Source organism: Triticum urartu, chromosome 2A, assembly GCF_056163025.1.
Source record: "Triticum urartu cultivar PI428250 chromosome 2A, HENAU_Tu73, whole genome shotgun sequence".
Classification (NCBI taxonomy): domain Eukaryota; kingdom Viridiplantae; phylum Streptophyta; class Magnoliopsida; order Poales; family Poaceae; genus Triticum; species Triticum urartu.
In genome coordinates, this window is record NC_141874.1 from 739,298,474 (window position 1) to 739,370,162 (window position 71,689).

The window sequence follows — 71,689 nt, forward strand, 5'->3', positions numbered from 1 at the left end:
GTTTAGGCAAGAGACACCAAAACACTAGCAAGATAGAGATGACAAGATTTGTATGAGAGAATGAAACCCTAAGAACTGTCGGTCATCATTCAAGAAGACTGGAGTAGAGATAGCATCCATACCCCTGGAAGAAGGCTCGGGGCGATTCGGGCCGCAGTTCTTGGTTCGTGCCATGAGAAACTCCGGCGGTGAATCTCACAACACACCGGCCCCTCCCGAGAGATTCACACCACAACCCAAGAAATGGATTGGATAGAATCGTAGATCGGGAGGAGAAGTGTCTGTGAGCAGGAGATCGGGGCCGGAGGTCGGTGGAGATGACCGGGGCAGCACCGGAGTGATGGCCCGGCGGCGGCGGCTGTGAGGGGAGATGAGGAGAGGGACGAAGTAAGTGAGGAACTGCCCCCAAATCCCACACCCCTCCGCAGGTATATGCGACTGCGGGCGACGGGCCGGACATCCGGGGCTAGGCCCGGATATCCGGCGAGTGGAAAAACATAGCAGAAGAAACAGCGCCAATGGGCCGGACATCCGGGAGTAACCCCGGATATCCGGCGTGAGGAAGTCAGCAGCATGGGTACAGGGCCCGGATGTCCGGCCGAGGCCCGGATGTCCGGCCACTGTAAATGGTTGGTGATCGTTTTGAGTGGCAAGGGTTTTCCCAGGGCCCGGATGTCCGGTTGAAACCCGGATGTCCGGCCACTGAATAGAGACTAGGGGCAAGGGAAGGATGTGAAAGAGGGAGGGGCCAACAAGTATAAGTGTATATAGACTCCGCCAAGGAGTTTACATGAGACTAATAAGAGAGAGAACCTGAGACATCTAAGGCCATACTAAGATGCATTAACAAACCACACATTATTTAAGAAAGAAAGGTCCATACAAGCATTGTACAAGCGGTGACCGAGGTCACCATGTTTGAGCATATGGAACATAGTACCGCAAAGATGTAAACTTTGAGCACATGGTCACGAGTCCATCATGTTAAAGTACCCTAGGTTGAAAACTAGGATAACTTTGAGAGTGTTTGTTCTATTTATGCATTATGTAAGGTGAGAGTACTCATGAATTGAGTGTCTCCCCCTAAATATATGCCTACATCAAGACAAGACATTAAGTTTAAGTATGAATGGGTACTAGATTTCACATAATGTTGTCAAGCTCCAAGATACCAAGTTCACGCCTAAGTTGACAAAACCTTGCTTCATCCAATGGCTTGGTGAAAATATCTGCAAGTTGCATATCTGTACCAACATGAGCAATGTCAATATCACCCTTCTCCACATGATCTCTCAAGAAGTGGTACCTAATGTCAATGTGCTTGGTGCGGGTATGATCTTTGGAGTTCTCAGCAATATTAATGGCACTTTCATTATCACATAGAAGGGGCACATGTCTATAGGTGATACCGTAATCCTTCAAAGTTCGCCTCATCCATAATAACTGAGTTGCACAACTGGCGGTTGCAATATATTCAGCTTCGGCTGTGGAGAGAGCAACACAATTTTGCTTCTTCGAGGACCAACTTACCAAGGAGCGTCCAAGAAATTGACAAGCACCGGAGGTGGACTTACGATCCACTTTGTCTCCAGCCCAATCCGCATCCGTGTACCCAATGAGATCAAACTTAGCATCCTTGGGGTACCATAGACCCAACTTTGGGGTGTGAACAAGGTATCTAAGAATATGCTTAACCGCCTTATGATGACTTTCCCTAGGGGAAGCTTGAAATCTAGCACACATGCATACAGTAAACATGATGTCTGGTCTAGATGCACAAAGATAAAGCAATGAACCAATCATAGAGCGGTATTTAGATGGGTCAAAGGGGATACCGTTTGAGTCTTCAGTGAGTACAATTTTGGTTGGCATGGGTGTCTTACATGGGCTAGCATCAGTCATGCCAAATTTTGCTAGGATATCCTTGAGGTATTTGGCTTGAGACAAGAAAATTCCTTCTTGGAATTGTTGAATTTGAAAGCCGAGGAAGAACTTCAAATCCGCATTGAGTGACATTTCAAAATTCTTGGTCATTGATACCGCAAACTTCTTGCATAAATGAATGTTAGGAGAACCAAAAATGATATCATCTACATAGATTTGGCATAAGATCAAATCACCTTTGTCCCTCTTAGTGAAAAGAGTGGGATCGATCACCCCTCTCACAAAACCATCATCGAGTAGAAACTTCTTAAGATGATCATACCAAGCACGAGGTGCTTGTTTGAGGCCATACAAAGCCTTATGAAGTTTATACACATAGTCTTTGTGATCGGGGTCAACGAACCCAGGTGGTTGTGATACATATACTTCTTCTTGTAGAGGACCGTTAAGGAAAGCACTCTTCACATCCATTTGATGTAATGTAAAGCCATTGAAAGCAGCATAAGCAAGTAAGATGCGAATGGATTCAAGACGGGCAACGGGGGCAAAGGTCTCACCAAAGTCCAAACCTTCAACTTGTGAGTACCCTTGTGCCACTAACCTTGCCTTGTTGCGGATGATTACGCCATTCTCATCTTGCTTGTTCTTGAAAATCCACTTTGTTCCAATGACGTTGTGTTTCGTAGTTGGCCTCTTGACTAATGACCACACTTGATTGCGCTCAAAACTATTCAACTCTTCTTGCATAGCAATGAGCCAATAGTTGTCTATCAACGCATCTTGTACCTTGAGAGGCTCAACACTAGACACAAAAGAGAAGTGAGCACAAAAGTTTGTCAATTGTTTACGAGTGACTCTACCTTCCGATATGCCGGTGAGGATTTTATCAACATCAACACGACCGGCCACTCGAGGCATGATGGAGGTTAAGGTTTCGCGAGGTTCAACTTCATGTCCATCATCCACGTCCTCAACATATGGATCATTAATGTGTGGTGGAAAATCTTCTTCTTCTTCTTCTTGCATTTGTTGAGGTTCATTGTCAATGATTGCACTTTCTTGTTCTTGCCCTTGAGGATGATCTTGTTCTTGATGATTATCATGAAGAGGAACTTGATCATCATCTTGTACTTGGACTATGGGCATTGATTGAGTAGTAGGGGCTTGTGGTGGTATGTGTGTGGAAGAAGTTTGATGGTGTGTGAGGCCTTCATCTTCTTCTTCATCATCATGAGGGTCTTGTTCCATTGGAAGAAGTGCACCAACACCCATCGTCAAGATATCTTGAGAAGAATCTTCTTCACCTACATCACTTAGATCAACTTGCTCCCCATGGGAGCCATTAAATTCATCAAACACCACGTCACAAGTTTCTACAACACATCCATTGGATTTGTTGTAGACTCTATTGGCGTGAGAGTTTGATCCATAGCCAACAAATATGCCCTCAATAGTTTTAGATTGAAATTTTCCTAACCGCTCTCTTTTGTTGAGGATGAAGCATTTACACCCAAATACACGAAAGTACTTGACATTTGGCTTGTTCCCGGTTAGGAGCTCATATGGAGTCTTTTCCAATATCTTGCGGAGGAAGAGCCGATTTGATGCATGACATGCAGTGTTGACGGCCTCGGCCCAAAAACTATGTGGCGACTTGTATTCATCCAACATGGACCTTGCCATCTCCACAAGGGTGTGGTTCTTCCTTCCTGCAACACCATTTTGTTGGGGAGTGTATGGAGCTGAATATTGATGCTCAATCCCTTCATCACTAAGAAATCCTTCCAAGGTGTAATTCTTGAACTCGGAACCATTATCACTTCTTATTGCCATGATTTCTTTGTCAAACTTGCGTTGTGCTTGCTTGGCAAAATCAATGAAGGTGATCTTTGTCTCGTCTTTGGACTTGAGGAAAAACACCCATGTGTATCTTGAGTAATCATCCACAATGACAAGTCCATACTTTTTCCCACCAAGACTATCCCACGAAGGGGGCCCAAAGAGCTCCACATGAAGGAGCTCCAACGGCCTTGAAGTAGACACAATATTCTTGGATGGGTGCTTTGATTGATGTTGCTTCCCGGCTATGCACGCACTACACACACGATCTTTCTCAAAAGAGACATTTGTTAGTCCAAGGATGTGATTACCCTTTAAGAGATCTTGAAGATTTCTCATGCCGACATGGGCTAGCCGGCGATGCCATAGCCATCCCTTGTCGGCCTTGGCCATTAGACAAGTTGCATGGAATGTGCTCTCTTTCGAGAAATCAACCGTGTAAAGGTTGCCATCCAACTCTCCAACAAAGGCCACTTCAAGAGTATCTCTCTTAAAGACTTTCACATCCGTTAGTCCAAAAAGTGTATCATAACCAACAGAAGCCAATTGGCGAACAGAAAGCAAATGGTATTTGAGGGATTGGACAAGCATCACATTTGCAAGAGACATGTCATTTGTGATGGCCACTTTGCCCAATCCGAGTACCTGTCCTTTTGAACCTCCACCAAACATAATGCTCATAAATGGTTGAATAGCTTCCATGAAATCGTAGAGCAACTTGCTATCTCTGGTCATATGATTGGTACATCCACTGTCAATCACCCATTTTACTCCACTGGAGAAAGCGACCTACACACAATTATGGCTTGGTTAGAGGCACCCATTTTGCAATGGGACCTCTCAGGTTAGTCACAAGGGTCTTAGGGACCCAAATAGCATAAAACCGAAATGCATTTCGAGGACCAACAAACTTAGCAAAAACTTCTCCATCCTTAGTCTTACGAAGTACATAGGATGGAGGCATGAACACTTTTGGCTTGTTGAGAGTAGGCATGCCCCTTGTGGCCTTCCCACTAACAACTTTACCTTTCTCCTTGTGCCCTTCACGTACAAAAGTTTCTTTTAAAGGAGTGGTGCACTTTTGAGAGGACGTCTTCTTCTTGCTTGTGCTTGGGTCAAACCCGAGTCCCTCTTTGGCAAACACCTCATTGTGTTGGCTCAACACCTCATTAAGGTTCTTTTTCCCTTGAGCACATGTCATGAGTCCTTTCTCAATTTGAGCTTTGAGAAAGCGATTCTCCTCAAGAATAGACGCTAGATCACTACTAGAGTTAGTAGTACAAGCATCAACATTGATAATAGGAGAAGAGTAAGCCTTGGCTAGAGTTTCAAGATAAGTAAGCTTGAGTGTCTCAAAACTCTTTGTAAGGAGGGTGAGCTCTTCTTCCTTGGTCTTGAGGGACACGGATAGGAGCTCACAATCCTTAGAGAGAGAAGCATTAGACTTTACGAGCTTACTTTTATCATTCATCAACTCTTCGCAAGAGTTGATAGCCTTTTTCAAGGAGGCAAGATCCCTAGTATGAACATCAATGTTTGCACCAATTTTTAAGCATAGTTCATCATTGCGTGCTTCCTCATATTGGACTTTCCGCTCAAGGATTTCATATTTTTCCTTTTCCTCGGTGACGAGGGTTTCGAGTTCCTTAATGGAAATGGTGTGCTTACTCACCATCTCCATAAGCATACGAAACATAGTGAGCTTCTTTCCTTTAAGGGAGCACATGAACGTATTTAATTTAGCAAGCATAGGATCGTTTATATCATCATCCTCATAACTATCCTCCGCATCAAGATACTCATCACTAGAAGTAGGAGTGAAAAGAGGAGGGTTTGATCGTGGGGTTACCTTGACCTTGTCAGGAGAGTGTTGGTCCTCTCCATCTTCTACCACGGCCTTCGCTATGAGGCACTTGTGAGCGTTGCCCTTGTAATCTTTCATGTAGTTGTAGGTGACAACTTCACCACTCTTGTTGACTAGCCTCAATGTGTTTTGAGAATCTTGAGCAACTCCGGCAACACCACTAACATCATCTGGATCAGATTCTTCTTGAGCAACCATTGCTTTCCCATCTCTCTTCTTGAGCTTGGAGTTCAAAGGATTTGGTAGCTTCTTCTTGGGAAAGGTCTTGGGAAACCTTGGTTTATCTTCTCTCTTCTCATAAGGGCACTCGTTGGAGAAGTGGTTGGTTTCTTCACAGTTGTAGCATTTTCTTACTTTCTTCTTTTGAAACCTACCCTTGAATTTTCCCGCGCTAAACTTCTTGACAAAGAGAGCCATGTCTTCATATGAAGGGCCCTCATCGGATTCAACCTCATCACCATCTTCTTCATCATCATCATCTTCTTCTTCACTTTGCTCATCTTCACATACATGCTTGGCCTTCAATGCAAGATTGATCTTCGACGATGGAGTACCATGCATGGCAAGATGTTTTGTAGCATTTTCCTTTGACTCTTCAAATAGTTGGAAAGTGGATATGATGTCATCTGTAGTCATTTCCTTGAAGGCATGGTGTTGTCTTATGTCCCATACCATCTGATGGTGATATGGAGCAAGAGCATGGAGCAACTTGTCCACAAGGAATCGCTTAGTCATGTTAAATCCATCTTGTGTCTTGTCACACTCACACGACTCAATATCAGCGGTGAGAGTCATGAGACGCTCAAGGAGTTGATTTGGAGTTTCACCTTTCTCCATACAAAAGTTTTGCAATTATCCCTTGGCAATTTCATATTGAGCACTCCGGAGGGTGGAGGTACCGGTCTTGGATATTATAATACTTTCCCATAATTCCTTGGCACTTGTGATGTGTATGAAAGGTCTCCTTTGCTTTTCAACCATACCTCTCCTTATACACATGATTGCAGTGTCATTGAGATTCTTGTCATAAATTTCTCTTGGTGTAGGATTCTTTGGATCAACCACATGGTAACCATACTCCAAGATCTCTAGCATCTCATCGTTTCCATATCGAAGATGATCCTGCATAGCAACTCTCCACAAAGCAAAATCGGAAGTGGCATCAAGTAAAGGAGGTTTGCCTTGAGAGTTATATTTTGGTTTCTCAACTTGGGGTCTTGCATAAAGCCAAGGAACACTAGAGTGTTCATTGCTAGGAGGTTGTTGACCAAGTGACGGAGTAGGCACAGTTGGCCTCGAGGCCGCACCACCCGAAAGTGGTGCAAGCACCGTGGACAATCTGGCTATCCTCATTTGGACCAAGGCCTCGACAGAAGCATCATGCTCCTCCTTTTGCTTAGCAAGGGCCCGTTCTAGATCCTCAGAAGTAAAGGTCTTGACTTCAGAAGAAGCCTCGCCTTTATCCTTCGGATCTACAACAAGGGGAGTCCCATCGGGGTTCATCTCGCTCTAGGGCGGTTAAGCCACAAGAATAGAGCACGAGGCTCTGATACCAATTGAAAGGATCGAGATGGACCTAGAGGGGGGGTGAATAGGTACAACTACAAATTTTAATTGTTACTTAGCAATTTTAGGAAATAATGCGGAATGTGAAAGTGAGCCTAACAATTGCAAGTGAAGTACTAAGTACTAAGCAGGTAACACGAGTAGGAACTAGGCAAATACAAAGTGATGAAGTAAGTGCTTAAGAGACAAGTAACCACAAGTAGAGAGTTAGGGTTAGGGATAACCGCAACTCCGGGAGACGAGGATGTATGCCGATGTTCACTTCCTTGGAGGGAAGCTACATCACCGTTAGAGAGGTGGATGTTGCCACGAAGGCACACCAACGCCACGAAGGCTCACCCTATTCTCCCTTTGAGACAACACCACGAAGGCGTTTCTCAACCACTAGTGGTAGACCTTGGGGTGGTCTCCAAACCCTCACAAACTTATCCGGGGGTAATCACAAAGATCGATTCCTCTCCGAAAGACTCCTACCGCCTAGGAGTCTCCAACCTCCAAGAGTAACAAGATCGATGGGGAAAAGCTCAATACTTGCTCAAATCACAAATTTCTTTGGTGCAAAGATGGAGAAGGAGTGGATCTATCACTTGAGTGGACAACTTCTCTCAAGTGCTCTCAAATCCCTTGGGGATCGAAGATTTGGTGTGGAGGTGTATGAGAGAGAGTGAGATGTGTTCTAGGGTTTGTTCAAGAGTGAATGGTCAACCCTCTCCTATGGAGAAGAGGGGCTATATATAGTGTGAGCTTGAATATGGCCGTTGCAGTGTAACTGAGTGAGCAGGCCGGACATCCGGGCTAAGGAGCCGGACATCCGGCATGATACGTTGCGAGAACAGAGGGGCCGGACATCCGGGGCACAAGCCCGGACATCCGGCATAACAGGAAGGCCCGGACATCCGGCAGGTGCCCGGACATCCGGCGCGCCGCCCAGCATAAAGACATCTTCTGGACAGCAATGCCCGGATATCTGGCAAGGAGCCCGGACATCCGGCGTGTTTTATCGAAACACAGCAGCTCCTGGATGGCACAGCCCGGACATCCGGGGAGTACGGGGAGCCCGGACATCCGGCGTAGAGGGCCAGACATCCGGCCGCGGCGCTGCACAAAAATGCATTCTGGAATGGCTGGCCCGGATATCCGGCGGGAGGCCCAAACATGCGGCGTGATGTCCGGACATCCGGCCTTAAGCCCGGACATCCGGCAGCCCAGAAACAGAGCCATGAAGATTTTGTCATGAGTAAATGTGGCATGGGTATTTGGTGGCAAGAGCAAGCTTTTAACTATCCCAATCGATCCCCTCTTAATAGTGCGGGATCCTATACTCAAGAAAACAAAATATGTAATCAACTTTTATGCTTCATCCTTGAGTAAAATCACTCTGTATGCTCTTGATCCACACACTTCGATGACCCGGGGGCTAACACCTGAGATTTACTTGACAAACATTGTTAGGCCCCCAACATGTACATTGTCATCAACATCAAAACATAATTTAAGGGCATGATTGCTCTTTCAATTGACACGGAGGAGCACGGGGAGGAGAGGGAGAGGGGAACGAGAGTTAGGGTTCGAACCGGCGGCTCAGTTCGACCTAGCCCGTTAGGTCGGACTCGTCCGAGTCAGCGACCCGTCCACGCGCCGATTCGGCCAGCGTGTCACCTGACATGTGGGCCCGACCTGTCGGATACGCGGTCAATACTCACTTATACGGCTGTCAGTCCGTTATGCACCACTTAGGCCCTGAGTTGGTACTGAACTGCGACATGCACGAGTAGCGGTACTGACTCGTAAGTAGGTGAAGTGTGGTACCAACATGCAATTAACTCCAGGAGGGTGCTCCTTTTTTTAGGGCGCAACAGGGCGCTCCTATTCGGCCGCTAGCACTGAACGATAGGCCGCCTCGCCTGCTGCACTTCTACATGGGCCGGAACTTTAGTTTAAGGCTTATTAAGTGATACACTTAGCCCTCAACAAAAAAAAATAAGTGATACAATTTTGGGAGCAACTAGTTAACGAGCACTCCTTCGGGAGCCTCGCAACGATTAGCGCCACTTGGCGCGCTCTCAGCCATTCGCCACGTGTCGCGCTCTGGACGTTCCCTTCGGATTTTGTTTTTTTTTCACACGCGTTTTCAGCTTTTTAAATGAGTTTTTCCTGGGTTTTTTCGACGTTTTGGTTTTTCCCCGGTCTTTCTTAGCTTTTCGATCAAAAAAAATTCGAAAAAAAAAATTTGCGCGAAAAAACACGTTTTCTTTTTTCCCCTTTCGCAAAAGTCACGGTTTTTCTTTCGCGAGAGGCACGGTTGTGCTTTATCGAGAGTCACGGCCGTGCCTTTCAAAAACGAAAAAACGCGTTTTCTGTTTTTTTTTCTTTTGCGAGAGTCACGGTTTTTCTTCCGCGAGAGGCACGGTTGTGCTTTTGCGAGAGTCACGGCCGTGCCTCTCGGAAAGGGAAAAACAAAACGTGTTTTCTGTTTTTTTTCTTTCGTGAGAGTCACGGTTTTGCTTCTGCGAGAGGCATGGTTGTGCTTACGCGAAAGTCACGGCCGTGCCTCTCGGAAAGGGAAAAAATACGCGTTTTTTGTTTTTTTTTCTTTCACGAGAGTCACGGTCGTGCCTCTCGAAAACGAAAAAAAAAACATATTTTCTGTTTTTTCCTTATACGAGAGTCATGGTTTTGCTTCCACGAGAGGCACGGTTGTGATTTCGCGAGAGGCACGGACGTGCCTCTTTCGGAAAGGAAAAAAAACCGTGCTCCCGGTTCGGTTTTTTCGCCTGGTTTTTTTCGTCCGTTTTTTTTCGTGAAAAAAAAGTTCGACAAAACCTATCAACATGGAATCTAGTTTTGAAGATCTCGACGCGAGGAATCCAATGATGAAAACGGTTCGAGATTTTGGACGCACGGTTTAAGAGATAAAACGTTTTGAATAAACGAATCTACGAAAAAAGGGAAAACTCCCAGGTTGCAACAAGTGGCGCGCTGCATGTACGCCACTTGTCGCGACCTGGGAAAGTGAAGTGTTCTTTGCAACGAGCACTCCTTAATTAGTGATTTCGTACAATTTTCTCTTTTACTAAAAAGGGATCTATCCCTAAAAAAAGTAATAAATGATCTCTAAAAAAGTTTTAAAAGGTGATACAATTACCCCAAAACAATAACACACACAATTTTTCTTTGCATATGTCAAAAATACTTTTTTACCAATTTTATGATAGAAATGTTTTTTGTGTGTGTGGGGGGGGGGGATATATTAGCATCTCCACAAAATATAACATTCATGTATATTAAAATAAATATTCAAGTATTTTAGAAAAAAAAACCTTCATGTATTTCTAAAATAATTGTACATAAAATATCCATGTGTTGCAAAAAAACATATATAACAAAAATAAGATGTCCATGCATTCCTAAAAAATTGCTCATGTATGTTCTTCTATGTTGAAAGAGAATATTATTGGTATGCCTTAAGCAAGGTATTCATGTTTTTTTTAAATGTGACAGTGTTCCAAAAATATATATTTCATATTTGTGCAATTCACTAAGAAATATTCATGTATTTAACCACCCCCCCCCCCCCCACCCCCACCCCGAATGATTTTAAAAAAAGATATAACTGAAAACAAGAATAAAATAAATATTTTGAAGTGAAAAGTAGAAAAATGTTCATCTATCCTAGAAAATTTGTCTATCTATCTACAAAATTAAACATAAATAAGAAATAAAAGTTAAGGTGGATATAATCCAAACGTTTATATATCACAACAGAAGAATGTGGAAATATAATTTGATGTTTAACGATAAAAATAATGTAAGATGCCATGCAATGTAATTGCTGAATACAAAAGAGCAGACTAAAAGTACTCACTACAGTACATCCTCTCTTCTTTTTGGAATAGATATTATTGCAAACTACAAATGGCCAAAGCAAAGATGGAAATGTAAGGATTGCTAAAAGGAAAATTTGGGAAAAAGAACCCATTGTATGGGAAATACTTCAAGAAGTTATGCGGGGACATCCTGTACTGTTAAATAGAGCACCTACTCTGCATAGATTAGGCATACAGGCCTACACTAACAGCAAGACAACCAAAACATCCCATGAACAACCTTGGAGATGCCCATTTCATTCTGCGGAACTAACAGGGATATAAAATGAAGCAGATAGATATCTCAAACTACGTTCTTTTAGATGAACATAGTTGAACATAAGGATATAATGTGGAGACCAAGTACACATATCCTTGTCTGGTTTGTCAACAGCTCACTATGATTCCATCAGAGAACAGAGATTATTGGCAAATAGAAATAACCAAAGCAAAGGTAGAATAGAGTAGCAATAGAGAACCAAAACATCTCAGGTACAATCCTAGAGATGTCCATTTTCGCGGAACTAACAGCTAGATACAGGTAAACAGATAGAAATCTCAAACTATGTGCTCAGCCAGTGCCAGGATCTTGAGATGCTTCTTCTTCCTGAGCTCATGGGGGACGGGACCAAAGACGCGGGTGCCAATCAGCTCACCCTTGTTGTTCACGATGACGATCGCATTGTCGTCGAACTGGACCTCGCTACCGTCGCTGCGCCCCTTCTTCATGGCGGCACGGACGACCACCCCGTAGACCACGTCTCCTTTCTTGACCTTGCCACGAGGCTGCGCTTCCTTGACAGAACCGATGATCATGTCCCCGAGCCTCGCTCCTTTCTTCCCCCTAAGGGACTGTATGCACATAACCCGCTTGGCCCCCGAGTTGTCCACCACCTTGAGGTTTGTTCTCATCTGGATGAAAGTTCTAATTTGCTGAAACCAGAACAAGAACGCATGTTACCACCACTCTCTACTTGGAAAACATCTGTGACTAGATAAACAAGCACCTCAAGAAAATTATGCATTACTTCACTTCGAGCAATTACCCTGTTAGTTTTGCATCATTTCGAACTCTTACATTATGGCCCTCTTCCAGTTTACAAAAACAGAGCAAAGAAAAATGCTTAGAGAATGCCGCATGAAGAAAAGCCCAAAGAATGGAGTTCAGCAGGTCATAGGAATCTAGCGTATAACCCAATTGTAGACAATTAAGGCAACCAAAGAAAATCCCCAGATCTTGGCAGCAATAGTAACACAAGTTATTCAACGATTTAACAAACTTCCTAGCTAATACCGGATCATCGATATCATTGGAGCAATAGAAGATATACAAAATGTATGGAACTTTTGAGTGCTCATGACAAAGAGGTACCACATGACTTAAAACAGGCCAATGTTGGTTCTTATTACTGACAAATCAAGCATTTGTAGTTTGAAGGAAGCAGCAATACCTGGCAGACAGCATCAGAACGAGATGGTCCTGTCACCGTTTCAATAGACGAGGTAGTGCCCCCGTACAGATTGTTTCCAAGGCTTCCCATCATAGCACGCCCAACTACATAGACCAAGAAAAGTATTTGCATCATGTTATTTTGCTAAGCATCACAGGACAAAAGCAACTTGTCACATTTCAAAGGAATCCAGAGAGAAGATTCAACTAGAGATACGGGCTTCCCTGATACTCCCGCCTGATCATTTTTCTTAGAGTGAGGACACCAGTCATTTTCTTATAGAGAGTTGTTTAAGCATTCAAGTTATAGAGTTAACCATAATCACCACATATGACATCCCTATAAGCATTTAAGTTATAGTTGTTTAATCTTCTTTTTAGGCAATACACAAAGTATGAAGTTTGGAGTGGCTAAGGCTCGAGTAGCAGAGCATTCAGGCAAAGGTTTAACTTGTACTCATGATTTTTCTCCAAGGTTTTAACATAGCATGTTCTTCTCGCCCCAATGCCGCCAATCACAGATTGCATGTTAGCAATTTTGATCTTTGCAAAGATTGGTGAAACCGATAACACAAAAACATGACACGCGGCGAAGATGCGTGTTCGGTCGAATTCCATATTAACCGACTCTTGCCTGCTACAATACCAAGTAACTGCTACGAATGACAAGTTCGGACTGACTAAGGTGGTTCAAGTAGCAAGACTTTGAAAAGAAGGCTCAGAAGTTTCGGTACCTGACGAACACTTGGACCTGAGGAATGCTGCCATTTCGTGCCACCCTGGCCTCTCCTACGCTTTCCTGCAGAAGAAAATGGCTCAAATTTTACAGCAACACCACCACGGATTCATGCGCGTAGCATCAGGGCCGGCGGAATCAAATCTGGCGCAGAAATCTTGGCGCGTAGAAAGGAACCGAAACGAACGGCGAGCCAGGCAGAGCTAGGGCTTCCTTACAACAAAAGGGCTCAGGCAACCGGATGGATCTCCGCTCCGCGCTGCTCCAGTAGAAGGGAGCGGGGGAGGAGGACGGCGCCGACGAGGAAGGAGAGCTCGAGCTGGCCGCTCCGGTGGGAGGAGGAGGAGGGTGGGGTTTCTGCCGGCGGCGCGCGACCTAATCCCACGGCCCATGGCAGACATGATCTGGGTGAAATGGTAGCCCGGCCCAGCCCAACACGTCAGGCCTCTGTAAACACTTCGGGTCTTCCTCGGCCAATATTTAAGCCCATGAGGCGGCCCGGGCTGATCTTTTCCCCCTCCGATCTCCTCTCTCTGTCGTCTCCGGCGGACTTCAGTAGCCCCCACCTCCCGCCGGCCGCCGCACCCGCCGATTCCTCTCCGTGCAGGCTCCACGCAAGCGGCCCTCCATGGCCCAGGGCAAGAAGAAGGCGGCGGCGGCGTCCAAGCCCCGCAAGCCGAAGCAGCGGGACGCAGCGGTAACGTACCACGCCCCGATCGACCGATGCGTGGCTTCCGACTTCTTGACCGATTTCCCGGGGCCGGAGGACTCAGGCCGCCTTTGGTTCTTTTTGCTCCGCAGGAGAAGAAGATGGGGAAGAAGGCCGACATGTCGGAGTTCAGGGCGCAGCTGGGCTCCTTCGGGCTCAAGATAGTCGAGGTCACCGCCGACGGCAACTGCTTCTTCAGGTTTTCTTCAGATTCTCTTTCATCTTGAGGAAAGATGGCTTCAGGTTTAGGCCTGCTGTCCTTTGAGTTATATGACTACTCATCGTAGTCTGCAGGGCGATGGGCGACCAGCTGGAGGGCGACGAGGGGCAGCACATGAAGTACCGGGAGATGGTTGCGCACTACATCGTGGTATATATGCAGTCAGACGACTCTTTGTGTGTACTGTAGCAAGTTACTACTTCCAAATTGCAATGTCAGTTAGGATTTCATGGTGGGGTAATTAGGCGTGATGCTGAATACTGTGCACAGGGCTATGACACTTTGTGATGATCCTTGTTGTGTCCAACTTGTAGGAACACCGCGAGGAGTTTGAGCCCTTCATCGAGGACGATGTGCCGTTCGATCACTACTGTGACTCCATGATGAAGGATGGGACTTGGGCCGGCAATATGGAGTTGCAGGCGGGATCTCTTGTCACGGGAAGAAACATCTGCATCCACATGGTAATTTTCAGTGCAAGATTGCCTTTCTGATCACTATGATTTATACAATATAAGATTTTACAGTTTGTATAAGATTGGTGTGCTACCTTTATGCCCTTTGATACTCTTCAATGGATGATAGTTTTATATCCGTAATATAACTTTTGATTAACACCTGTATCATTACTGTTTGTTTTACAGCTTAACTCACCGCGGTGGTACATAAACAACTTTTCTGGTCGTGAAGCTAGCAATATGGTTCACTTGTAAGTTAAGATATTATGTGATTATGTAACTAAACTGTTATTATTGCTCGTAGTGGGCATAGTTCTCATGTACCATCTAATTTGTTTGAATGCAGATCTTATCATCACGGTGAGCACTACAATAGTGTCAGGCTTACTGAAGATCCATGCCAAGGTCCTGCAATGCCAGTTGTTATCAAGGTCTTCTACTGCAAAAATTGTTAACAGTTCTGTTCTATTCTGCTCTGTTCTGGGAGAACAATGGACTACTGTTGTCTTTGGGGACACTGACTATGCGTTTACTTACTGTGGTCGATTTATGTTTTTTATTATTCAATTGCAGACAGATTCCAATGTAGCCAGCACGAGCAACAATGCTCAAACGAAAGCGAAAGACTCGAAGAAATCTTCAAACAGATCAGCCTATGATGATACATCAGTTAAAATGGTCATGGCCGGAACTGGCTGTTCTAATGTTGCTGCTGTTCAACATGTATGGATTGCATGATTAACTTTGAATATTGCACTGCATGTGTGCACTTGATTTACGTTGATTGTTAACAGTCATTATCTTTGGATGGCATTAATAATTCTTTTGCAGGTTTTGGGTGAAATGGATGGCGACATCGATTCTGCTATTGAGTACATGATAGCCGAGCGACATGCGGCGGCCTATGATGATACATCGGTTAAACTGGTCATGGCTGGCACTGGATGTTCTAGTGTTGCTGCAGTTGAACATGTATGAATTTTATGATTAATTGCCATTATTGCATTGCATTTCTGCACTTGCTTTCTGTGATTGTTAGCAATCATTATCTTTGGACGTCATTAGTAATTGTCTTGCAGGTTTTGGGTCAATTGGATGGCGATGTTGATTCTGCTATTGCGTACATGATAGCCGAGCGATTTGCAATGAGTTCTGATAATGTGGATGGAGATCCTTATATGGACTATGCGGGAAATGGTAAGCCTTGAACTACTCTGAAGTACTAATAAATATGGCCTCTGTCTTCACAACAGTTTTACATCGTAATGCCACTATCTAACCCATTTGGGATCTTGATCTGGATCACCATATTGGACTTGGGGTGGCTTCTAGTGATTGATATCCCCATCTTTTCCAAAGACTTAGAACTCATAAATTTTCCTATAAAAAATCACTATTTTGGTTACAAATGCAGTTTTTAGAGTGAAGTCCTGTTCCAGTGTTCTTAGCTTTTTGCTGGAAAAAAAATCCAGTGTTCTTAGTCCAGTTCACTTAATGTTGTGTCAGCATTTCTTATTCACACCTGAAATTTCCAAAGGTTTTAATACTGTGGATGATTTGTAAGTACTAGGTAGTAAGCTGATTGGTGCTATCACAATCTAGATGTTCTGGGTGTGTGCTTCACGTAACCATCTGCTGCTTATTATGAAGAAAACACTCCTTTTCTAGAATAATTGTGAACACAATACTGTCAAAAGATAGTTGGGAATGCTCAATCATTCATGGGTTTTTGCCAAAGTATAGGCTACTTTGCTGTTCTGCATGCCTTTTTCATATGTTAGTTAACATTCATATAATTGGTAGATCTGTACTAAGAGTTGTATGTGATAACCAGAAATGTTGCACTATAGACTTGGGTAAAAATTGCTATTTTTTGGTGAATTGCTGGTTGTTGTGAAGACAACTTCTGGCAAGGTAATAGATGTTTAGGTGATATCTGAGAAGGGCTGTTGTTGTGTAGACCTTGAATAAATACTTACGAAAGTGAACGTCAACACTTTTAGCTTCTATCTGAGTTACCATCCTTGTTCAACTAAGGTTTGGTTCTCTAAATTGATTTCAAACTGTTAAGGAAAGAATATATTTTACCAAGTAAATAGTAAGATGAAGGAAAATTCAGTACACTAGGTACAATAGTATCAGGTCTCCAGAAATCTCGCATGTAGGAATTGTAGGATTTATTCTTTTATCGCATTGGGATGTTCTGACTCGTTCGTTTACTGTGCATATTTCCTGGATGATCAGAGTTTGTATATTCCGTAGGAGATGAGCTTAAGCTTAGCACATCCCAGAACGAGGACCAAATGGTTGAACACAAGGAAGAAGAAAGTTGTTCTAGTAAAGATGAAGCGGTTCAGAAATCCAAAAATCCACATGCTAAGAAGGTAACTACCATGTGAACATCTCTTGACTAATGTTCCCAATGTTAAACTGCCTCACATTCTTCCACTATGTTTAATAATAATGAGAGTTACCCCTTGTGCTTTTATACAGGAAAACTCAAAAACGAAGGAGTGCTCTTGTGGATCTGCAAAGAAGCACAAGGCTTCTTGTAGTTTAGCCACGGCTGTACCGTCAAGAGAACCTCCAAAGTATGACTTCTGAATGTTCCCATTCTCTCTTGGTCTTTTTACTGCTTGTGAGCTTCTTTTCTGTTTCTTCCATGGCAAACATTCTCTTTTTTTTTAGATAGGCAAACATTCTTCTGATAATTTCGTGTAGAAAAGAAAAACATCACCAGTTTCCTTGCACGCTGCATGTCTGCTTTTTCTTTGTACAATGTTGAATTGAGAGAGTAAATAAAGTATAAAAACACTGATAATGCTCGCCTCTGTTTGCTTGACGCCATCAGGAACAAAGGCGGTGGCCAAGGGAAGGGCCAGAAAGGGAAGGCGAAGCAAAAGAAGAAAGAACAAGTCCAGGCAGCACCCGTCAAGGAACGCAAGTCTGCATTACCTGTGCCAGACCTAGGGGCCCTGTGCATATGAACACTCATTGATGTCCAGCACACTCCATTGAGAGGTTTCGAAGAGGCGCATGTGCTCGCCTTGCCATGGCTGAACCGCGAGGCGTGGACCAACGGGGTTGCGATGATTCCTCTCGCTCGACCGGTATCATTGAGCGAATGCCAGCCATTGCTGACTGACAGTTTGCTCTTGTGATGCTAGATCCTAGCAGTAGGATGTATAGGGGCGACGATGATGTCTGCTAATGGGAGGCGCATTCACATGGGTACATTATATACGACACTGATTTCCATTGGTGAAACCTCAGTTGTGATCAGTGAGTATGAATTATCGTCATTGTGATTAGGTTGTGATCAATGCTGTCCTGATGCGGACGAAAGAGGCATAAATAGTCCTTTGATCTTCGGAAGTGTTGCTCTAATCCCAAGCACAAATGCACAAACAGTAACTTCCACACAAAAAAAGGGTCAAAGATAAAAAAAATAAAAACAATCCTAATATTTTTGTGGGTGTTCAACAAATATTCTGACATTTCTAGGTGACTTTAGTTTTTACAGGATGTTTGAACATATGTTGATGTCCATCCAAAAAATCATATTTTAAAAATTGTGTAGTATTTTATTGAATTTTACATGATGTTAGAAATTATTGCATTTTGTTTAGATATCAATCCAAAGGAAATTATGCGGAAGCTTTGCAAAATTATTATGAAGCTACGCGACTAGAAATCGATCCCTATGGCTCGAGTGTTCTTGACTTCGTGGCAAGCTTCCATTAACTTACATTTGCTCCGAATTATCACTTGATGCTCTACAGCAAAATTTGCATCATCAAGTGCTATTTTTACATCTACTAGAGCAAATCTGGAGTACAAATATTTGCATCTACATCATCTATTAGAGATATAAATCTTGCAAGAAACAGTATCATTTATTAATGACTTGGCTCGGTTGCTCCTGGTTATCGCCACTATTAGAGATATAAATCTTGCAAGACACGGTGTAATTTATCAATGACTAGACTCGGTTGCTCCTGGCAATATTTCGCTGAAGCGTAGTGTGTCCCAGTGAGAAATGTGGAACATCAATCAGGTTTGCTACTTATCATCGTCGTGGGGTGCATCTACATAGTGCAAAACAGACTCTCAAGTCTGAACATGATGCTAGACCGCAACACAGCATTAGACCAAGCACCATCTTGACGTTTCGGTCATAGCATGTACGTAGTACCAAAGGATGAAGACTAGTGCAAGATTTTTTATTTTTTGCTCGTTTAACGACTATAAAGTTCCCTTCCGGTAAAAATTGGACTACAAAAGCGCTACAAAGACCCCACGGTGATGTTGTTCTTCTACACACAGTAACTTGTCAAGTTTCTGATCACAAAAAGGGGAACATCATAATGAGAGACAACTAATAAATCATGGCACCAGCGCGAAGGCAGGCGGCCTCCTCTCATCCTCACCATCCATCTAGAGCTCATCCTGCAAAAGCAAATTGCAAGGCAAGGTGGGTGAGGAAACAAGAACAGGAGAACAAATTATAAAACCGAAAACGCATGAACAAAAGGAAGGGAGCAACTTACATGCTTCTCGTCATCAGACTCGACATCAGACCCAGCCTTGTCATCCTTGTCCTCATCATCGGCATCCTCATCCTGTCAACAAAGACCAGATAAGTTTAGGTCTAGCTAATCAAGAATGTTCTGAGAGGTAATAACATTAGGATTCAGGCCAAAGCTTACATCCAAGTCATCATCGTCCTCACCAGCCTTGGAAGCATCCTGGTAACAAACAGGTAATATTGACAATCAATAACGAGCTCACTCACACCAAACAGTACAAGTCTAATAGTAGCAATAACAACAATTTAGGAGAAAGAGTTCCAGTAACCAAAGAGAAGACGTGCTGCTATTCATAGGCACAACACAACAGACATATACCAGAAACAGATGATATCAATTAGACTTCTGGTCATACTATGGTTGCATTTATTGAAGTGGGGGATATATGTAGGACTAATGGTAGTGACAGGACAGGACCTAAATCTGTTCAGATTTAATTTAGCTTCCGCTGGACGGGCAGGAAATTATGAAATAAAGCAGCCATGAAAGAGGGAGAGAACGTAAAATGGCATGCACACTAACACAAAGATTGATAAACAGGAACATAACAAAGCTAATCATACTGAAGCTGATACCCATGCAGCAATTAACTAGGCAAACATTAATACTGCCAGGGAATTTACCTCCTCTTCCTTCTTCTTTTCAGCCGCGTCAAAAGCAGCCTTCTCAGCCTGCAAGTTGCAAGATTCAGCACCATTAGTACATATTGGATCAACAATCAAATGATAAGGTGATAGATGATGCTAGGTAAAATGCACCATACCTCCTTATGCTTGGCCCAGGTCTCTTCAGCAAATGTCTTGGCCAAGGCAGCATCGTCAGTGATGAGAATGTTGTCAAACAAAGTTCCTGACTTAACCTGCAGACATAAGAAAAGGCATGACTATTTGTTCCGTCTTCCTGACAGAATTGACGAGTTACTTGGCAATCAGAACAGACCTGCCACAGCTCAATTCCGATGTACTTCAGGCTGTCGAAAGCATAGATGTAAGGATCATCCTTGAAGTCTGTGAAGCACAATAAAGATGTCAGAGCATGAGTCATATAATTCACTACCCAAAACATTTCATAATCAGAAGTTAAATCCTAGATACTAGGTCCGGTTCCAGGTAAAAATATACCTGGGTTGGCAATCATAGGTGCCTTCCATTTGCCCTGGTAGTTAGGGTTCTTGATTTTCTGGCATATGAAACAAAATTTATTAGACATCAAAATACGCATTGCTGATTAAAGTGTTTCTGAATTGACAGAAAAAACAGGCATACCTTTTGCTTCCATGGGCCCTTGTACTCTGGGTTGGGGATGGTTGGGGCAGTCCATTCACCATCTTCCTCATCATCCCAATCTTCAGGCTGCAATAATCACAGCAAGGAATGTTAAAACACATTGGTGTACATCATATGACATACAATGACATATCAAGCTACGCATGTACCTTCTTAGCATCAGGATCGGTGACTTCCTTGGGAATGTCATCGTAGCCCTGAAAATAACCAACCATGAGTCATATACTCAAATATTGCATAAAAACAAGATATGGTGATCATTTCTAACCGCACTGTGCGAGGCGCCAAAAAAGGAGCAATTCTACTAGAGAATGCAAATAAATTTATAGCTAACTGAGAAGTGGCAAGTGGCTTTAATACAAAGCGCTAGTTCTGATCACATCATTATTCATCAATTCATGCGGGTATCAACATTGTAGAAACAAAGAAATCTACCTCTGGCTTGACGTCCTCGGGATCAGGAATGTACTCCTTGTCATCCCAGTCCTCTGGCTGCAATCACAAAACACGTCAGCCTATGGATATCGAAAAAAGAGCAAGCAACAAAATTACAAGCAAACTCCACAATTTACCTTCTTAGCTTCTGGGTCCTTGATTTCCTTGGGAGGAAGAATATCCCAGTGCTCGTAGATGCTTCCAGTTTGCTTCTCTTCATTGTCAATGAGAATGCTGTATGTGGCATCAGGGCGGATGATCAAAGTGTACACATGCGACAGCTGATCGGTCTCGCAAGGCACGTCCTTCTTGATCAAATGGTTCTTGCCATCCTTAGTAAGGATAGTGTGAACCTTCTTGGTGCTGTACCCACAGATATCTGGTCCAAACATAATGCTGTAGCACAAAAGTACAAGTTCAGTAAATTAAGCAGAGAGCAGGCACATCAGCACAAGAACAGAAGAGAACAGCTACCTGTATGGTGTGTCGCCACCGAATTTCTTCTGGTCAACATCACCTCCAAGCAACTTGACATAACCACCACCGCAGTCAAGCTTCTGCTCATGCTTCACCGTGAACTGCAGCACAAGTGTCTTGTCCTTGTTGCTGAACTCAGGGTACTCCGCCGAGATGGCGTAGAACCTGTAGTCCTCTGAGGTTTGGATACCTACATCGAGAATCAAGAATCAAGGCTTCATCAGTAAACCGCAAGAAAGAAAATCTCTAGTCAAGTTTTCCTGAAAGAGGTGGAGAGAAGTTTGGGTAATTCACCTTTGTCCTCAGCATCTCCATGCCATTTTCCAGATGTGTGGTTCCATTCACCAGCCATGTTCTCATCCTTCTTCCACTCAGACTTGACCCACCGGCTTTCCCAACCATCTGATCAGACAACAAAGTTCCACTTAGAACGGCCCAAAATAGCAGATATACAGTAAACATTACTCAAACCAGTAGGGTAAATTTAAGGTAAGATTTAACTGCCCAGGTTCTGTAGAGTGCTGACATGGGTTGACAGAACAATGCCGTTTCTAGTATGTCCTATTTATAGATCCGAAAAACTGTATATGGAACAGGCATGATCTATCATGACAGGTAGCGAGTGACAACACTCGAACTGAAACGACGTGATTGCCATAAAGCGTTGATCAACACTAAATGCGCATGTAACACTAGGGCACACAGAGTTCACAGATGGGAGCACGAAGAAGAACGAGCCATGAATCTAGATTGGCTTTGTTTCGCCGGTACTAAAACCCACGAAGCCATGCATCAGCCAGGCTACGAGATCATGTGTCGCCACATTAACGTCATGGAAGAAGACATCAGCTTAACCTAGCGTCAGATTCAGATCCTCTAGATCACAGCAGCGACCAGCCAAAAATGGAGAACGAAGCGCAAACTCGCACACAATTCAACATGAAGCAGACAGCTGTAGATCCCTAACAGCCCGCAGCAAGGACCGAAATGCGGCCAAGCCCCACAGATTACGGATCGGAACCTACTAACGCCAGCAGCTCAACTACCACTAGACAGCACTACTCGAGATCGGATCGGACGGGGAGGTTCACCTTCGAACTTCTCCTGGAAGAAGACGTCGGCGGAGACCGCGGCGACGGAGGCGAGCGCGAGCAGGGCGAGGGCGGCGCAGGAGGGCCCACGGCGGATCGCCATCTCGGGCGGCGGCGGCAGTCGAGACGAGAGCTCGTGGAAGCCTTTTCCCCGATCCGATCGGAACCCCTTCCCTCCCCTATCGGTTTCGCCGGGGCGCTGCTTAATAGGGGCCCTGAGGCTGACGCGCGGGTGCCACGCTGGCGCCGCTGGCCTGCGGCCACTGGCCAATGGCGGGCGCCGGCTCGGGGCGCGAGCCAGTGGGGGCGCGCCACGCGGACGTTTCGACGTGTTTGGGGCGCTCGGGACGTGGAGAGGCGCCTACCGGCCCAGCCCGAGGTTTTTTCGGGGGGTTTGGCCGGCCATTTTGGCGAGTCGCGTGTGCGCGTGCGTGGGGGCGGCGCTGGGCTGAAAATGGTAAAATGCGAATATGCGACGCGATCCGGGTCGTGCGAGGGCGTGGGCGGATGGATAGGATGGGTGATCGGTGCGTCACCGGGTGGTGTGGGGTGGGACCACATGTCAGTGGGGCGAAAGCAAAATCACTGATCTGGGATGGATGGCCTCACAATGGTAAAATGCAGAGTTTGTTGGTGTATTTTGGTTGTTTAACCTAACCGATTATTTAAGAAGAAGATGGTTGCCAATTAATTTACGAAAAACAAAAACCGATACAAACAGCTCCCCGCCACACACACAACGACAATTATGAATGCCTTTTCGATGGTGCCACCCTTCTTGCTTCTGTTCCTCTTTGATTTCTCCATGTTTAGTTTCTCCTTCAAGAGGCAGTTGGTTGTCTTGCCAAACCAGGCTGACCAACGACTCATTTTTCAAGAAGATTATAAAACTCATTGGATTTCTTGTGTAGTTTTCATCAACTAAGAGGCATCAACGCACCGGCCACATCCACACCACCAATAGGAACCACTGACACGACAACATCAAGCACGCACAAATCATCCGACACGATGGTGGACTCAAGCGTATCCAGATACTCACATGACATAAGCGAAACTTGACCCTCACACGAGGTCGCTCATGAATCCACCTCCAAATGATCCCAACATAGAGACGAAGCAGAGATCGAAAATAGTTCCCGAAGTTCAGCAATGATCTAAGCTCAAGCACGACAACGGACTCGCCCTTGGTGGCAGGTATCGCATGGGACAATTTATAATCAACACGTGGGAAGAACACAAACATATAGCTCCGCCCCTTGCCCTCTGTGGAGCCAACACCGACCACACTAAGAGGGTGTGACATCGCTATAGTTTGCAACATAGCCAGCACAAAAGGGAAAGCCTACTCAGTGCAACAACCGCCCACTCAAAAAATCTGACATGTGCATGAAACGGATCGAAGAAAGAGACGAGGAAGGAAATCATTGTAAACGGAATTTCATTTCTGTAAAATCAGCTATATACCAGGCTGAAATAGTACCACATATAAAATTAGTAGTGACCAAATTTGCAACACACCTTCATATTTCACGATGTTAGAAATAGCGAGCAGTGGACCGAGCAGCCGCATTAGCATGTCGGTTTCTTCACTGTGAACCTCGGCCTGAATACGCCTAATACCCACCAATGGCAAGAGGTCAATACATATAATATGGAAAATGTCCCAAAGGTACATGCAAAAAAAAAAAACAATTCGCATATGCGTAAGCAACACCCACACAAGCCAGCCTTTCCCCCTACACCGATCTGTGACGTAGTGACATAATAATATCCAATGCATAAGACCCTCGACGAAAGACATGAGCAAGAAAGATGTAGATCAAAGCAGTAGGTTTTTAACAAGAGGCCTTGGCATGCTCAAATGACAATTTGTACCCATCCGATCCATAGTGTTAGATGCATCTGTTTCAGCGATACCTAATATGGATCAGAAGGCGTAACATCTTTAAAAAAACTGCAGATATTTTTTAAATCACTAAAAAATTATAAAATTTGGATCTTTTTTTATATTGACAAAACATTTTCTACAATTTTTTCACGTTTTATAAAAGAAGAAAAATGTAATCAGAAAATATTAAAAATAGAAACTACGAATAGAATCTTTATCAATTTTAAAATTCTTTGACATTTTATAAATTCGTTAACACTTTTTATATCTGGTAATGTTTTAAAATCCATGATTCTTAATTTGTAAACATTCTTATATGCTCATAAAATTATAAATTTTATTTTTAGAATAAAAACCCATTAAGAAATGGAAACAAGTAGATTAGAAGAATTGCATGTCTAAAACAAATAACTAAAGAATCATAATTTTGGCCTTTAGTAAAACCCATCTACTGCCAACAAATACCTCCTTTCTTTTCTCTTTTCTTGTCTCCATGTTTTTTTTAGAAACTTTACTTGTCTCCATGTGATACAGAAGAAATGGCTGGAGAAATCTTCAACTTGGTATCTTGGTGATAATTAGGCCGGCCCAAAGAGCCATGGACATGCCGCTCTCGTGCGGTTAGTTACCTCGACGCCCGCGGGCAAGCAGTACTGGGGCCGCCCTGTTGGGGGTTTCTAGTTGTTTTCTCATTCGCTGCGCTGCAGCAGCTTTTTTACAATTTTTCGTTCAGGTTTTTCGTTTCGTATTTTTACATTCTTGTATTTTTATTTTTCCTTCTTAATAATATACGGTGAAGAAATTTTTAGTATACGGTGAACAATTCTTTAATGCACAACAAACATTTAATAATAATAGTCTAAACATTTTTATAATATACATTGAATATTTTTAGCGACATGTTAAAATATAGGATGAATTTTGTTTAATATATGGTGAACATTTTCTTATACATGCGATTTTTAAAAAGTCATACTTGACAATTTATGTAAAAAATATTTTTCCTTTTTAAATATGGTTTTAAAGATTTAGCTTTCTAAAATACATATATTTTCTTAAGAAAAACCGACCAAAAAACATGGAGGGTAAAAGAAAAGAACACTCGCGGCCGACCCATCCGTGCTTGCTTTTAGGCCCTACGACGAACTGGTTTTTCATATAAGAATGTCAAGCTCTATTTAAGTTTTTTTAATGAAAGCTGAACCCAGTTTTATAGTATCTTTTATAGGAAATGTTGTGTCTAGACCAATATTATTTTTTCATCTATCACAACAAATCGGTTGATTTCTAACAAAAACAAATGGGCTGTAAACTATCCAAAAAAATAAATGACTTGCATGCCCATTATATTACTTTTTTTAACCCAGCCCAACAAATAGATGTATTCGGAAAACAAAAGAAAACGAGTCTACTTTTTTTAATAAAGCAAATTGGCTCTAAATTCTCAGAAATAATAAATGGGTTGCTGTTCCACAATATTGTTTTTTTCACCTACCGCAACAAATTCCGCAATATTGTTTTTTCACCTACCGCAACAAATAGGTGTATCCGAAAAAAAGTAAATGCATTTCGCAAAAAAAAAGTAGATGCGTACTTCTAAAAAAACAAATGGGTTGTAAATTATCAGAAATAATAAATGTCATGCATGTCTGCGATATTATTTTTTAACCCAGTCCCGTAAATAGGTGTATTCGAAAACAAAATCAAATGGACTGTAAATTCTCAAAAATAATAAATAGGTTGCATGTCCGCAATATAGTTTTTTCATCCACCCCACAGAATAAGTGTATTCGAAAAACAGAATCAAAATGAGTTGTAAAAAAAATGGGTTGCATGTCTGCCATAGCTTTTGAAGCTGACATTATGGACCCACGAGAACGAAGTCTGCGCAAGGCGTTGTCAACTTAGTCAATAAAAAAATAGGATAACTATAGCCGTTGGGCAGCCCAACGAAAACATTCAGCGAGGAGGAGAGAATGTATGAGGGAGAGAGCGTTGGTAGCGTCGGCGTGGATGCGCCGCTCGGAGTCGCCAAGAGCAACACGTGGCGATCTGTTTTTCTGGGTGTCAGACCTCCCAGTGCAAGAGGATGGTGAAGCTTCTGCTAGCCTGATGCACTGAAGTGCAAAGCTAGCCTGCAAGCAATCCGTTCATTCCAGGACGTGCAAGTGTGTCCACCGAAACAACCAGCAAGAGCTCCACGTCCAGCCCGCCTGCCTCCAGCCAGCGCAATCTCTGCGCACTCCTCCATCACGGATTTGGAGTGCATGCACCACGCGCCTGATCAGCAGCAACCGAGGATGATCGCCGCCGCCCCCTGGCGCACATGCCATCACAATGCCCGGCATACCAGTGCCGCCGTGAACAACCACGGCCACATGCCCACACATGTCCGTTGCGCCGCGCCCAAGCACCCATCGCCACGTTGATCCGTCTATGTCAGATCCGATCACCAACCCCACTGTGCCAGTGCCGTTGTCCACCAGAAGCTCGCCGCCGTGCCAAGCCGCGAGCAAGGTCCCCGTCGCCACCGTCGGCCGCATGGCTTCGCCTGTGGCGTCCTTCGATGGCAGCGAGGAGGAGGAACAGGAGATTTGTGGTGGCGGCGGCAAGGGCTCGGGCTGCCTCCAGTAACATGTATCAGCAACATGGAGAGCGACGCGGGGCTGGGTCCAACAAATAACTTGTATCAGCAACATGGAGCTATTCATTATGTAGATACACTAATTTCACCCAGTAACACAGGTTAAAGTTCCATAAGATGTATGAATAATTGGCATTTTTCTGTCATCCACTTATGATGCCTATACTGCTGGCTTTTTTTTAACATAGTACATACTCAAGCGCTCATACATACACACATACACTCACCCCTATGAACACACACACCCTATCCATATGAGCACCTCCGAGAGACTGAGCCGGCATGTCATCTTGAAATTTACGAAGTCACCGTAGGCACCTCGTCGTGGACGGGAACGTCTTCTCTCACTGAAAGTGCATCGTCGGAAATCCTGAAATATATCCAGGAATAATGCGAGCACCAGGACTTGATTCCTGATAGGCTGAGGATACCACAGTCCCTCTAACCATCCAACCACAGGTTGGTTCGCTACTACTGGCTTTCATTAGGACAAGGCTAGCAAAAAGGCCCGTGTGTTGATTGGGATAATAAAATTGTGGTCTTTAAACCAAGTTTCATATTGGTGCACCAACTGGCGGGCCAGCTTTTTGATGCAGTCCAAGCACCCAAACATGCCAAAAACATCAAGCGTTGGCTTGGCTGAGGCTAATGCGGAAATTAATTCTTGTTGAGCAACTCCTTAATTAATAGATTGGAGCAAAATTTGTGCTCCATTTTATTTTACAGAAAAAACAAAAAAATGGAAAAAGGCCCAAACAATTCCACTAAAAAGAACCCAGCGAGCAATTTTTTTTGAGACAAACCCAACGAGCGAATGAAACGGGGTATTTGCACATTTGCCACACTTTTTTTGCAACTTGCATATTTTCGACACTGACATGCGGTGGTGATGTGCAAAATATGCAAATTTTAGGAAAAAAAAGTGTGGCAAATAATACAAAAGTTCCTGAATGAAACAACCGGAACAAACCAAGCTCACGTAGCATCTCTTTCCCGGGCCGGCCCAAATAGCATATCTTGACTAGTGTGCCCAAAATATATGCCGAGTCGAGTGAAGGTAGCTCGCTGAACGAGGATCTTGTTCCCCATCACGCCATCCCACCTCCCGCTGGTGTTTTTGCCTATCCACCTCCCTGCCGCCGGCAGAAGACGCGATTAGGTCCTTTGCTCCATGGGAAAGTATCTAGTGTTTCCAGGCTTGGGGTGTTCCCGGTGCTCCAAATGTCTAAAAAACATTTTTAAAATATTCCAAAAATTCTGAGAAAAATGCAGCACATCAACGGAACATCGATGTCTCTTGTCACAAAATTTCAAATCAAAATTCGAAACATTGCTCGAGATACAAAAATGACAAATTTTTGTACATAACATAAGTTGGGCTTTAGTTTTGGCCCATTATCACATTGATGTCAAATTTGTCATTTTTGTATCTCGAGCACTGTTTCCAATTTTGATTTGAAATTTTGTGACAAGAGACATCGATGTTCCGTCGATGTGCTGCATTTTTTTCAGAATTTTTTGAACATTTTAAAAAATGTTTTTCGCATCGGAGCACCGGGAGCACCCTAGGCCTGGGAGCACTGGATACTTTCCCGTGACCTCTCCTCCTCCACGATAGCATCTCGAGCTCACGCTCAATCTCTTCCTCAGTCGCTCGATTCACGTGCTCCTCTGCCTCGCTCGCTCACCCTGTTGCTAGATGTTGCATCGCATCCCTCGATCCTTGCTTAGAGCATCTCCAGCCGTTGGCCCCCCACGGGGCGCCTAAAATTGCCGCCTGGGGGTGAGCCAGCGCAAAAATTGGGTCTGGGGGCGAGTTGGTCCCCAACCGCCGGCCCCAGGGCCGCCCCCAGGCGCGTTTGAAAATAAAATTTGTAAAGCAAATTTCGGCATAATTCGGCGAAGTTCGGCGAAACACGATAAATTTCGGCAAACTTGGGCATATATTAGGCATGTTCGCCGGTTTTCATTACATAGCAAAATAGATAATAACTAAACTAAAAGAGAAACTGGCTGAACGCCGAGTAGTCGTCGTCGTCGCCGCCGTCGTCGGACTTCTCCTTGACGCGGCCGTCCCTGGTGGACCCCTGACCGGCGTCGCCAACGCGGGCTGGTGGCGGTGGCGCATCGTCGTCGTCGCTGTCGCAGATGACGACGACCCCGCCTTCGTCGCGGCCGCGACGGCGCTCCGCGAAGCGGCGCAGGGCGGCGCACTGGCGCTCCTTCGCCTTCTTGAGGCGCTCCTTCTCCATCGCTATGGAGTCCTTGCGCGCCCATTCCAGGGCCGCATCATCGTCGTCGAGCTCCGTCTTCACCGGCGCGGCCGGCTCCTTCTTCGCCGGCGCGAGCCCCGGCTCCGTCTTCACCGGCGCGAGCCCCGGCTCCGTCTTTGGCTTGACGAAGCGCGGAGGAGGAGCCGACGAGGAGGCGCGTCGTCCGCCCTCGTTGATGACGATGCCGGTGCTGTGAGTGCGCCGGTCGAGCGGCGTCTCCGCCGCGTGCTCGGCCTTGATGCCGAGCAGGGCCGGAGCACCGGAGGAGTGAGAGGAAGAGCGCGAGGAGGAAGAAGAGGAGGAGGACCCGAACCTCCTTGCCGCCCATGGCCCGGCGCGTCGGTGGTGCGACGGGGCCGCCGCCCTCGCCGGGTACGCCAACGGTGGGTTGTTGCCGCCCTCGAGGTGCGTCAGCACGCCCTCGAGTGTGCGGCCGGGGACGCCCCACCACAGGTGGTGCCCCTCGCTGTTCTTCTGGCCGCCGACCACCGGCGCGTCGTTGGTGGACGCCAACCGCTACCGCTGGCGGCGCTCGAAGTACGCAGCCCAAGCCGCGTGGTTGTCGGCGGCGTACTGGGGGAGGGAGAGCTGGGCGTCGATGAGGGAGGCGCGGATGACCTCGACCTCCTCGGCGAAGTAGTTTGGCTTGGCCACGGCGTCGGGCAACGGGGCGCGTACTGGGGGAACGGGCACTCCCCCATCGCTGAGCCTCCACCCCGTCGGCCCGGCGCGCATGTCCGGCAGCGCCGTGATGTTCGCCTGGAACAGGAGCCAGGACTCATGTTCGCGCAGCGAACGGTGGCCGAAGCCGTTGGCCGTCGCCTCGTCTCCGGGGAAACGTTCTGCCATGGCGACGGGCTCGGGAGAGGTGGAGAGGGAGGGGGAGGGGTTGGGCGGCGGCGCTCGGGAGAGGTAGAGGGAGGGGCTGGGTGGCGGCAAGGGGCGGGGCTGGTGTGAGCACAGGCGAGTGAGGCCACCGGCTATATAGCCGCGTCGCGCCCGTGTGAACGCGTGCGAGGGAAGGGAGGCGTCGGCTCGCCATCCCATGACGCGCCGCCCGTGAGGAATCAATGGCAAGGCTGACCGGCGGCAGCCTTGCCATTGATTCCCCGCAGGAACCGAGGCCGTTGGGGGAAGACGAGGCGCCGTGTTGTTGACGCGGCTGGCCCGCGGCTTTTTCGTGCCAAAACAGCTCGCCCCGGCGCCCCCAGGCGCCCCCAGTGCGCCGGGTTCGGCCTGGGTCCGTCGGCGCTGTTTTCGGCCCAGGCCGGCGAAAATTGGGCTCCTGGGGGCGCGACTGGGCCGTTTTTTCGGCGCCGACACGAGAAAATCGCCTGGGGAGGCCTTCCTGGGGGCGCGGCTGGAGATGCTCTTACCCTCTCTTGATCCCCACTCACCCCAGCCCCGATCTCTCCACATCTCCTTCCACCCGACGACGATGGACACCGGCTGTTGGGGATATAACTATTGGGTATAAACCGCCCAGGAGGGGCCGGGTTATACCACTGATGGCTTACCAACGAAGATGACAGATCATACAAGCCAGACGACGACCCAAGACCCAGAGGTGATTTAAGGACTAGGAGGATGAACCGCCATGTATGTATAGCTTGTATTGTAAGGCAAGTGTAATTAGTCACCGACACCGAGGTAGACACGTTGTGTATGAGCCGGCCGGGACTCTATGAACCGCTGGGCGTCTACCTATGTATATAAAGGGACGACCCGACAGCGGTTTAGGGCAAAAAACAAGAGATCGAAAGGTAGATCAAGTGTATTCGCTCCCTGGTAATCAAAACCTAAGCAATACCATCTCAAACTGGATTAGGCCTTTACCTTCACCGCAAGGGGCCTAACCAGTATAAACTCCCTGTGTCTTTTGTCCCGTTTAACCCCTTTAAGATAACCTAGTTGCGATGGCTCCACGACTAAGTCCATCCGCTAGGACATCTGCCATGACAATTCCATGGCTCTGGCGACAACGACTTCTCACGCCTCCCCAACAAGCTATTGCTCCGGATGCTCCCACTACTAGGGCCGCGCTACTGCTAGGGCGTTGCAGCTAACTTATAGCAGTAGCGCAGGACCCACCCGCGCTACTGCTAACTAGCTGTAGCGCTGGTCTATACCCCGCACTACTGCTAGTAGTGTGTACCATAGCGCTGCCCCGGCGCTGCTGCTACACTCTTACCCCGTGCCACTGCCATGTTTTTCTACATTTTTTTATGTATGTATGCAGTATTTATACAAGTTCTATACTAGCAACACACACATACATTGAAACTATATGAGACAATAATATTTCATCATCATACCCGCGCTCTTGAAGGGGAGGCGCCCACTCTGGACGTCTCCACCATCGCGCTCTTGAAGCAGTGGAGCCCACTATGGACGTCCTTAGTCATCATAAACGTCGAGGCACACATACTACAGGATGATGAGAAACACATGATGGAGCATGATGTCTTCTTCGTTAGGCACGACAAATTTGTCATCGCCGCCCACAAGTCGCTCGACGCCTTCACCAAGGGCACTGACCCCATCTTTGTCACTAAGCTGACCTTCCGCGTGGAGGGACAAACGACCAACATCGCGAGGGATTTCCTCAACCGCGAGGCGAACTGGTGCGACCGTCCCCAAGTCCTGGCCGAAGTTCTTCACACCCGATGATAAGCGTCGTCTTGGAGCTCCGCATTGCAGCTGTGGACAACATCACCGGGGAGCCAATGCTTTTCGACAGGAAAAACTACGAAGCAAAGTGGGCTAATTACGGTACTCGGATGTACTCGATCAACCTCCGCTCCCTGCCTCTGGGCACACTTCGTGTGCTAGATCTGACCAACTGTGGTGAGCTCGCGCCGGGGTTATCACCGGCGGTCTTCCTGCATCTGTGTAAGCTACACTTGCGGCATTGCGAGCTGCTAATTGAAGAACACCAGAGCTTCGTCGACTTCGCCTCACTCCCTGGAGCCCGTACTGCTGTAGGATGACTTGTCTAGCCGATCTTGGAAGGAGATGTCCCGTCGCCGCCACCAGTGTGCTCTCTCGACTGGAAGGTGCTGCCTCAAGGAGGAGGGAACTCTCCAGATATTTGTGCTGGGGAACGTTGCAGAAAACAAAAATTTTCCTACGGCTTCACCAAGATCCATCTATGAGTTCATCTAGCAACGAGTGATCGGATGCATCTACATACCTTTGTAGATCGCGAGCAGAAGCGTTTAAAGAACGGGGATGAGGTAGTCGAACACGACGTGATCCAAATCACCGGAGATCCTAGCACCGAACGGACGGTACCTCCGCGTTCAACACACGTACGGTCAGCGTAACGTCTCCTTCTACTTGATCCAGCAAGGGGGAAGGAGAAGTTGATGAAGATCCAACAGCACGACGGCGTGGTGGTGGATGCAGGGCGTCACAGTAGCAGGGCTTCGCCTATACTACGAGAGAGAGACGTAACAGGGGAGAGGGAGGCGCCAAAGGCTGAGGTATGATGTCCTCCATCTCCCCCACTATATATAGGGGTGTCTAGGGGGGGAGCCGGCCCTAGGAGATCCAATCTCCTAGGGGGGCGGCGGCCAAGGGGTGGGGGGCTTGCCCCCCAAGCAAGGGGGCGCCCCTTTTAGGGTTTCCCCCAAACCCTAGGCGCATGGGCCCTTTTGGGGCTGGTGCCCTTGGCCCATATAGGCCAAGGCGCACCCCCTACAGCCCATGTGGCCCCTGGGGCAGGTGGCCCCACCCGGTGGACCCCCGGGACCCTTCCGGTGGTCCCGGTACAATACCGGTGACCCCGAAACTTGTCCCGATGGCCGAAATAGCACTTCCTATATATAATTCTTTACCTCCGGACCATTCCGGAACTCGTGACGTCCGGGATCTCATCCGGGACTCCGAACAACATTCGGGTTACTGCATATACATATCTTCACAACCCTAGCGTCACCGAACCTTAAGTGTGTAGACCCTACGGGTTCGGGAGACAGGCAGACATGACCGAGACGACTCTCCGGTCAATAACCAACAGCGGGATCTGGATACCCATGTTGGCTTCCACATGCTCCACGATGATCTCATCGGATGAACCACGATGTCGAGGATTCAAGCAACCCCGTATGCAATTCCCTTTGTCAATCGATATGTTACTTGCCTGAGATTCGATCGTCGGTATCCCAATACCTCGTTCAATCTCGTTACCGGCAAGTCACTTTACTCGTACCGTAATGCATGATCCCATGACCAGACACTTGGTTACTTTGAGCTCATTATGATGATGCATTACTGAGTGGGCCCAGTGATACCTCTCCGTCATACGGAGTGACAAATCCCAGTCTTGATCCGTGTCAACCCAACAGATACTTTCGGAGATACCCGTAGTCTACCTTTATAGTCACCCAGTTACGTTGTGACGTTTGGTATACCCAAAGCACTCCTACGGTATCCGGGAGTTACACGATCTCATGGTCTAAGGAAAAGATACTTGACACTGGAAAAACTCTAGCAAACGAACTATACGATCTTTATGCTATGTTTAGGATTGGGTCTTGTCCATCACATCATTCTCCTAATGATGTGATCTCGTTATCAATGACATCCAATGTCCATAGTCAGGAAACCATGACTATCTGTTGATCAACGAGCTAGTCAACTAGAGGCTTACTAGGGACATGTTGGTGTCTGTTATTCACACATGTATTACGATTTCCGGATAACACAATTATAGCATGAATAAAGACAATTATCATGAACAAGGAAATATAATAATAATGCTTTTATTATTGCCTCTAGGGCATATTTCCAACAGTCTCCCACTTGCACTAGAGTCAATAATCTAGTTACATTGTGATGAATCGAACACCCATGGAATTCTGGTGTTGATCATGTTTTGCCCTAGGGAGAGGTTTAGTCAACGGATCTGCTACATTCAGGTCCGTATGTACTTTACAAATCTCTATGTCTCCATCTTGAACATTTTCATGAATGGAGTTGAAGCGACGCTTGATGTGCCTTGTCTTCTTGTGAAACCTGGGCTCCTTGGCAAGTGCAATAGCTCCAGTGTTGTCACAAAAGAGTTTGATTGGCCCCGACGCATTGGGTATGACTCCTAGGTCGGTGATGAACTCCTTCACCCATATTGCTTCATGTGCTGCCTCCGAGGCTGCCATGTACTCCGCTTCACATGTAGATCCTGCCACGACGCTCTGCTTGCAACTGCACCAGCTTACTGCCCCACCATTCAAAATATACACGTATCCGGTTTGTGACTTAGAGTCATCCAGATCTGTGTCGAAGCTAGCGTCGACGTAACCCTTTACGACGAGCTCTTCGTCACCTCCATAAACGAGAAACATTTCCTTAGTCCTTTTCAGGTACTTCAGGATATTCTTGACCGCTGTCCAGTGTTCCTTGCCGGGATTACTTTGGTACCTTCCTACCAAACTTACGGCAAGGTTTACATCAGGTCTGGTACACAGCATGGCATACATAATAGAACCTATGGCTGAGGCATAGGGGATGACACTCATCTCTTCTATATCTTCTGCCGTGGTCGGACATTGAGCTGAGCTCAATTGCATACCTTGTAACACAGGCAAGAACCCCTTCTTAGACTGATCCATATTGAACTTCTTCAATATCTTATCAAGGTATGTGCTTTGTGAAAGACCTATGAGGCGTCTTGATCTATCTCTATAGATCTTGATGCCTAATATATAAGCAGCTTCTCCAAGGTCCTTCATTGAAAAACTCTTATTCAAGTAGGCCTTGATGCTGTCCAAGAGTTCTATATCATTTCCCATCAAAAGTATGTCATCTACATATAATATGAGAAATGCTACAGAGCTCCCACTCACTTTCTTGTAAACGCAGGCTTCTCCATAAGTCTGCGTAAATCCAAACGCTTTGATCATCTCATCAAAGCGAATGTTCCAACTCCGAGATGCTTGCACCAGCCCATAAATCGAGCGTTGGAGTTTGCACACTTTGTCAGCATTCTTAGGATCGACAAAACCTTCCGGCTGCATCATATACAATTCTTCCTTAAGGAAACCATTAAGGAATGCCGTTTTGACGTCCATTTGCCATATCTCATAATCGTAAAATGCGGCAATTGCTAACATGATTCGGACGGACTTTAGCTTCGCTACCGGTGAGAAAGTCTCATCGTAGTCAACCCCTTGAACTTGTCGATAACCCTTAGCGACAAGCCGAGCTTTATAGATGGTCACATTTCCATCCGCGTCTGTCTTCTTCTTAAAGATCCATTTATTTTCTATGGCTCGCCGTTCAACGGGCAAAGTCAGTCAAAGTTCATACTTCGTTTTCATACATGGATCCTATCTCGGATTTCATGGCTTCTAGCCATTTGTCGGAATCCGGGCCCGCCATCGCTTCTTCATAGTTCGAAGGTTCACTGTTGTCTAACAACATGATTTCCAAGACAGGGTTGCCGTACCACTCTGGTGCGGAACGTGTTCTTGTGGACCTTCGAATTTCAGTAGGAGCTTGATCAGAAGTATCTTGATCATTATCATTAACTTCCTCTCTAGTCGGTGCAGGCACCTCAGGAACATTTTCTTGAGTTGCGCCATTTTCCGGTTCAAGAGGTAATACTTCATCAAGTTCTACTTTCCTCCCACTTACTTCTTTCGAGAGAAACTCTTTCTCTAGAAAGAATCCATTCTTGGCAACAAAGATCTTGCCTTCGGATCTGAGGTAGAAGGTATACCCAACAGTTTCTTTAGTGTATCCTATGAAGACGCATTTTTCCGACTTGGGTTCGAGCTTTTCAGGTTGAAGTTTCTTGACATAAGCATCGCATCCCCAAACTTTTAGAAACGACAGCTTAGGTTTCTTCCCAAACCATAATTCATACGGTGTCGTCTCAACGGATTTCGACGGAGCCCTATTTAAAGTGAATGCGGCAGTCTCTAAAGCATAGCCCCAAAAATATAGCGGTAAATCGGTAAGAGACATCATAGATCGCACCATATCTAATAAAGTGCGATTACGACGTTCGGACACACCATTACGCTGAGGTGTTCCAGGCGGCTTGAGTTGTGAAACTATTCCACATTTTCTTAAGTGTGTGCCAAATTCGTGACTCAAGTATTCTCCTCCATGATCTGATCGTAGAAACTTGATCTTCCTGTCACGTTGATTCTCAACCTCACTCTGAAATTCCTTGAACTTTTCAAAGGTTTCAGACTTGTGTTTCATTAAGTAGATATACCCATATCTACTCAAGTCATCAGTGAGGGTGAGAACATAACGATAGCCACCGCAAGCCTCAACGCTCATTGGACCGCACACATCAGTATGTATGATTTCCAATAAGTTGGTTGCTCGCTCCATTGTTCCTGAGAACGGAGTCTTGGTCATTTTACCCATGAGGCATGGTTCGCACGTGTCAAATGATTCATAATCAAGAGACTCTAAAAGTCCATCAGCATGGAGCTTCTTCATGCGTTTGATACCTATGTGACCAAGGCGGCAGTGCCACAAATATGTGGGACTATCATTATCAACCTTACATCTTTTGGTACTCACACTATGAATATGTGTAGCGTTACGCTCAAGATTCATTAAGAATAAACCATTCACCATAGGAGCATGACCATAAAACATATCTCTCATATAAATAGAACAACCATTATTCTCGGATTTAAATGAGTAGCCATCTCGAATTAAACGAGATCCCGATACAATGTTCATGCTCAAAGCTGGCACTAAATAACAATTATTAAGGTTTAAAACTAATCCCGAAGGCAAATATAGAGGTAGCGTGCCGACGGCGATCACATTGACCTTGGAACCCTTCCCGACGCGCATCGTCACCTCGTCCTTTGCCAGTCTCCGCTTATTCCGCAGCCCCTGCTTTGAGTTACAAATGTGAGCAACTGCACCGGTATCAAATACCCAGGAGCTACTACGGGTACTAGTAAGGTACACATCAATTACATGTATATCATATATACCTTTTGTTTTGCCGGCCTTCTTGTCTGCTAAGTATTTGGGGCAGTTCCGCTTCCAGTGACCACTTCCCTTGCAATAAAAGCACTCAGTCTCAGGCTTGGGTCCATTCTTTGGCTTCTTCCCAGCAGCTTGCTTGCCGGGCGCGGCAACTCCCTTGCCGTCCTTCTTGAAGTTCTTTTTACCCTTGCCCTTCTTGAACTTAGTGGTTTTATTGACCATCAACACTTGATGTTCCTTCTTGACTTCTACCTCTGCTGATTTCAGCATTGCAAATACCTCAGGAATGGTCTTTTCCATCCCCTGCATATTGAAGTTCATCACAAAGCTCTTGTAGCTTGGTGGAAGCGACTGGAGGATTCTGTCAATGACCGCATCATCCGGGAGATTAACTCCCAGCTGAGTCAAGCGGTTATGTAACCCAGACATAGTGAGTATGTGCTCACTGACAGAACTATTTTCCTCCATCTTACAGCTAAAGAATTTGTCGGAGACTTCATATCTCTCGACCCGGGCATGAGCTTGAAAAACCATTTTCAGCTCTTCGAACATCTCATATGCTCCATGTCTCTCAAAACGCTTTTGGAGCCCCGGCTCTAAACTGTAAAGCATGCCGCACTGAACGAGGGAGTAGTCATCATCACGTGTCTGCCAAGCGTTCATAACGTCTTGGTTCTGTGGGACAGGTGGGTCACCTAGCGGTGCTTGTAGGACATAATCTTTCTTGGCAGCTATGAGGATGATCCTCAGGTTCCGGACCCAGTCCGTATAGTTGCTGCCATCGTCTTTCAGCTTGGTTTTCTCTAGGAACGCATTGAAGTTGAGGACTACGTTGGCCATTTGATCTACAAGACATATTGTAAATATTTTAGACTAAGTTCATGATAATTAAGTTCATCTAATCAAATTATTCAATGAACTCCCACTTAGATAGACATCCCTCTTCTAGTCATCTAAGTATAACATGATCCGAGTCAACTAGGCCGTGTCCGATCATCACGTGAGACGGACTAGTCAACGTCGGTGAACATCTTCATGTTGATCGTATCTTCTATACGACTCATGCTTGACCTTTCGGTCTTCTGTGTTCCGAGGCCATGTCTGTACATGCTAGGCTCGTCAAGTCAACCTAAGTGTTTGCATGTGTAAATCTGTCTTACACCCGTTGTATGTGAACGTTTGGATCAAACACCCGATCATCACGTGGTGCATTGAAACAACGAACTGTCGCAACGGTGCACAGTTAGGGGGAACACTTCTTGAAATTATTATGAGGGATCATCTTATTTACTACCGTCGTTCTAAGTAAACAAGATGCAAAACATGATAAACATCACATGCAATCAAATAATAAACGTGACATGATATGGCCAATATCACATAGCTCCTTTGATCTCCATCTTGGGGCTCCATGATCATCTTGTCACCGGCTAGACACCATGATCTCCATCATCATGATCTCCATCATCGTGTCTCCATGAAGTTGCTCGCCAACTATTACTTCTACTACTATGGCTAACGCGTTTAGCAATAAAGTAAAGTAATTTACATGGCGTTTCTCAATGACACGCAGGTCATACAAAAATAAAGACAACTCCTATGGCTCCTGCCGGTTGTCATACTCATCGACATGCAAGTCGTGATTCCTATTACAATAGCATGAACAACTCATACATCATATATAGATCATTCATCATTCATCACAACTTTGGCCATATCATATCACAAAGCACTTGCTGCAAAAACAAGTTAGACGTCCTCTAATTGTTGTTGCATGTTTTACGTGGCTGAAGTAGGGTTCTAGCAAGAACGTTTTCTTACCTACGTGAAAACCACAACGTGATTTGTCAACTTCTATTTACCCTTCATAAGGACCCTTTTCATCGAATCCACTCCAACTAAAGTAGGAGAGACAGACACCCGCCAGCCACCTTATGCAACTAGTGCATGTTAGTCGGTGGAACCGGTCTCACGTAAGCATACGTGTAAGGTTGGTCCGGGCCGCTTCATCCCACAATACCGTTGAAGCAAGATAAGACTAGTAGCGGCAAGAAAGTTGACAACATCTACGCCCACAACAAATTGTGTTCTACTCGCGCAAGAAGAACTACACATAGACCTAGCTCATGATGCCACTGCTGGGGAACGTTGCAGAAAACAAAAATTTTCCTACGGCTTCACCAAGATCCATCTATGAGTTCATCTAGCAACGAGTGATCGGATGCATCTACATACCTTTGTAGATCGCGAGCGGAAGCGTTCAAAGAACGGGGATGAGGTAGTCGAACACGACGTGATCCAAATCACCGGAGATCCTAGCACCGAACGGACGGTACCTCCGCGTTCAACACACGTACGGTCAGCGTAACGTATCTTTCTACTTGATCCAGCAAGGGGGAAGGAGAAGTTGATGAAGATCCAACAGCACGACGGCGTGGTGGTGGATGCAGGGCGTCACAGTAGCAGGGCTTCGCCTATACTACGAGAGAGAGATGTAACAGGGGAGAGGGAGGCGCCAAAGGCTGAGGTATGATGTCCTCCATCTCCCCCACTATATATAGGGGTGTCTAGGGGGGGAGCCGGCCCTAGGAGATCCAATCTCCTAGGGGGGCGGCGGCCAAGGGGTGGGGGGCTTGCCCCCCAAGCAAGGGGGCGCCCCTTTTAGGGTTTCCCCCAAACCCTAGGCGCATGGGCCCTTTTGGGGCTGGTGCCCTTGGCCTATATAGTCCAAGGCGCACCCCCTACAGCCCATGTGGCCCCCGGGGCAGGTGGCCCCACCCGGTGGACCCCCGGGACCCTTCCGGTGGTCCCGGTACAATACCGGTGACCCCGAAACTTGTCCCGATGGCCGAAATAGCACTTCCTATATATAATTCTTTACCTCCGGGCCATTCCGGAACTCCTCGTGACGTCCGGGATCTCATCCGGGACTCCGAACAACATTCGGGTTACTGCACATACATATCTTCACAACCCTAGCGTCACCGAACCTTAAGTGTGTAGACCCTACGGGTTCGGGAGACATGCAGACATGACCGAGACGACTCTCCGGTCAATAACCAACAGCGGGATCTGGATACCCATGTTGGCTCCCACATGCTCCACGATGATCTCATCGGATGAACCACGATGTCGAGGATTCAAGCAACCCCGTATGCAATTCCCTTTGTCAATCGATATGTTACTTGCCCGATATTCGATCGTCGGTATCCCAATACCTCGTTCAATCTCGTTACCGGCAAGTCACTTTACTCGTACCGTAATGCATGATCCCGTGACCAGACACTTGGTTACTTTGAGCTCATTATGATGATGCATTACTGAGTGGGCCCAGTGATACCTCTCCGTCATACGGAGTGACAAATCCCAGTCTTGATCCGTGTCAACCCAACAGATACTTTCGGAGATACTGGTAGTCTACCTTTATAGTCACCCAGTTACGTTGTGACGTTTGGTATACCCAAAGCACTCCTACGGTATCCGGGAGTTACACGATCTCATGGTCTAAGGAAAAGATACTTGACATTGGAAAAACTCTAGCAAACGAACTATACGATCTTTATGCTATGTTTAGGATTGGGTCTTGTCCATCACATCATTCTCCTAATGATGTGATCTCGTTATCAATGACATCCAATGTCTATAGTCAGGAAACCATGACTATCTGTTGATCAACGAGCTAGTCAACTAGAGGCTTACTAGGGACATGTTGGTGTCTGTTATTCACACATGTATTAAGATTTCTGGATAACACAATTATAGCATGAATAAAGACAATTATCATGAACAAGGAAATATAATAATAATGCTTTTATTATTGCCTCTAGGGCATATTTCCAACAATTTGCCCCCCGGGTGCAGCGCTACGAGTACAAACGTGTTCTCTGCAATATCGTGCTCAACCCACCACAAGACCTACTGCATGTCGACATCACCCTGATCCAGTACAGGGTCGGTCTAAACATGATTGAGACCCAAGTGATATTAAAATAAATAGTTTTATACCAAACATTTATACTTATTGAAGTGCATTTTTATTGTATTGTAGTGTTGGTGAGTATAATTTCTATTACTTAGTTAACATAGTTAACAATATAACAATGTCTTTTGTGTGGAACCACATAACAATATCATTAACTATTATTGTAATTCATTGTTATTAGTTCTAATGTATTTTAGTGAAAACTTTAGTTAATCTAAATTCAAATTGTGTTCTTCAATGAAATTAACCTTTCAATTTACCTTTTGTCAATTAACTATACGATGCATATGTATATTTTGTGTGTATGTGTACTTGTATATTATAATATCAGTAACTATCATGGTAGAGATCTGTAAAGCGTAATGCCTAATTAATATCTTACTAATGGTTTCTAGTGTTTTATTAGGTAACATATTTATGAAATATTCAACATTATAAATTGAACTGTTTGTGAATGTGCTCCAAGTTACATTCAGTAAATTGACAATATGTGCATGCTCTTTACATGTCATTGTAATAACATCGATTATCAACGAGCATAATATATCATAGACTCAATTTTGCGTACATATAATTCATTTATTTTTCAAGCTTGTCTGGATGCTTGACTTCTTCTAATGTATACATGGGCTCCTGTCATTTTCTGAAATATTAAATTTTGCACGTAACTAAACATAGAAATCTAGTTAACATAAATTTTTGTGCAACTTCTCGCAGATCTATGGAAGATACACTAGTCTACTCACTAAATATAGTGTCGCCTGTGAAATTTGGTTGTTCCTAAATGGTAACATTATTTGTTAGTTGTGTGGACTAGCTCGCACAAATTTTGGATTTTAATCTTTTTAGTTTGTGCTACAATGATCTATCAGACTTAGTGATAATAGTATATTTGGGGCCCTACCCCGTCAAGGCCCAGGGCGCCATTACTAGTTTTAAAAAAAGTTATGGGGCTTTTAATATCTGGAGGCAAAAAAAATCAAAAAATTTCAAACTTACTAGTGGCGCACCGTATGCTAGGTGCGCCACTAGTAACAGAAGAAAAAAAAAGTTCCGATTTTTTTCGGGGATTTTTTTTTCAAAATATGATACGTAATATGAACGGAAGTTTGAATTTTTTTTCAAAGTTTCATCACACTCATGAACATGAACAAAGTTCTAAACATCAACAAGGTTTAATATGATTGATATGCTAGATATATCAACAAGTACTTGTGAAGTGAGCTGGTGCTGGGGTTGGATAGAACTCTGAAGTTAAGCGTACTTGGCCTGGAGTACTGTGAGTGCGATTTGACCTGAGATTAAGCATATTGACCCGAGATTAATAGAAAAAAATTGAAAAATAATAATTTTTGGGTGACCTTTCGGGAAGTTTGACCACGGAGTACGATTTGACCTGAGATTAAGCATATTGACCCGAGATTAATAAAAAAATTTGAAAAAATATAATTTTTTTTGAAAAAAAATATTACTAATGACGCACTTCTATGTGGTGCGCCATTACTAAATCAGATAGTAATGGCGCACCTCTAGGCATACTAATGACGCACTACAGATACGCCATTAATATCTAGTATACTAATGGCGCATCAGTGATGCGCCATTAGTAAAAAATACTAGTGGCGCATCAGTTGTGCGCCTTTAGTAGGCAAAACTGGTATGCCACTAGTAGGCCTTTTTCTAATAGTGTCTTTGCCTGGCCTATGGACCGACCGTGATAGTACCGTCGCAAACAGGAAAGACACGTAACTGCCGCTCACCAGAATTTTTGGGGCTGCCTCCAAGGCTTTACACACGCCAAGAAGGTCAACTTGAGGATCCGCCTTCTGGAGGGGATCATCGTCATCAGCCAGGGCATTCCCCTTTCGGTGCTCCACAATATTGAGTGCCTCGAGCTCAGTATGGTCTTCTCACCAACCAGCAAAAAAGTAGCGGTGTTGATCGCAGACTTGCTTAGCTGCTACCCCGCGCTTCGCGATCTCCGGGTTAATCTCACAACTTACAAGGAAGATTATTTGAGAGGAGCCTAATACAACCGCTTATTCCTGGAAAGGAAGTTATGCGGGTTCCCACCGTTCTAAGGGTCCTAGAACATGGGGACAGTGTTTGCAGGGGACGATTTCTGAGAGCCTGCCTACAGTTCCAAAATGCAGTCGGCGGTGGCGGCCGGAGAGCGCCATTACTTTGACGAGCTTTCTGAGCTACTTGGACTCAGTTTCGCCAGTTTGAGTGCTTGCACAACTCTCTCAAAAGGGTTGCCCTACAGTTCTGGCAGGGTGAGAAGAGCTCCTTTGGAGCCAAGCTTGTAAAGAGTTGCCGTTTCGCACAGGCAGATCTCCGACTGGGCCGTCCCATTACCGTCAGCAAACTTGTAGCATAGCTCCCCAAAAATCCGACCTCGCAGGGAATCGAACAATGGATCTCATGCTACACACCACGTGCTGCAACAGGCTAAGCTAGCCAGTGTTACTGATTAGTAAATAGCGTCAATCTTTAAGAACCAATCCAAGTGCGCAGATCCGATATTTTTTTGGAATATTGAATGTATTTTTTTTAAACCCGAGTGTTTAGTGAAATCCAAACACTTCACTTTTGCGAATTGGCTTTTACAAAACTAAAACATTTTTGAAAAGCAGGAATATTTTTCAAGATCATGAACACTTTTTTCTTAAAACAGGGACATTTTCTAAAATTCCAAAACAAAATTGGGCAAACACGAACATTTTTTAACTCTAAAAAAATAAGAAAACACAGACATTTTTCTGAATTTTTTTATCAATTTTTGAAACAGGGACATTTTTTAAAACATCAAAAGAATGAAAACATAAAAAAATAAAGTTTGTGAAAAAAATTTAAACGAAATATTTTTGAAATCCCAAACATTTTTTTAGAAGCAGTGAAATTTTTTAGCAGAATTGTTCCGAACAATCTTTTGGAAAAACACGAGCAATTTATGATAAAAATTTGAAAACACGAACATTTTTTAATTTTGATCATTTTTCAGAATCAATAACTTTTGTTAAATAAAATAACATGAAAAATGAACAATGTTTTAATTAACAGATAATTTCTAAAAAATGTGAATATTTTCTGAATTTGTGAACAAAATTTGAGAACACAATTTTTTTTTAAATTTTGATCATTTTTTAAAAGACCGAACATTTTTTTGAAATTTCCACAATTTTTTCTGAAAATGAAATAAACTTGAAAAACAAAAAAAAATAGAAAAGAAACATAAAAAACAAAGATAAAAAAGAAACAGAAACAACCAAAAGAGTAAAGTAAACGAAAAACGGGTACATGAGGTGTTGAATACGAGAAGGTGCGTGCTGGCTTACATATTGCAACAGTCACTTTTGAGGAAAAGTATCTTGGACTCCCCACACCAGAAGGTCGTATGTCTAGGGGGAAATTTCAGAATTTGCAGTCTCGTTTGATGAAGAGAATCATTGCTTGGGGCGACACCCTCTCGCTTGCTGGGAAAAAATTATGATTAAAGCCGTTGCCCAAGCCATCCCCACGTACATTATGGGGGTTTTCAAGTTGCCGATGTCTGTTTGCGATGACCTCAACAGAATGGTGAGGAACTTTTGGTGGGGTTCCACTGAAGGCAAGAGAAAAACTCATTGGATGGCATGGCCAAAAATCCTAGCTTATAAAACAAAGGGCAGTCTGGGCTTCAGAGATTTCCGAGTGTTTAACCAGGCTCTCCTTGCTCGCCAGGCTTGGCGGCTTCTTACTAAGCCTAACAGTTTATGTGCGCAGGTGCTGAAAGCTAGGTACTATCTAGATGGAAGATTGGAGGACACGGTATTTTCAGGAAATGCCTCTCCGACGTGGCAGGCCATACAGTATGGCTTGGAGCTACTAAAGAAGGGCATCGTCTGGCGGGTCGGGGATGGCCAGTCCATCCGTATATGGCGGGATCGGTGGATACCGAGGGAGCCGTCGCGCCAGCCTATCTCCCTCCAGGGCACATGCAGGCTTCGGCGGGTGTCCGAGCTCCTTGGCCCGAACGGGACCTGGCGTATGGACCTGCTCCGACGCCACTTTCTACCGGCAGATGTCGACGCGATCGCCAGCATCCGCACTTCGTCACGCGTCACCGAGGACATTATCGCATGGGCTCCGGAGAAGAACGGTATCTTCACCGTTCAATCCGCCTATCGCTTTGCCATGGACAAGCGCGAGCGTCCATCGGCTTCAGCCACGAGCAGGGCACCGGATGGTCGTCGCGCCATCTGGAAGATCATATGGGGGTGCCCTGCTCCCCCGAAGGTACGTGTGTTTGCTTGGAGAGTTGTTACAAATTCACTTGCTACCTGGGCAAACAAATTCTCCCGACACCTCGAGCTCACTGATATATGTCCCCTTTGTGGTGTGGAACGAGAGGATGGGTTCCATGCGTTCTGCAGGTGCCCACTAGCGAAGGAACTATGGCATGCGGTGGCCTTGGATTGGTCTATACCAAGCGTTGAAGCCATCCGGAACGCTGGGCCGGAGTGGCTCTTCACACTCCTAGAGCCGCTGGATGAGGTGACAAGAATGATTGTGCTCATGGTGATGTGGAGGATTTGGCATGTGCGGAATGAAATAACACACGAGAAGAAATCCCCACCCACAGAAGTATCTCGACGCTTCCTTCAGGGGTATATCAACTCACTCTTAGGCCTGAAGCAATACCCTAATGGAGATGTGGCCAAGGGTAAGATGGTGCTTAGTACACCATTGATGCGCACTACACAGTATGCGCCTCCCAAGGAGGAGCGCGGGTGGGCCGCTCCGACACCTGGCGGCACCAAGCTTAATGCAGATGGGAGTTTCATCCCAGCGACAGGAGCGGCTGGAGGGGGCATGATCCTTCGAGATTCTCAAGGCGAGATCATCTTTAGTGCCTGCAGAGAGATACGAGCATGCGATAATGCGCTCGGGGCAGAGTTAGCGGCGTGCCGGGAGGGCCTGGAGCTGGCACTCCACCGGACGAACACTCCCATTATAGTCGAGCTTGATTGTGCGGAGGCGATGTCCATGATCACAGCGCGAGGACAGGATCGGTCGATCCATCGCGTCGTTGTTGAGGACATTAAGAGACTAGTAGCAACGGATGGAAGAGAAGTCTCTTTTAATCTTTGTTGTCGTTCGCAGAACAAAGTTAGTCATGAGCTCGCCAAGTATAGTAGGAGCACTCCCCGCACCGCTGTTTGGGTGCACTCGGGATTAGACCTCATTGTAAGCTTGGCTCTGGCTGAGAAGCCTCCGTGAGTAATGAGAAATCTCTTTTCACCCGCAAAAAGAAACGAAAAACGGGTAAAAGAAACAAAAATCGGGAACCTTCTAGGTTCCCAAAACCGAAAGAGGTTTTAGGTACGCCGTGTAAGCTACCGGCAGGCCCATCGCGTCGCCTCGGCCGCTCGCCTGTGCGCACCAGCAGGCACCAGCACTTCGACGCGACGTCCATCAAATAGAATTTTGCCATATGTTACTCAATAAAAAAAACAGGTTGCTACATCAAGCTGTGTCTTCGGATGATTATGACATGTCTTTTCTGGGCTAAATGTTCAAAGAGATTAAGGAGAAGCTTGCCACACAATTTATTGCTATGGTAGTTCATACGCCACGAGAATGTAACAAGTCAGCGCATGTGCTGGCTACTATTGATGCGGGATTAGCTGTTGGAGTGTCTAACCAGTGGTTCTCTAACTATTTTGATGATGTAATCCATGTTGTAACCGGTGATTTAGCTGTGCTTGAATAGAATACGAGTGTTCCATCTAAAAAAATAGGCTGAACACATCCATTGGAGCACATCCATCCATCCATATGAGCAGATTGGCTCGAAACCAAAGATATGCATCTACGGCCACACGTCACAAGTGGAATTTGACCCTCAAACGCCCGCGGATGCATCTGGAGACGTCCGTGGACACTGATCGGTCAAGTCTTAAATTGTCATTCTCAAACCGAACACCTTAATTAGCATACCTCAAATCCATACAAACTCATGCAACTACGTAAACAATGTATTACACATCGTCCGGCTACTATATTACAACATGTCATCGAACTACCAAAATTTGGCATGTTTGGCTATGGTGGAGAAGATCATCCCTGGTTGCCCTTGCCCTTTTCGGCGCCACTGTCGTCCTTCCGGCGGAAGTACCGATAGAAGACATAGTAGGAATCGAGCCGGATCTGCTCGTTGTTGTGCTCCCTCTCGTCCTTTGGTGGTTGTCCGGTCATGGTACAGACCGCCCGGTTCTGCTCTTGGGAGAGGGTGCACACGTTTCTCCGATGCTGCTTCTTCATAATGCGGGCGCGAATGGCTTCCTCCTCTACGGTCGGCCACGCCGCCACATCAGCCGCCTCCGCCGCCGCCATGTCGGCAACGAGTCGGGCCTCGACTGCCCTTATCCTCTCCTTTCCACGATGGGCACACCGGTCCCAGTGGGACTCATACTCTGCCCGACTAATGATGGGGAAGGAGAGATTTGAAGGCTACCGGGACCGCGATGATCCAGCCCTAGAGGATCCGAGCACCCATTGAGCCGATGCTATGGAGTCACGCCGGACAGATCCAGTCGTCGGCCGGGCACTGTCCTCCAGGGAGCGGGGGAGTGCAACACAGACAATGATGAGTCCAATTTATGTCATAATTTTACTATGTATTTTGTGTCTATATGGTAGGCTTTGTGGAATTTTACCGCGTTCACGCACTTCTTTTTGTTATAACCCCTCAGATGACGTCTTTTGGATCAATTATCATTCAATGAAGAAAATCCTCAGAAATGGTAGCGGAATCACGCATTTAAAGTGATAATTAGTTTCCATAAAAGAATCAAGCAAGAAGGCCAATGGAACGGGTGTTGTCATGCTTCCAGAGCAAAAGATGGCGTTCCACACGACCGCGAGTGCCCGCATGAGCGGTCGTATGGCACTTCGCCGTCACGCCAGATCAACTATTTCCACCCTGTCGAAACAGATAGTGGACCAGACGCCCGGAGACACCAGAAACTCATCCAGAAGGCAGAACCCTAGCCTCCGGAGTTGATTCGAAGGAGGAATAAAAAGGAGGGGATCCTTCCCACCGCAAGGAGGGGGATAACATCATCGCTACTGTCATCATCATCCACTCCATCATCATCCACATCCTTATCATCTGCAACATCAAGAACCCTAGTGGATCCCTCGTTGTATCATTTTAATAACTCATCCATGTATTCCATTACTATTGCTATACTGTTTGTTGTCCTAATGTGTGAGTAAACCCCTAGTTCTCGGGGATATGGATGAACCTTGGTGTCGTGGAATTGTCACGGCAGATGTCCTAGCGAAAGGACTTCGTCGTAGGGCCATCACAACTAGGAAGCTTAAAGGGGTTAATCAGGACAAAGGATACGAGAGATCTTATACTAGTTTGGCCCCTTACGATGAAGGTAAAAGCCTACGTCTAGTTGTGTTGATATTGCTAGGGTTTCGATCACCAAGAGGCTAGTTCGCCGGCTTGGTTATCGATCTCTTGTTTCTTGCCCTAAGTCGCCACCGGGTCGTCCCCTTATATACACGGGTTGACGCCTGGTGGCCTACAGAGTCTCGGCCGGCTCATACAGCATGTCCGGCTCGGTGACTTCTTTTACATGCCTTTCTTTACAAGTCTTTCCTTACATACGATGGTTTACAATATTGGGCTTTAAGCCGCCTCTAGGCCTTAGGCCTTCTATAAGCTTTAACAAACTATCGCCTTGAATGTTTATTGGGATTCCTTTGTGACCCGTCATTGGGGCTGACACGGCCCCTCCTGGGCGGGTCATAACTGATAGCTATATCCCCAACATTAGGCCCCAGGTTGACTTTGAACTTTGTTCTTTGTCAATCTCCAACACTTAAACAAAAATCCATCTTCCTTTCCTCGCAGAAGTTTCTGTAACCCGCCATGACGTCATCTCTGGGAAACACGAAAAACTTTTATGACGTCATCTCTCAACGGATCTTCATCTTTAATGCCTTCCGAGAATTGAGGCGTCCATTTAGTTAGATAACCATTATTCGGGTCTTCCTCATTTTTCACGTCCGCCTGTTCGCTTATCCCTTATAAATAGGCACGCCCCGGTCTTTCTCATTTCCTCTCTTCTTCGTCTTCTTTCTCTCGCAACCCCACTGCAGCTCGAGCCCCGCCGCCGTCGCAGAGCACCTCGTCGTCGTCGACCTTGGCCGCCGCATCAACCAGAATCAGTTCAGAAAACGGCGGCGATCTTCCATGGAGGATCCATGTGAAGGAAATATGCCCTAGAGGCAATAATAAACTTATTATTTATGATAAATGTTTATTATTCATGCTAGAATTGTATTAACCGGAAACATAATACATGTGTGAATACATAGATAAACAGAGTGTCACTAGTATGCCTCTACTTAATTAGCTCGTTAATCAAAGATGGTTATGTTTCCTAACCATGGACAAAGAGTTGTTATTTGATTAACGGGATCACATCATTAGGTGAATGATCTGATTGACATGACCCATTCCATTAGCTTAGCACCCGATCGTTTAGTATGTTGCTATTGCTTTCTTCATGACTTATACATGTTCCTATGACTATGAGATTATGCAACTCCCGTTTGCCGGAGGAACACTTTGTGTGCTACCAAACGTCACAACGTAAATGGGTGATTATAAAGGTGCTCTACAGGTGTCTCCAAAGGTACATGTTGGGTTGGCGTATTTCGAGATTAGGATTTGTCACTCCGATTGTCAGAGAGGTATCTCTGGGCCCTCTCGGTAATGCACATCACCTAAGCCTTGCAAGCATTGCAACTAATGAGTTAGTTGCGAGATGATGTATTATGGAACGAGTAAAGAGACTTGCCGGTAACGAGATTGAACTAGGTATTGAGATACCGACGATCGAATCTCGGGCAAGTAACATACCGATGACAAAGGGAACAACGTATGTTGTTATGCGGTCTGACCGATAAAGATCTTCGTAGAATATGTAGGAGCCAATATGAGCATCCAGGTTCCGCTATTGGTTATTGACCGGAGACGTGTCTCGGTCATATCTACATTGTTCTCGAACCCGTAGGGTCCGCATGCTTAAGGTTTCGATGACAGTTATATTATGAGTTTACGAGTTTTGATGTACCAAAGTTAGTTCGGAGTCCCGGATGTGATCACGAACATGACGAGGAGTCTCGAAATGGTCGAGACATAAAGATTGATATATTGGACGGCTATATTCGGACACCGGAAGTGTTCCGGGTGATTTCAGAGAAAACCGGAGAGCCGGAGGGTTACCGGAACCCCCCTGGGAGAAGTAATGGGCCATATGGGCCTTAGTGGAGAGAGAGAGGGGCAGCCAAAGGTGGGCCGCGCGCCTCCTCCCCCCTGGTCCGAATTGGACTAGGAGAGGGGGGGCGGCGCCCCCCTTTCCTTCTCCCTCCCCACTTCTTTCCCCCTCCTAGTAGGAGTCCTACTCCTACTAGGAGGAGGACTCCTCCTTGGCGCGCCATAGGGGCCGGCCGGCCTCCTCCCCTTGATCCTTTATATACGGGGGCAGGGGGCACCCCTAGACACACAAGTTGATCCACGTGATCATATTCTTAGCCGTGTGCGGTGCCCCCTTCCACCATAATCCTCGATAATATTGTAGCGGTGCTTAGGCGAAGCCCTGCGACGGTAGTACATCAAGATCGTCACCACGCCGTCGTGCTGACGGAACTCTTCCCCGACACTTTGCTGGATCAGAGTCCGGGGATCGTCATCGAGCTGAACGTGTGCTAAAACTCGGAGGTGCCGTAGTTTCGGTGCTTGATCGGTCGGGCCGTGAAGACGTACGACTACATCAACCGCGTTGTGCTAACGCTTCCGCTGTCGGTCTACAAGGGTACGTAGATCACACTCTCCCCTCTCGTTGCTATGCATCACCATGATCTTGCGTGTGCGTAGGAATTTTTTTTGAAATTACTACGTTCCCCAACACCGTGGCTGTAAGTCTTCGTCCTCCTGTTCCTCAGATCCGCATTTAGGACTTCTAGGTTTTCCGCATGTTCTTCGCAGTTCATCGCGGCTTCTTTGTAGTTCTTCCACTGCCTCCTCTTCTTGATCCAAAAAAGAAATATATGCTTTGTGCGGTAGCTGTTTGGTGCCTACTCCTGACGCTTGTAGATCCCTTTAATTTTCTGGTACAAAGGCCGCATTAGGACTGATGAACTCATCTATGCTATATTTTTAGGTCTAGAAATTTTTTCATTTTGAACGAACATTTGATCCATAATAATATCTAGAATTTAAGAAGCCTGTTTGTCTCAACACTTAACCAATCCTGTTGCTGGTATTTCTCAAATGTCTGTAGTCATGGCGGCTTATGGCGCCGGCTTACTTTTCCTTATATGACATTAGCCCTTACTTAAGCCGCCATTACTCCCCTGTACCACTATCACTTAATTTCAACATTATCATTGAATTGAACCAGCATGTTGCTTTCCTCTCAGTTCGTTTTTGAACATCTTGCCGTCCGTGCCGACTGTCTGCAACTGGGTTCCCTCAACCGTGACTGAGGACAATTTGAAGGAGTTCTTCTCCATAGGATTTTTGCCACGAAAAAATGTCATGTCTTATCGTGCTCCTGACCCGGACGAGGAACGGCCCAATCCAATAGATGGTGAAGTCATTGTCTTTTCTGACCACATGAACCGTGGCTTTTCACCGCCCGGCTCAAAGTTCTTCAGAGACGTCCTCCATTTTTTCAAACTCCACCCTCAAGATATCGGGCCCAGTTCCATATCCAATATCTGCAACTTCCAAGTGCTCTGTGAGGTGTACCTTCAGGAAGAGCCGACGGTGGAACTCTTTAGGGAGTACTTTTATCTGACCTGGCAGAACGAGTGCACCAATGGCCTTAGCTTGGAACTTGGAGGCATCTCGATTCAACGCCGACAGGGCGCCGTCTTCCCCCTCATAGTCTTGCCGAGTCATCCCAACGACTGGAATCAGACTTGGTTCTATTGTCAAGACACTTCACTGGCAAATGAGAAGCCACTGCCGGGTTATCGCGCCGAGTGTCTTGACTCCAAATTTGCGCTCCCTGACAAGCTTACTGCTGCCGAACGCAAGAAGCTGATTCCATCAATCAAAAGGATTAATGCTTTATTGGGGAACGACTTAACCGGGGTTGATTTGACCCGCTGCTGGATCTCATGGCTCTTCATCCCTCTAAGCCGCCGATCCAAACTGATGTATGAATATGGTGGAGGTCCGAATGATTCTCTTCGTTACAGCTTCGTTCAATTACCCGAAGAAGATATTGTTGCAATGTCAACTCTTCTGGTAAACGGCAAATATGAAGACTGCAGTAAAGTCGGGTTGAACCCCTTCTGCAGACTTAACCCGGTGCCAGAGGTAAAGAACCTCTGATCTCTTTCTCTTTTGTATTTTTCTCAGCCATTTTTAAATACTTTCCTGATCTTTCATCTTGTTTTAATTGTTTATAGGCCAAATCTGATTTCTGGAAAGCCAAATATGACCACGAAGCTGCCAAGAAAGCAAGAGCCGCCGCCATAAACGCCAAGAAGACGACCCGGAGATCTAAAAAGAAGAAGAAGAGCACCGCTGAAGACCTGCTGAAGCTTGACGATGATACTTTTGAGTCGGAGGTAGCCCTTGACTCCCTTGGCCGGCTTTTAATAATCTTATTAACACTGATTATTGCCAGGACGACATAGGGGCCAGTCAGGCCATGGAAGAAGAGGTAACTATTTCCTCCGACTCAGCTCATTTGCCAAGACAGAAACTTTGAGTCGTAACCCGAAAAGTAAGGTTTTCACACCCTTTGGCTTATTTGGACCCTCATTTTCTTTTGAAAAAACAGCAACATGAGAGCCGCCGTCAGGCCCGAAACGATGATGAACCGCCTGCTGTTCTTCAACAAACTCCTCAAAAGCGCCAGAATGAGGTTTATTTCGCCTTTTACTTTCCATTAATGAATCTTCTCCCTTGCATTACTAACTTTATTTTATCTTTGCAGGAGGTGTCTCGCTCTTCTGGCGACTCATCTCAAACTCAATTCCCGGCTTTTAAGACTGCCCCTGGGTAAGGAAGAAATCATCTTTCCTCCGTGTCTTTCAAACTGCTTTTTTATACTAACTGTTTCATAATATCTTTCTTAGTGGCCAAGCCAAGTCCAAGAAGGCGAAGGTGACTAGGCCGGCGGAAGACCCGCCAGTCCTTGCACCCGAATCGTCTATGCCACCTTCTCCTCCATTAACTGAAGCACTAGAAGACCCGGCTGCCAATGCTGAAGTAGATCCTCCTGAGCCGTCAATTGATGATACTATCGTTAATCCTTTTGCTACTGGTCCATCCAGCTCAGCCAACCCGCCGTCGTTGTCTGCCCAAGATGTTCTGATCACTGGAAGTCGCTTTGTTGAGATGGGGAATCCCACCGTGTTGGCTCGTCACACGGCTAAACAAGAGGCTTTGGAGAGACAAAAAATGTGTTTTGACATTTCTCATTATAGCCATCTGAACGCCAACGACATATTGTCCGGCTATCTCAGCCATGTGCACTCCAGCCGTGACTCAGAAATTGAAATGGTCAAGCAGTTGCAGCTGAAGTATGAGGTATGCTCTTCCGGCTTACTTATATTCTACCAGCCCCCAAGTCTTCAGATTATGATAAAACCTTGAATGATCTGTAGACTTATGATATAGGCTAAAGCTTTAGCTTTCGATATTTCTGGAGTCCAATAAAATAAACTTCACCGGTAGTCCCCAAGGGCCGGTTCACTTGACCATAAATTGAGCCGGTACTTTGCATTTCATAATTGTCTTGTGCCGAACTCAAAAAATATTGTAATCCGGCTTAACCTTGAGATACTTGCTGAATATCATACATTAGCCCCCAAGTGTCAAATGCTGTTACTTTGTAAAGTACTTGGCATACATTAGCCCCCAAGTGTCAAGTGGTTTTGCAGTGCAAAGTACTTGAGACTTGAATCTTGACTCTTGAACTTTAATTGAAACCTTGACACACCTGTGTATGTTTTGTAGAATGCCTTATCTGAATTAAGCTCGCAATTAACTGATGCGAAGACCCGGCTGTCAGATCACGAGGCAGAAATCAAGTATGCTGACTCCAAACTGCAATTGAATCTTGCTGAGATGGAGAATTTGAAAACCAGCTTTACTGCCAAGAAGAAGACCTGGGCTGAAGAGAAAACGCTGCTGACACAACGCGCCGAAAAGGCTGAAGCATCTCTTGAGAAGGTTACTACAGAGCTCACCGGCTTAAAGGACCGGATATCTCAAATGGTTTCCGCCATCTTTGGTAAGCCATCTGTACTAATCTTTTGTACCTTCTGCTGACCCAGAATATAAATCGCTAGCTGACCCTTTGTGGACAAAATATGTGCAGGCCCACGAAGCAAGAATCTGAGCCAAGACAACGTGACTAAACTGAAGGCGGTCTATACCTTAGTGGAGCAGCTGTACATTGGCGCACAACGGGCACTTGCCGCTATCTCTCCTGCCAATCAAGGACCCAACCGGCTCAGTGATGTCTTGAAAAAGCTGTCAATCTTACCCGCCAGGTTCGAAGAAGTCAAGCGATCCTGTGCCAGAGCCGGAGCTTTGACTGCCCTGAGCCGCTCCAAGGCTTGGGTGCCAGATCTAGACCCGACGGATGTAGCCATAGGGTACCCCACGGTGAAAGAAGACGGGTCTCTGTTTGAACAGGATGACTTCGTTGCTTGCGTGAGGGAGGTGCGACCTCAGGCCACCATTCTCAGAGATGAAACATACATCGATAAATACCAGCCGGGTTTTGATTTGGAAAATAATAAGATGGCGACTCCTTCCTACAAAGTGACAGACCTTATCCCGCCAGTTCGTCAACACACTTTCGCTCCAGAGGTTGATCCGGCTGGATTGATTGACGATGAATCAGAGTTTGTTGCTGTGAACGGCTTTGATTGGTCCAATCCCAGCTTTCAATTGATAGAAGGAGGTGAACCGGCGAGGGAAGAGTGAGAACCATCCTTGTGGGATTTAAGAAGCCTTGTAATATAGCTTTGAAACACTGCATATTTTGCCTATGCCATCGTGCATAAAACACCGTGTGTGACTCTGTGCTTCCTTATTTCAATATATGCATCACAGTCATGGTTATCCTTGTAATATTTCCACTCTGTTCTTGTAAAAAAAATACTTGCTTGGCGGTTTAACACCGAACGGGTCAGAAGACCCGGTTCATGACCAAAAGTTTTATCATAGTAGATAAGCAGAACTAAACGTAAAGATAAAACAGGTTTGAAATAGCCTTGGAGTAACACATAAAGAAACTTTTCATAAACAACAGTCATACATGTATCTTCGACCTCTGGACCACTGGTTTATATGACCCGGGTGGTGAGGCTGACGATCCAGTCCTTTTTTGAGAAGTCAATGATTCTAAATACCTGATGATCCTTATGCCTTGGCAGCTTATTGTCAAATAGTCAAGCCGGCGAAAAGACCATGCTGATTTAAAATTGAGACAATAAAAGACCAATAAAACAAACACCAGGTGGTAACCAATATAAATAACCTTGTAATGAAAGGTTGGGGGTTTCTGATTCGAATATGATCAGTAAACCAGACCAAAGGGGTTAAGCTAAGATTCGAATACGATCAAATAGCCCCCAGTGGCTTTGGCGTTGCGCCGATCAAAAGGGTACCGACAGCTATGTTCTCTTTGGTTCAAATACGACCTGTGTTTCAACAGGAAGCCCCCAAATGACCTTGAGAGGTTTTTAACGACCCTGATTCAAACACAATCCAAGTCGGACCCAAAAGGGGTTAAGCTATGATTCAGATACGATCAAGAAGCCCCCTAGTGACTTTGGCTTTGAGCCGATGAAGAGGGTTACGACAGCTATATTCTCTTTGGTTCGAATAGGACCTATGTTTGAACAGGAAGCCCCCAGGTGACCTTGAGAGGTTTCAGCTAGATTCGAATACGATCATAAGCCGGACCAAAAAGGTTAGACTTGATTCAGATATGATCAACTCCTTGATAGTCATTTTAAATAGTAAAACAGAGTAAAGATGTAAAATCTTTGAAAAGGAAAAGGACAGAGGTCCTGCTTTATTACTTATCATGATATATACAATGTCAAAGTATGTACAAGATGAGAGCCGGTGGCTCAGGTGTAGTATGGCCGAAGTTGAGCAATGTTCCACGGCCGGCGGGTCTCCTCCTTCGACTTACGTGAGTCTTTGTGCTCTCAAACGTCAATGAGGTAATATGACCCATTGTTTAAATTCTTACTGACCACAAAGGGTCCTTCCCAAGGCGGGGATAGCTTGTTTGCATCTGACAGATCCTGGATGAGCCGGAGCACCAGGTCACCTTCTTGAAAAGTCCTGGACTTAACCTAGCGGCTATGATAGCGGCGCAGGTCCTGTTGATAAATTGTTGATCGAGCTGCTGCTATGTCTCTTTCCTCATCTAATAAGTCAATCGCATCCTGTCTGGCTTGTTCGTTATTAGCTTCAACCTAAGCCGCCACACGAGGTGAGTCATGACGGATGTCACTAGGCAGCACTGCTTCCGCTCCATAAACCATGAAGAAGGGTGTATGACCCGTAGATCTGTTAGGGGTGGTGTTAATACTCCACAGCACCGAGGGTAACTCCTCTACCCAGCAACCCGGCGTACTTTGTAAGGGAACCATGAGCCGGGGTTTGAGACCTTTTAAGATTTCCTGATTTGCTCTCTCAGCCTGCCCATTAGATTGAGGGTGAGCTACAGAAGAAACGTCAAGCCGGATATGCTCACGTTGACAGAACTCCTCCACAGCCCCTTGGGATAAGTTAGTGCCATTGTCAGTGATAATGCTGTGTGGAAAACCAAAACGAAAGATCACCTTTTTCTTGAACTAAACCGTCGTGGCCGCATCACACTTACTCACTGGCTCCATCTCAACCCACTTTGTGAATTTGTCCACAGCTACTAAAAGATGTGTCTTTTTATCCTTAGACCTTTTGAAAGGTACAACCATGTCAAGCCCCCAGACCGCAAATGGCCAGGTGATTGGAATCATCCGCAACTCCTGAGCCGGTATATGTGCTCGCCGTGCAAATTTTTGACATCCATCACACCTACTGACCAGATCCTCTGCATCAGCGTGATCCGTCAACCAATAAAAACCATGATGAAAAGCTTTGGCCACAAGAGACTTTGACCCGGTGTGATGACCACAATCCCCTTCATGGATTTCACGAAGTATCTCTTGGCCTTCCTCAGGAGAAACACACCGCTGAAACGCCCCAGAAACACTGCGATGGTATAACTCTCCGTCAGAAATCGTCATTGACTTGGACCGCTGGGTTATATGCTGGGCCAAGGTCTCATCCTCTGGCAACTCGCCCTGGGTCATGTAAGCCAAGAATGGTACTGTCCAATCTGGGATGACGTGAAGAGCCGTCACCAACTATGCCTCCGGGTTAGGAACGACCAAATCTTCCTCTGTAGGTAACTTAACAGAAGGGTTATGCAAAACATCCAAAAAGGTGTTAGGTGGCACCGGCTTACGCTGAGACCCCAACCAGCTTAGAGCATCCGCCGCTTCATTCTTCCTACGGTCAATGTGTTGGGGAACGTTGTAATTTCAAAAAAATTCCTACGCACACGCAAGATCATGGTGATGCATAGCAACGAGAGGGGAGAGTGTTGTCTACGTACCCTCGTAGACCGTTCGCGGAAGCTTTATATCAACGCGGTTGATGTAGTCGTACGTCTTCACGTCCGACCGATCCAAGTACCGAAAGCACGGCACCTCCGAGTTCTGCACACGTTCGGCTCAGTGACGTCCTCGCCTTCTCCATCCAGCAAGAGGGGCGAAGTAGTAGATGAGTTCCGGCAACACGACGGCGTGGTGACGGTGTTGGTGAAGAACAATCTCCGCAGGGCTTCGCCTAAGCACTACGAAAACTATGACAAAGGATAAACTAGAGGGGACGGGGTTGCCGGCACACGGCTTGGTGTTTCTTGAAGTCTCTTTGGTGCTAGCCCTACCCCTCTATTTATATGTTGAGCCCTGGGGTCAAAACTTGGAGTAAAAGCCTCCTTAAAATCAGTTTCACCCGAAAGGCAAGAGTCCTTCTCGGACTCCAGGGCTAGACGCCAGGGTTCCCGGCGTCTACCCCCTAGACGCCAAGGTTCCTGGCGTCTATCCTCTGGTCTCCGCAAAACTTCTTTTTGCACTTTCCAAAAGCCTCGTGGGCTTTCCCCTTTGGCCCAGATAAAGTGTTCTCGTGCCCAAACATTTCGGGAAACATCCGGAACCCTTCCGGAGATCAAACACTACTATCCCATATATCAAACTTTATCTCCGGACCATTCCGGAGTTCCTCGTCATGTTCGTGATCTCATCCCGGACTCCGAACAACATTCGGTCATCAACATACATAACTCATATAGTACTATATCGTCCACGAACATTAAGCGTGTGGGCCCTACGGGTTCGAGAACTATGTAGACAGTAGACATGACCGAGACACCTCTCTGGTCAATAACCAATAGCGGGACCTGGATGCCCATATTGGCTCCTACATATTCTACGAAGATCTTTATCGGTCAGACCGCATAACAACATACGTTGTTCCCTTTGTCATCGGTATGTTACTTGCCCGAGATTCGATCGTCGATATCTCAATACCTAGTCCAATCTCGTTACCGGCAAGTCTATTTACTCGTTCCTTAATACATCATCCCGCAACTAACTCATTAGTTGCAATGCTTGCAAGGCTTATAGTGATGTCCATTACCGAGTGGGCCCAGAGATACCTCTCCGACAATCGGAGTGACAAATCCTAATCTCGAAATACGCCAACCCAACAAGTACCTTTGGAGACACCTGTAGAGCACCTTTATAATCACCCAGTTACGTTGTGACGTTTGGTAGCACACCAAGTGTTCCTCCGGTATTTGGGAGTTGCATAATCTCATAGTCATAGGAACATGTATAAGTCATGAAGAAAGCAATAGCAACAAACTAAACGATCAAGTGCTAAGCTAACGGATGGGTCAAGTTGATCACATCATTCTCTAATGATGTGATCCTGTTTATCAAATGATAACTCTTTGTCCATGGCTAGGAAACTTAACCATCTTTGATTAACGAGCTAGTCAAGTAGAGGCATACTAGTGACACTCTGTTTGTCTATGTATTCACACATGTACTAAGTTTCCGGTTAATACAATTCTAGCATGAATAATAAACATTTATCATGATATAAGGAAATATAAATAACAACTATATTATTGCCTCTAGGGCATATTTCCTTCAGTCTCCCACTTGCACTAGAGTCAATAATCTAGATCACATCGCCATGTGATTTAACATCAATAGTTCACATCACCATGTGATTAACGCCCATAGTTCACATCATCATGTGACCAACACCCAAAGGGTTTACTAGAGTCAATAATCTAGTTCACATCGCTATTTGATTAACACCCAAAGAGTACTGAGGTGTGATCATGTTTTGCTTGTGAGAGAAGTTTAGCCAACGGGTCTGCAACATTCAGATCCGTATGTATTTTCCAAATTTCTATGTCAACAATGCTCTGCACGGAGCTACTCTAGCTAATTGCTCCCACTTTCAATATGTATCCAGATTGAGACTTAGAGTCATCTGGATCAGTGTCAAAACTTGCATCGTCGTAACCCTTTATAATGAACCTTTTGTCACCTCCATAATCGAGAAACATATCCTTACTCCAGTAAGGATAATTTTGACCAATGTCCAGCGATCTACTCCTAGATCACTATTGCACTCCCTTGCCAAACTCAGGGCAGGGTATACAATAGGTCTGGTACACAGCATGGCATACTTTATAGAACCTATGGCTGCGGCATAGGGAATGACTTTCATTCTCTTTCTATCTTCTGCCGTGGTCGGGCTTTGAGTCTTACTCAATTTCACACCTTGTAACACAGGCAAGAACTCTTTCTTTGACTGTTCCATTTTGAACTATTTCAAAAATCTTGTCAAGGTATGTACTCATTGAAAAACTTATCAAGCGTCTTGATCTATCTCTATAGATCTTGATGCTCAATATGTAAGCAGCTTCACCGAGGTCTTTCTTTGAAAAACTCCTTTCAAACATTCCTTTATGCTTTGCAGAATAATTCTACATTATTTCTGATCAACAATATGTCATTCACATATACTTATCAGAAATGATGTAGTGCTCCCACTCACTTTCTTGTAAATACAGGCTTCACCGCAAGTCTGTATAAAACTAAATGCTTTAATCAACTTATCAAAGTGTATATTCCAACTCCGAGATGCTTGCACCAGTCCATAGATGGATCGCTGGAGCTTGCATATTTTGTTAGTACCTTTAGGATTGACAAAACTTTCTGGTTGCATCATATACAACTCTTCTTTAATTAATCCATTAAGGAATGCAGTTTTGTTTATCCACTTGCCAGATTTCATAAAATGCGACAACTGCTAACATGATTCGGACAGACTTAAGCATAGATACGAGTGAGAAACTCTCATCATAGTCAACACCTTGAACTTGTCAAAAAACCTTTTTGCGACAATTCTAGCTTTGTAGATAGTGATACTACTATCAACGTCCGTCTTCCTCTTGAAGATCCATTTAATCTCAACGGCTCGCCGATCATTGGGCAAGTCAATCAAAGTCCATACTTTGTTCTCATACATGGATCTCATCTCAGATTTCATGGCCTCAAGCCATTTCGCGGAATCTGGGGTCATCATCGCTTCCTCATAGTTCGTAGGTTCGTCATGGTCAAGTAACATGACCTCCAGAACAGGATTATCTTACCACTCTGGTGCGGATCTCACTCTGGTTTACCTACGAGGTTCGGCAGTAACTTGATCTGAAGTTACATGATCATCATCATTAGCTTCCTCACTAATTGGTGTAGTAGTCACAGGAACAGATTTCTGTGATGAACTACTTTCCAATAAGGGAGCAGGTACAGTTACCTCATCAAGTTCTACTTTCCTCCCACTCACTTCTTTCAAAAGAAACTCCTTCTCTAGAAAGGATCCATTCTCAGCAATGAATAACTTGCCTTCGGATCTGTGATAGAAGGTGTACCCAATATTTTCTTTTGGGTATCCTATGAAGACGCACTTCTCCGATTTGGGTTCGAGCTTATCATGTTGAAACTTTTTCACATAAGTATCGCAGTCCCAAATTTTAAGAAACGACAGCTTAGATTTCTTGCTAAACCATAGTTCATACGGTGTCGTCTCAACGGATATAGATGGTGCCCTTTTTAATGTGAATGCAGCTGTCTCTAATGCATAACCCCAAAACGATAGTGGTAAATCGGTAAGAGACATCATAGATTTCACTAAATCAAATAAAGTACGGTTATGATGTTCGGACACACCATTACACTGTGGTGTTCCAGGTGGTGTGAGTAGTGAAACTATTTCACATTGTTTTAACTGAAGGACAAACTCGTAACTCAAATATTTTACTTCTGCGATCGCATCGTAGAAACTTTTATTTTTGTTACGATGATTCTCCACTTCACTCTGAAATTGTTTGAACTTTTCAAATATTTCAGACTTGTTTTTCATCAAGTAGATATACTCATATCTGCTCAAATCATCTGTGAATGTCAGAAAATAACGATACTTGCCGTGAGCCTTAACACTCATCGGACCGCATACATCAGTATGTATTATTTCCAATAAGTTAGTTGCTCGCTCCATTGTTACGGAGAACGGAGTCTTAGTCATCTTGCCCATGAGGCATAGTTCGCAAGCATCAAGTGATTCATAATCAAGTGATTCAAAAAGTCCATCAGCATGGAGTTTCTTCATGCGCTTTACACCAATATGACCTAAACGGTAGTGCCACAAATAAGTTGCACTTATTAACTTTGCACCTTTTGATTTCAATATTATGAATATGTGTATCACTACGATCGAGATCCAACAAACCATTTTCATTGGGTGTGTAACCATATAAGGTTTTATTCATGTAAACAGAACAACAATTTATTCTCTTACTTAAATGAATAACCGTATTGCAATAAACATGATCAAATCATATTCATGCTCAACGCAAACACCAAATAACACTTATTTAGGTTTAACACTAATCCCGAAAGTATAGGGAGTGTGCGATGATGATCATATCAATCTTGGAACCACTTCCAACACACATCGTCACTTCACCCTTAACTAGTCTTTGTTCATTCTGCAACTCCTGTTTCGAGTTACTACTCTTAGCAACTGAACCAGTATCAAATACCGAGGGGTTGCTATAAACACTAGTAAAGTACATATCAATAACATGTATATCAAATATAGCTTTGTTCACTTTGCCATCCTTCTTATCCACCAAATACTTGGGGTAGTTCCGCTTCTAGTGACCAGTCCCTTCGCAGTAGAAGCACTTAGTCTCAGGCTTAGGTTCAGACTTGGGTTTCTTCACTTGAGCAGCAACTTGTTTGCCGTTCTTCTTGAAGTTCCCCTTCTTCCCTTTGCCCTTTCTCTTGAAACTTGTGGTCTTGTCAATCATCAACACTTGATGTTTTTCTTGATTTCTACCTTCACCGATTTTTTCATCGCGAAGAGCTTGGGAATTGTTTTCGTCATCCCTTGCATATTATAGTTCATCACTAAGTTCTACTAACTTGGTGGTGGTGACTAGAGAATTCTGTCAATCACTATTTTTATCTGGAAGATTAACTCCCACTTGATTGAAGCGATTGTAGTACCCAGACAATCTGAGCACATGCTCACTGCTTGAGCTATTCTCCTCCATCTTTTAGCTATAGAACTTGTTGGAGACTTCATATCTCTCAACTCGGGTATTTGCTTGAAATATTAACTTCAACTCCTGGAACATCTCATATGGTCCATGACGTTCAAAACGTCTTTGAAGTCCCGATTCTAAGCCGTTTAAGCATGGTGCACTAAACTATCAAGTAGTCATCATATTGAGCTAGCCAAACGTTCAAAACATCTGCATCTGCTCCTGCAATAGGTTTGTCACCTAGTGGGTGTATCAAGGACATAATTCTTCTGTGCAGCAATGAGGATAAACCTCAGATCACGGATCCAATCCGCATCATTGCTATTAATATCTTCCAACTTAGTTTTCTCTAGGAACATATCGAAACATAGGGAAGCAATAACGCGAGCTATTGATCTACAACATAGATATGGAAATACTATCAGGACTAAGTTCATGATAAATTAAAGTTCAATTAATCATATTACTTAAGAACTCCCACTTAGAAAGACATCCCTCTAATCTTCTAAGTGATCACGTGATCCAAATCAACTAAACCATAACCGATCATCACGTGAAATGGAGTAGCTTTCAATGGTGAACATCAATATGTTGATCATATCTACTATATGATTCACGCTCGACCTTTCGGTCTCAGTGTTCCGAGGCCATATCTGCATATGCTAGGCTCGTCAAGTTTAACCTGAGTATTTTGCGTGTGCAAAAACTGGCTTGCACCCGTTGTAGATGGACGTAGAGCTTATCACACCCGATCATCACGTGGTGTCTGGGCACGACGAACTTTGGCAACGGTGCATACTCAGGGAGAACACTTTTATCTTGAAATTTAGTGAGAGATCATCTTATAATGCTACCGTCAATCAAAGCAAGATAAGATGCATAAAAGATAAACATCACATGCAATCAATATAAGTGATATGATATGGCCATCATCATCTTGTGCTTGTGATCTCCATCTCCGAAGCACCTTCATGATCACCATCGTCACCGGCGCGACACCTTGATCTCCATCGTAGCATCGTTGTCGTCTCGCCAATCTTATGCTTCCACGACTATCGCTACCGCTTAGTGATAAAGTAAAGCATTACAGGGCGATTGCATTGCATACAATAAAGCGACAACCATATGGCTCCTGCCAGTTGCCGATAACTCGGTTACAAAACATGATCATCTCATACAATAAAATTTAGCATCATGTCTTGACCATATCACATCACAACATGCCCTGCAAAAACAAGTTAGACGTCCTCTACTTTGTTGTTGCAAGTTTTACGTGGCTGCTACCGGGCTTAGCAAGAACCGTTCTTACCTACGCATCAAAACCACAACGATAGTTCGTCAAGTTGGTGTTGTTTTAACCTTCACAAGGACCGGGCGTAGCCACATTCGGTTCAACTAAAGTTGGAGAAACTGACACCCGCCAGCCACCTGTGTGCAAAGCACGTCGGTAGAACCAGTCTCGCGTAAGCGTACGCGTAATGTCGGTCCAGGCCGCTTCATCCAACAATACCGCTGAACCAAAGTATGACATGCTGGTAAGCAGTATGACTTATAGCGCCCACAACTCACATGTGTTCTACTCGTGCATATGACATCTACGCATAAAACCTAGGCTCGGATGCCACTGTTGGGGAACGTAGTAATTTCAAAAAAAATCCTACGCACACGCAAGATCATGGTGATGCATAGAAACGAGAGGGGAGAGTGTTGTCTACGTACCCTCGTAGACCATTCGCGGAAGCGTTATATCAACGTGGTTGATGTAGTCGTACGTCTTCACGTCCGACCGATCCAAGTACCGAAAGCACGACACCTCCGAGTTCTGCACACGTTCAGCTCGGTGACGTCCTCGCCTTCTCAATCCAGCAAGAGGGGCGAAGTAGTAGATGAGTTCCGGCAGCACGATGGCGTGGTGATGGTGTTGGTGAAGAACAATCTCCGCAGGGCTTCGCCTAAGCACTACGAAAACTATGACAGAGGATAAACTAGAGGGGATGGGGTTGCCGGCACACGGATTGGTGTTTCTTGATGTCTCTTTGGTGCTAGCCCTAACCCTCTATTTATATGTTGAGCCCTGGGGTAGAAACTTGGAGTAAAAGCCTCATCAAAGTCGGTTTCACCCGAAATGCAAGAGTCCTTCTCGGACTCCAGGGCTAGACGCCAGGGTTCCCGGCGTCTACCCCTAGACGCCAGGGTTCCTGGCGTCTAGCCTCTGGTCTCCGCAAAACTTCCTTTTGCACTTTCCAAAAGCCTTGTGGGCTTTCCCCTTTGGCCCAGATAAAGTGTTCTCGTGCCCAAACATTTCGGGAACATTCGGAACCCCTTCCGGTGAATTCCGGAACCCTTCCGGAGATCAAACACTACTATCCCATATATCAAACTTTATCTCCGGACCATTCCGGAGTTCCTCGTCATGTCCGTGATCTCATCCCGGACTCCAAACAACATTCGGTCATCAACATACATAACTCATATAGTACTATATCGTCAACGAACGTTAAGCGTGCGGACCCTACGGGTTCGAGAACTATGTAGACATGACCGAGACACCTCTCTGGTCAATAACCAATAGCGGGACCTGGATGCCCATATTGGCTCCTACATATTCTATGAAGATCTTTATCGGTCAGACCGCATAACAACATACATTGTTCCCTTTATCATCGGTATGTTACTTGTCCGAGATTCGATCGTCGGTATCTCAATACCTAGTTCAATCTCGTTACCGGCAAGTCTCTTTACTCGTTCCGTAATTCATCATCCCGCAACTAACTCATTAGTTGCAATGCTTGCAAGGCTTATAGTGATGTGCATTACCGAGTGGGCCCAGAGATACGTCTCCGACAATCGGAGTGACAAATCCTAATCTCAAAATACGCCAACCCAACAAGTACCTTTGGAGACACCTGTAGAGCACCTTTATAATCACCCAGTTACGTTGTGACGTTTGGTGGCACACAAAGTGTTCCTCTGGTAAACGGGAGTTGCATAATCTCATAGTCATGGAACATGTATAAGTCATGAAGAAAGCAATAGCAACAAACTAAACGATCAAGTGCTAAGCTAACGGAATGGGTCAAGTCAATCACATCATTCTCCTAATGATGTGATCCCGTTAATCAAATGACAACTAATGTCTATGGTTAGGAAACTTAACCATCTTTGATCAATGAGCTAGTCAAGTAGAGGCATACTAGTGACACTCTGTTTGTCTATGTATTCACACATGTACTATGTTTCCGGTTAATACAATTCTAGCATGAATAATAAACATATATCATGAAATAAGGAAATAAATAATAACTTTATTATTGCCTCTAGGGCATATTTCCTTCACAATGTGTTCCACCTGATAACCTTTAAAATGTCCTGCAACAGCATCGACTTCACGGCGATAAGCCGCCATGAGAGGGTCCTTGGAATCCCACTTTCCTGACACCTGTTGAGCCACTAGATCTAAATCGCCAAGGCATCAGACCCGGCTTAGGCTCATTTCTTTCGCCATTCGGAGACCATGGAGCAAAGCTTCATATTTTGTTGCGTTGTTAGTACAAGGAAACATCAAACACAACACATAACAAAAGTTGTCTCCTCGAGGGGAGGTTAAAACAACTCCAGCCCTTGAGCCTTCCAATTGTCTGGAGCCATCAAAGTGAATCGTCCAATAAGTGTTGTCCGGTTTCTCTTCTGGCATCTGCATCTCTGTCCAGCCATTAATAAAGTCAACCAGCGCTTGAGACTTAATCGCAGTACGTGGCACATACTTCAACCCGTGAGACCCAAGTTCAATGGCCCACTTGGCGACTCGTCCAGTAGCCTCTCTATTCTGGATGATGTCTCCCAAAGGCGCAGAGCTAACCACAGTGATTGGGTGACCCTGAAAGTAATGTTTGAGTTTCCAGCTTGCCATGAATACCCCATATACGAGCTTCTGCCAATGTGGATATCTTTGTTTAGATTCGATCAGCACCTCACTGACGTAATAAACCGGTCATTGAACCGGATGTTCCTTGACAATCTCCTTGCGCTCCACCACAATTGTCACACTAACAGCTTGTGAGTTAGCGGCTATGTATAACAATAGCGGCTCTTTCTCAACCGGAGCAGCAAGAACCGGCATCTCAACAAGATGTTTCTTCAGATCCTCAAAAGTAGAGTTCGCAGCATCGCTCCAAACGAAATCATCCGTTTTCTTCATCATCTGATACAAAGGCATCGCCTTCTCCCCTAACCGGCTTATGAACCGGCTCAAAGCAGCAACACGACCCGCCAGCCGTTGAACGTCATTGATGCATGTTGGTTTGGCCAGGGATGTGATTGCCTTAATTTTCTCTGGGTTAGCTTCAATACCTCGGTTGGACACCAAAAAACCCAAGAGTTTGCCAGCTGGGACTCCAACAACACGCTTGGCCGGGTTAAGCATCATTTTGTAGACCCGGAGGTTATCAAAGGTCTCCTTCAGATCTGTTACCAAGGTTTCCTCTTTCCTGAACTTCACCACTATATCATCCATATAAGTATGAACATTACGCCCAATCTGACAGTGAAGGCAATTCTACATACACCGTTGATAAGTTGCCTGGGCGCTTTTAAGCCCAAAGGGCATAGACACATAGCAGAAGGCTCCAAACGGAGTGATGAAAGCTGTCTTCTCCTGGTCCTTGACTGCCATCTTGATCTGATGATAACCTGAATAAGCATCCAGAAAGCTCAAACGCGCGCAACCCGCCGTAGCATCAATGATCCGATCAATACGAGGGAGAGCAAAAGGGTCAGCTGGACAAGCTTTGTTTAAATCAGTGTAATCCACACACATACGCCAGGTGCCGTTCTTCTTGAGCACAAGAACCGGGTTGGCCAACCACTCTGGGTGAAAAACTTCCACAATGAACCCGGCCACCAAGAGCCGGGCCACCTCTTCTCCAATGGCCTTGCGCCTTTCCTCGTTGAACCGTCGGAGAAATTGTCTGGCCGGCTTAAACTTTGGATCAATATTAAGAGCGTGCTCAGCGAGTTCTCTCGGGACACCCGACATGTCAGAAGGTTTCCATGCAAAGATGTCCCGGTTCTCACGGATGAACTCGATGAGCGCCCTTTCCTATTTTGGATCCAAGTTGGCACTGATGATAAACTGCTTGGATGAGTCGCCGGGCACAAAATCAACCGTCTTGGTGTCATCAGCTGACTTGAATTTCAACACCGGCTCATGCCCCGTTGTTAGCTTCTTTAAAGATGTCATGTCTGCTGGGTCAACATTATCCTTATAAAACTTTCACTCCTCTGTTGCACAAACAGACTCGGCATATGCAGCATCTCCTTCTTCACACTCCAGGGCTATTTTCCGGCTTCCATGTACTGTAATGGTGCCCTTATAACCCGACATCTTGAGCTGCAAGTACACATAACACGGCCGAGCCATGAACTTGGCGTAAGCCGGTTGTCCGAATAGAGCATGATATGGGCTTTTGATCTTAACCACCTGAAAGGTTAATTTCTCTGCTCTAGAATCATATTCATCCCCAAAGACTACTTCCAGTTCAATCTTACCAACTGGGTATGCCGACTTGCCAGGTACCACACCATGAAAAACAGTGTTGGATTGCTTAAGACTCTTATCAGTCAACCCCATCCGACGAAACGTCTCATAGTAGAGGATGTTGATGCTACTGCCTCCATCCATGAGTACTTTAGTGAATTTATATCCACCAACCTGAGGCGCTACTACCAAGGCCAAGTGACCCGGATTATCAACCCGGGGAGGATGATCCTCTCTACTCCACACAATAGGCTGTTTTGACCACCGTAAGTAACGTGGAATCGCCGGTTCAACGGCATTGACAGCCCTCTTGTGAAGCTTCTGGTCCCTCTTGCACAAGCTAGTGGTAAACACATGATATTGCCCACTATTCAACTGTTTTGGGTTGCTCTGACATCCGAACTATTGCTGCTGATTACCTTGGCCGGGTTGTGGATTATAACCTCCTTGGTTACCCGTATGACCCTGACCGTGAAAGCCGCCTCCACCTAAACCGACGCCCGGGCCATGAAAGCCGCCTCCACCTGAACCGCCGCCAGGGCCGTGACTTCCATAAAATGCATTTGAATTTTTAAACGCCTTCATGATTGTACAATCCTTCCATAGATGGGTGGCTGGCTTCTCCCGGGTGCCGTGTCTTGGACAAGGTTCATTCAATAGTTGCTCAAGGGTGGGACCTGACCCGCCCGACCGAGGGGGTTGCCTACCCTTGCGCCGTTGATTGTTGCCCTGCGCATTGGTGTTAGCCACAAATTCGTCAGCCTTACGTTTATTACCTCCTTGATTTGCCGGGTTATGCTGGTGACCCTTGTCGTTGTCGTTCTTCTTTCCCTTCCTTGTATTTTCTTCATCAGACACAGGGTCCTTGGTACTATCAGAATCAGCATACTTGATGAGAGCCGCCATCAACTGGCCCATGTCATTACAGTCACGTTTAAGCCGCCCCAGCTTCTGCTTCAGAGGTTCAAAACGTCAATTTTTCTCCAACATTAAGACTGCCGAGCCGGCATCCATCTTATGAGATGAATGAATTATCTCCTTGACCCGGCGCACCCAATGGGTCATGGACTCACCTTCCTCTTGTTTACAATTAGTCAGGTCCACGATTGACATAGGTTGTTTGCATGTGTCCTTGAAGTTCTGAATGAACCGGGCTTTTAACTCCGCCCATGAGCCGATGGAATTGGGGGGCAATCCTTTTAGCCAAGTGCGAGCCGTTCCATCCAACATGATAGTGAAATACTTAGCCATGGTCGCGTCACTAACCTCCAACAACTCCATTGCCATCTCATAACTCTCAATCCAGGCCCCAGGCTGCAAGTCAGCCATGTAGTTAGGCACCTTACGAGGCCCCTTGAAGTCTTTTGGCAAGCGCTCATTATGTATGGCCGGCACCAGGCAAGGGAGACCTCCGGTTTTTGTGGCCACTCCTGCCTCAATTGAGGTTGCTGGATAAGCCGGAAAAGTCTGATGAGCCGCCTGCTCCGCTGCCAGTTGAATCGCCCGCTCAGCCTCTTGTCGAATCCTCTCTTGATCCGTTAAGTTAAGAGCTCCCGCCTGCACTGGCTCATGCCTACGCGGCTGGTTGCGGCGTTGAGCGTTGCTTGACATCTCAGCTGAGTCCATATGCCTGCTGTAGCTCGGGCCTCGGCTCGGGCGAGGGGTTGAATGGATTTTGTCTCGACTGTAAGAGTACGCATCCTGCTGTGCCAGAGCTGCCTGAAGAAGCTCCCTCACCCTTCGTGTCTCGACTGCTGTCGGAGAGTCGCCTTCCATCGGAGAGCCGCCAAACGAGCCGACGCAGCAATGAGGTTTTCCAAAGGATTAGAGAAGTGACCCGGTGGGGTTGGCGCATAATGAGGCGGAGCGGTAAATATGCGAGGTGGTTCCATGGCCCGCGGCTGAACCGGTGCTCCGGGTGTCGTGATCTGATTTGCTTCCGGCGGGTTACTTGGATCGGCCCCAGGTGTATGGAAAAGGTTCCTAGGATCGAGCGTCAGAGGTAGACGTGATTGAGTTTTCTGATGCCTTCTCCTCATGACCTCGTTTGATGTGTTCAGATCCATCGAGAGCCGTAAAGTCTCCGCTTGAAGTTGCTGAGCACAAGCGTCCAAAGCCGCCCGCTCCGCAGCCATCCTGACCTCTTCAGCTGCTAAGTTTTCCTTGGCCCATGCCATCTCTTCGAGTACCCGAGCCACCTCCGCATCATGCTGAACTTTATCCACCGGCTCCACCACGACAGTCAAATGAACCGTCAGCTTATCCGTGAGGTCCATTAGTATCTGAGCCGGGGAGCGCGCGGGGTCTCCTGACCCGGCTGCCGCTGACCCGGTGGCCGCCGCTGCCGCTGCCGTGGAGTTCTGCCCGGGTTGGGTGCCTGCCATGAAGACTCCAGCTCGATTTGGCGGCTCAAAGGGGTCCAGAATACTGCTGCGATCGGAACAGCCCCCAAGCATGCCATCCTATAGCTGATATAACGAGTCTGTCTCGCCTGTTGATGATGTAGCGTCCGAACAGATGGCCGTCTCACCGCCATCCACCGATCCTTCCAAGTGTTCACCTCCATGGATGCAACCCACAAAAGCATGTTTTACGGCGGGTCGAGCCTGGGCGGGTCTCGCACGCTGAGCCGTCTCGATGATGTTGGTGCAGATGTCCGGCTCAGGGTCTAATTCGCTGATCCGGCCGATGAAGACATGAATCCCGTCGAAGGGGACCCGATACCCGTACTCAATTGAGCCGGCCTCGGGGCCCCAGCCTTCGTCGTCGATGTAGAGATTGCAGCGACGACTCGTGGTCATCCGGCCCACAACGTATCCCTTGAGCCCTTCGAAGCTGCTCTTTAAGAACTCCAATCCACCGTGCGCTGGCCCCACGGTGGGCGCCAACTGTCGTGGAATTGTCACGGCAGATGTCCTAGCGAAAGGACTTAGTCGTAGGGCCATCGCAACTAGGAAGCTTAAAGGGGTTAATCGGGACAAAGGACACGAGAGATTTTATACTAGTTCGGCCCCTTACGATGAAGGTAAAAGCCTACATCTAGTTGTGTTGATATTGCTGGGGTTTCGATCACCAAGAGGCTAGTTCGCCGGCTTGGTTGTCGATCTCTTGTTTCTTGCCCTAAGTCGCCA

The 71,689-nt window shown here is 45.7% G+C and overlaps 3 protein-coding genes across 6 annotated transcripts; 1 reads left to right on the forward strand and 2 right to left on the reverse strand.

Annotated features, from left to right (window-relative positions):
- Nucleotides 1-11,319: 11,319 nt before the first annotated feature.
- LOC125540234 (large ribosomal subunit protein uL14mz) lies at nt 11,320-13,595 on the reverse strand. Its single transcript, XM_048703812.2, has 4 exons — nt 13,424-13,595; nt 13,204-13,268; nt 12,471-12,574; nt 11,320-11,952 (listed from the first exon to the last, which is right to left on the reverse strand). Exons 2-4 carry the CDS (start codon nt 13,235-13,237, stop codon nt 11,578-11,580), a joined length of 513 nt encoding a protein of 170 aa, XP_048559769.2. The 5' UTR covers nt 13,238-13,268; nt 13,424-13,595; the 3' UTR covers nt 11,320-11,577.
- Nucleotides 13,596-13,696: 101 nt separating this feature from the next.
- Nucleotides 13,697-17,967, forward strand: LOC125540232 (SEC-C motif-containing protein / OTU-like cysteine protease family protein). 3 transcript variants are annotated; one of them, XM_048703808.2, is made up of 12 exons: nt 13,697-13,902; nt 14,007-14,113; nt 14,209-14,284; nt 14,449-14,598; nt 14,779-14,843; nt 14,939-15,023; nt 15,166-15,315; nt 15,424-15,564; nt 15,672-15,789; nt 16,837-16,976; nt 17,086-17,183; nt 17,444-17,967. In XM_048703808.2, exons 1-12 carry the CDS (start codon nt 13,834-13,836, stop codon nt 17,577-17,579), a joined length of 1,335 nt encoding a protein of 444 aa, XP_048559765.2. In that variant the 5' UTR covers nt 13,697-13,833; the 3' UTR covers nt 17,580-17,967. The 3 variants fall into 3 exon arrangements, with proteins under 3 accessions (XP_048559765.2, XP_048559766.2, XP_048559767.2); XM_048703809.2 differs by having other exon boundaries at nt 16,855-16,976; XM_048703810.2 differs by having other exon boundaries at nt 13,721-13,902; nt 14,202-14,284.
- An 827-nt stretch (nt 17,968-18,794) lies between these two features.
- Nucleotides 18,795-22,678, reverse strand: LOC125540233 (calreticulin). 2 transcript variants are annotated; one of them, XM_048703811.2, is made up of 14 exons: nt 22,471-22,678; nt 21,674-21,781; nt 21,377-21,569; nt 21,040-21,298; nt 20,903-20,959; nt 20,617-20,664; nt 20,447-20,533; nt 20,303-20,360; nt 20,121-20,188; nt 19,945-20,040; nt 19,805-19,852; nt 19,302-19,340; nt 19,143-19,214; nt 18,795-19,041 (listed from the first exon to the last, which is right to left on the reverse strand). In XM_048703811.2, exons 1-14 carry the CDS (start codon nt 22,571-22,573, stop codon nt 19,030-19,032), a joined length of 1,248 nt encoding a protein of 415 aa, XP_048559768.1. In that variant the 5' UTR covers nt 22,574-22,678; the 3' UTR covers nt 18,795-19,029. The 2 variants fall into 2 exon arrangements, with proteins under 2 accessions (XP_048559768.1, XP_087401450.1); XM_087545324.1 differs by having other exon boundaries at nt 19,945-20,188.
- Between the last annotated feature and the right edge of the window lie 49,011 nt (nt 22,679-71,689).

Excerpts from the sequence above, each read along its gene's own strand:
- LOC125540234 (XM_048703812.2), bottom strand. The coding sequence starts at position 13,237 with ATGGCAGCATTCCTCAGGTCCAAGTGTTCGTCAG. Across the intron at positions 12,575-13,203 it reads CAGGTCCAAGTGTTCGTCAG|TTGGGCGTGCTATGATGGGA; the intron begins GTACCGAAACTT and ends TGGTCTATGTAG. Across the intron at positions 11,953-12,470 it reads GTTCTGATGCTGTCTGCCAG|CAAATTAGAACTTTCATCCA; the intron begins GTATTGCTGCTT and ends TTCTGGTTTCAG.
- LOC125540232 (XM_048703808.2), top strand. The coding sequence starts at position 13,834 with ATGGCCCAGGGCAAGAAGAAGGCGGCGGCGGCGTCCAAGCCCCGCAAG. Across the intron at positions 16,977-17,085 it reads AAAATCCACATGCTAAGAAG|GAAAACTCAAAAACGAAGGA; the intron begins GTAACTACCATG and ends GCTTTTATACAG. Across the intron at positions 17,184-17,443 it reads CCGTCAAGAGAACCTCCAAA|GAACAAAGGCGGTGGCCAAG; the intron begins GTATGACTTCTG and ends TGACGCCATCAG.
- LOC125540233 (XM_087545324.1), bottom strand. The coding sequence starts at position 22,573 with ATGGCGATCCGCCGTGGGCCCTCCTGCGCCGCCCTCGCCCTGCTCGCG. Across the intron at positions 20,665-20,902 it reads CCGAGGACGTCAAGCCAGAG|GGCTACGATGACATTCCCAA; the intron begins GTAGATTTCTTT and ends GGTTATTTTCAG. Across the intron at positions 20,534-20,616 it reads CCGATCCTGATGCTAAGAAG|CCTGAAGATTGGGATGATGA; the intron begins GTACATGCGTAG and ends TGATTATTGCAG.